Genomic DNA, 56,033 nt, shown 5'->3' on the forward strand with positions numbered 1-56,033 from the left:
GATGGAGTGCTATAATTAAGAGTGTTTTTTATTCTTTTAAGAGATGAAGTGCTTTCTTTGTTGATAGACACTCCAAGTTATATCAATCTGAACAAAGTATGTTTAGCCCTTTGCCAGTGAGACTGGTATTGCCACCTGAAACTAAGGTGCTAAGTAAACTTACCTAATGTCTCAGTTCTAGTTTTGTCATATCCTTCGAATAAAGGTACTGTAAGAAATGCTGCCTAAGTTGGTGCTATATAAATAAAATATAATAATACAAACAGGGGCGGACTGGGCCGGGGGGCAGGGGGGCAATTGCCCCCCAGGCCGCCCTAAATCCGGGCCGGTGGGCCGGACGGACGAGCATTCAATGCGGCTGCGGCCGCAAAGTTAAAAACTAAGCGGCCGCGAGCAGGATTGAATGCGGCCGTCATGCGTACCTGGCGTGGGGGGGAGGGGGGCGGTCCGCCCCGGCTGCCGCTCATCTGAGGGGTGCCACCAGGCCGGCACGCCTTCAGAAACGATGCGCGCGGCACAACATTGAAGCCACGCCCACCGTCTTCCGCGCTCAGTGCACCGGAAGGACAGGAAGAAGAAGAAGAGGAGGAGGAGGAAAAGTGAGAGTGAAAGAAGAAAAGGTAGGAAAGAGTGGATTAGTAAGTGTGTGAGAGTGATGGGTGTTATGCTGAATGTAAGTGTGTGAGAGTGATGGGTGTTATGCTGAATGTAAGTGTGTGAGAGTGATGGGTGTTATGCTGAATGTTTGTGAATGAGGGTTTCAGATAGCATGGATGTGTAAGTGTTGGGGGATAGCTTGGCATAGGGAGTCCGTAATCACATTCCTTTCATGCCCAGATTCCAGCATGTAGTGGCTGCCTAGGCATGATAGGAGTGTGATTGCTGTTATAAATTATTTTTTGGTCCAACTTCGGTGTGTTAACACTTTTATTGGACAGAATAATTCAATGACAGTATTAATATATGTATATATATATATATAATTGCAAACAGCAATCACACTCCTATCATGCTAAGTCAGCCAGCACATGCTAGAACCTGGGCATGATAGGATTGTGATTGTTGTTATATATATGTGTGTTTGTGTGTATATATATGTTAATATTGTTGTTGATTTTTTTGTCTAATTTTGGTGTTACTTTTAATAAAGTATTTTAAAGTTTTTTTTTGGTTTTTTTTTAAGTTTTGGCCAAGTGAATGCTGAATTTTTAGTTTCAGTCCAGAATTTTCATTTCGTTGCATCCCTACTATATACTATGCCAGTCACTAAAGTGGTAAGCCTACACCACATCAATGTTTGGCTTAGTATATAGTGATAGGGGTTGTCAGTGTCTGGCTCAATGTATAGGCACACATTGACGGTGGTACCGCATAATCCCTAAGCATATAATGATAACAAATATGCTGTACCCCTGTCAATGTTTGCCTAACCATAGAAACTATGCAGTTTTAAAGTGTGTGTGTGGGGGGGGGTGCCACATACAGGGTCTGCCACAGGTGCCAAATACTCTCGGTACCCCCCTGCATCATGCGGCTGTCAGACCCAATGGCCATGCCTCAGCTCCTCTTCCCACGTCTTAAAAGTGGTGGGATGAAGAGCTGAGGCATGCGGTGCGTGCACGCCGGCCACTTTAATTTCATTAGGCGCTGGTGGAGTGACTGCCGCACGACGGCCGCTTTCAATGTCGCTCGCAGCCGCTTTGATGGTGCAACGGGCCAGTTGACTAGACTTGCCCCCCAGGCCTTAGGCTGCCAGCCCTCCCCTGAATACAAATAATAAAATGCAAATTATTTATACTGTTACTATATATATATATATATATATAATATACTGTATATATTATAAAGGTGGATACAAGTTACATAAATATATTGACCATTTTCATATTATAGCAAATTGTGTTTTTATTATTCTAAATTGTGGAACCTAGCATAAAAATGAATCAAAGCTAATTTTAGTAAGTCACGGAATATTTGCCCAGGTCAGTAGTGCTTTCATCAGTTGGAACGAGGAGCAAAATTCAGTTTATTAGGAAATTTTCCTTATAAGTGTTGTCGGTGAGAAAAATCACGGTTTAAATGTGTTTAGCTGCTGTAAAACTCATTTAAAAAGGCAGTCACTTTATATTCTTGATAAATACTTTACATTAAAGGGGGTAGCTCACTGAATTTTTTATTATTTAGACTTTACTGATTGTAAGTTCCTGCGGGAACAGGGTCCTTCATTCCTCTTGTATCTGTATGTCAATTGCTGTATTGTACTCGTTTCTGTAACATTTTCATCTTTGTACAGCGCTGCGGAATCTGTCGGCGCTTTATAAATAAAGTATAATAATAATAATATCAAGAGTGTTGGGCTTGTGTCATTGAGAAAAAAGGTTCTTGAAAAAAATGGGTTTTTTTGTATTCATAGACAATATTTAAAAAAAAAAAAATGCCCCAAGGTTCAGTGCTTCAAAAAAATGCCTCAAGGCATTTCTTCAATGTGAAGAAGGAAACAGAGAAAGGGAGAATAGAATGTAATACATTTCAGTATATATATATATATATATATATATATATATATATATATATATATATATATATACAAAATCATATAAAAATATGGGGATTTTTTTATAAAATTGTATAAAATTCTTAAATTCTTTTTATTCTATTATCCTATTGACTTTTTTTTATTTTTGTGGTGCAGACGCACACTAAACATTATACTTAGCCAAACGTATGACATACCTAAAAACTATACATTATTTGAAAAAAAATAACATCTGCACATCATGTAAGTGGTATTGACATTCTGCTTGTGAATGTGGATGTTTTGGGATTTTCTTTGCTGTAGAATTGCTGTGAAATCGTTTAGTTCCTGACTATGGGGTGTCTGTCAGCTGCTCAGCTTTCTGTGAGATTGACTGCTTATTTATGGCATTGTCTTTGGGGATCTTAGAAAGCAGGGGATGGGGGAAAAAAGCACAAATCACCATGAGAAATCACCAGACGAACGACTGACACAAATAAAATTTTGTAATCTGAAAATGTATTTCCTTCCTCCAGATAAATGCAAATTTCTTACCCTATGGGACAGATTTTCCTAAGATTTATTTTTAAATAAATCTTGTGGATTTTATATTTAGCACACTGCCCCTTTAACTAACAACATCTATAAAAAGTGTATCCCCTGTAACGTAGGAGAGATATTAAAGCAGCCCTTTGCAGTATTGGTTGTGAAATGGTTAATTAATCCATAGGGTAACGGATAAGCTGGGCCGACTGGTGATGATGGAGTGGCCCTGGCTGTGTTTTCATGCAGCATCTGATCTGTTGGCGGAGAGGCCGTTCTGGTGAGTATGGGGCATGGATCGCCAGCAGCCTGCCAGGCATTAGCCTGTGGGCCAGATGGCCAGTCCAGGCCTGTGGATAAGGATATAAAAACTATAAACATAACTGGGAACTCTTCAGGTATTGCTCGGAGTCTCCGGGTGAAGCACCGCTTCTCTGGGTCTCCGGGACACTATGGGGAAACTCCAGGTTATGAACGTCCCACTCCCAACCAGTTCCCCTGCAACAATGGCATGTGTCCCACAACGTCAGCAGGACTGCACGTGACGTCAGCCGGACCTCCCACTGACGTGGACTTCCTACACGCATCCTGCAAGGGGGCTCCGGGTAGCCAGAGCCAGAAAGCTCCCAACTATAAACATAAATTAAAAGTCCTAGACAAGCTGCTATGTGTATCAGTGTATTGTTCTTAGTGTACACGTGTGTGTATGCACATGCCATCACTATGGAACTATATATTTGACAGAGGGCATGCTTTTTCAATACATTTTTATTATTATTACAAATTATTAGCATTACATTCCAGAGCTGTAGCAGACTCTGTAGCACTATTACAATAAAGGATAAAACAACATTACCAGAAATGTACAAAATACAAAATAAATACAAAATAAACAATTACAAGAACGCGCATAAGTCATGCTGGTACAGGAGGAGAGGGGGTCCTGCTCTTGTGGTCACATCCAGAAATGATCACTGAATGGGTCAATCTTCATATATTTCACGATTTCTTCTGTTGTTGGAAGCTTTTTCGTGACGGCATGTTTTTTTTTCCCTTCGTAACAATCCCTGGTTTCTCCCATCTCCTGTCGGCACATGGCTTAGTGATAGCAGGTCCACAGCTTTTTAGTGATTACTTTTAGATGAGTTTTCTCTTTATAATCCTTTCATTTCCAGTCGGACTGCAGGGATCTAACTTGATCAGCTTCTTACAATCCTTACTGTCTGAGGAAGGGTTAATAAGCGTAACGTTCGAGATTTGAGTTTTAATTCATCTGTATTTGTTTCTCTTCCTCTAAAACATACAAGGCAAGGGTTGTGAAGGTACAGACAGACCCCAGAGAACGTCCACCATGAGCAATGTTGGCAGCTATCCCTGATTTCAAGCCACTATTTTCGATACACCCCCACACATTTATAACAATCTTCATGAAATCGATTACACAGAACTAGCAAGTTGCAGTTGATGATTTTATAACGAGAAAACACCTTTAAAAAATTCACAAAAATGTATTGCAAAAAAAAACTATTATAAAAAAAACATAAAACTATCAAAAAGCCACGATATATCTAGGAAATGGTACAAATCACTCGAGAACGCTGTGAACCAAAACAAGTGAGACTGTGGGGTTTAAATCCCGTGTGCGTGATATGATTTAACAAAACCAATTCGTGCCCTTTGTGGGAAATAGTTAGAAGGTAGCTCAAGAGCTGCTTGTGTACTACAACTCTCATAAATCTCCACCAGCTTAAATCCTGCCTGAGCATGATGAGAGTTCTGCTTCGCAAATTTTGTTGAGCGGTTTGTCACCTTTGCTCTTGGGGAGTAATTTAGTCTCTGGGGAAAAAAACAAATAAGGAAAAAAAAATTTGTAGGTTATAAATGAATACTGGGAGGTGCGTATTGTATCCCAGCACAAAGGGGACAGGAGAGTGGTTTCAACTCCCTCACTTCAATGTACATTATGAAGGGCCATCGTCGGCAAGTTTCTAAAGCAAGAACGGCTGAGCTCGGCCCAAATAATACATAATTCACCGGGCGTGAAATTTCACTGATTTAACTATACATTATACAGGGCCAGCCAAGCTCTTTCGGCAGCAGAAGCTCCCTGATGATGGGCATCTTAAGTAGAAAGGGATCAGGGAGTTGGAACTATCCGGTCAACTCTCCTGTTAGTATACAGACCCCAATGAAGGAATGTTACTTTATTGGGGCTTCACTTTTGATAAGTAATGTAATATTAATATATAATATTGTACCGCTGATTTATACCTTATGGAATACGAGGCTGTAAACGTCTCTTCTTCCCTAGATATTATGCATGTCGTTGTTAGGATTTAACTGAAAAAAGACTATTATTCTGTCACAAGCCTCTTTGGACCATCTTCTCTGTGACAGTCATGAGAATATCTCTGTATAAACACTGTGACACAATATACAGTTACTGTTTCCAGAATGGTTCACCGGCTGTATTATACCCATGTACTTACCCCAAATTCACCCTTCCTGACTGTATTTTCTTATTCTTTTAAGGTTAACGGTGACATTAAACACCTTGCATGCTTTTGTATTATTAGTCTTGCTGACGGATATGTGGATTCTCGGGAAATAACAGCAATACATCATATGGTGTGTGATATTTGCCTATTGGTAATATACAGTCATATCACACATCCTAATGTTTAATCCAGCAGGCTAGCCTTCCTTGGGAGCCATGTGAATGTGTAATGTCTCCTTAATTAGTTTGTAATATTGAGACATACAGTTCGTTTCCTCTTTTTTTCCATATATAATTACCTACAGATTCAACCACCACTTAGAATACAGAATGAGCAGGCAATTCCTCCAAGGGTATTCTCACAGAGCTTGGTCCTGTCGTTCAAAATAATTACTTTCTAAACCCACGACGTAGATGGAAAACATAAAAACATGGCTGACGCTCCTTGTATTTATTCTTTCTTCAAAAAAGATGAATCAAAACTGGACTTATCAGTCTAAAAAAATATTTTGTTGTATCGCTATTTATGTCCACATCTAATGAAGGACCAAGTGACACCAAGTGAGTATGAAGTATGGACCATTAGTGGAACCAAGTATAGACTAAAGAACTGATGACGCACATCTGTCCAATTACCCAAATGTTAATTTTTTAAGATCATAAATACATAGTTTATAATATAAGGTGTATCTCATCTGGCTGTCTATGGGGCTGAAATAAGCAATTTCAAACATAGACGTTGACGGCTGATAAAGAACCCTTTGGCCCATCTAGTCTGCCCACTGAAGTTGTAGTTCAAAATGGCTGACTCGCCAGCAGCTGCCTATTCCTTGATGCATATCTCTAACGAGAAAATAACAAAAGTTAAAAAAAATAACTTCTAATACTTAATATGTGCACCTTGCAGATGTGTTTCAGTTTTATTAGGCACACAATATCCACATTTATACTTGATAGGGTTAAGCAGAACGTTTTAGATGTTAGTAAAAACAAATAATTATTTACATGACACTTTGGTAAGAGAATAGCGAATGAATGTTGGAGAAACCCTTTACCAGCTCCCATAAGTATTCGAAGGAATGGAACATCGGAGCTCTGTCGTTCTCCATAAGGCAGCCTCATGAGAGAAACGTTAGCCGTGTGCTATGCTACATCTTAAGTGGTTATGGATGATAAAACGTCTGTAGGGATCGATATATCCATGGCAACCGTCAAAACCGATCAGACATTGTGGCTAGAGGAGGTTCAGTGAGTGACATGTCTATAAACGGAATGGAGTGTTCAGATTGGTCATACATGACATTCACGTAAAAGTTTACATCGTAGGTGGGAATGCTGTGTCCTATTCCCTGAGTGGCCCGGGTGTGGAGGATAAAAGTAACTTCATAGCTCTTCCTTCTTTTTTAGGATGATTTTCCTCACAAGTTCTGTGATATGGGGTCTGATCTCCTCCACAGACACGGATGGTCCCCAGACATCCACCACTTTGCCATCAGCACCAACGAGATATTTCCAGAAATTCCAATCCGGCTCCTTCTTCGAGGTTTCTAAGCAAACGCAGAAAACAAAATACCTTCAATTTGCAAAGTTAGCGTTATTATCACAATGGAATCTCTTTAATGCCATGTGAACCATCAATCACGTGCCATATCAAACATAGAAGAGAAACACAGATACTCACGTATTATATTTCAAAGTACGGCACGGCACCATTTGCAAAGAGCAACAAACCCCAACAAAAAACAATGCACAGAAATATTGGGCTTTTAAATCATATGCCCAGAACATATTCATTGATTGCATTACGACAAATGCCAAAAGTAATCACTAATCTTGCTTCTCTAAGATAGCTGGTGCGGGAAGGCATTCTTTGGGGCGTTGAAAAGCATGGAATGGCGTTTGTTGATGAATGAAACGCAACAGACTGCTTATTCCTGTACAGTGACGTATACAGGAATGTAGGTCGGCATTTACAAAAACCTGACTTTATCTCATTGTGTTCCAACAGGCTTCCTTTATCTGCAGACCTGGAGGCTGCCATTGTTGTCACCACACTAAGCTGACTCTTTATGGCAATGCTAATGAAGTCTGTTCCTCCACAAACTTCTTTATACAGCGTCCTGCTGGGCGATTATTCTATTGTTTCCCACAGGCAGTATGATAAGGCGTCGGGTGTTTGTCTTGCAGATTGTGATGAGATAATGGCGCCAGAACTTGTGCAAATGGCTAATAAACGTTATATTATGCAAAGACTAGAGCTGATTTAAAAAAGGATACAGAACAACGTTTTTGAAAAGGTAGATGGAGATGAAACTGCATTTCTCCTGCAAACTCCCACTTTAGTGAATATACCTAATAGTTGATATTTTTCAGCACTATCTAAGGGGAAAGCCAGAACCTAATGTAAGCCCTATCACTTTATATATGAATGAATCACGGGCATTATGCAGAATGTGTGCTTATTCTGTAACACATACACATTAAGGCAGTAATGTGTTAAACAATCAGAGGACATTCATGTCAATAGTTCTACCTGTGCTAATGGAGAACTAACTTTTCTTTTGATTGACAGGTGAGCACCTATCACACGTTTTAAGACCAAATACTATGACTTGACTTTAAAAATATAGTTATAACATAATATATGTTTATAACATGCAAAGTTTTCCAAAGTTTTCCCTGTTTTACATTATTCCCCAGAAATGTGCTTTATAGATATGGCTTGTAGTTGGACAATACTGTGCTAGCTATAGCTGCATAGCACACAGGTGAGTGGTGTTCGTTCCCCTTACCAATTAGGTATTTGAAGGCAGCGTTGGCTCCTGAGCCGCTGACCGCTATCTTGCTGAACATGGGGAAGGATGCGCTGTAATTCTTCCTGGCAAAGCTCTCAATCTCCCGGTCGCTTTTGGGCTCTTGCTGGCCGAACTGGTTGCATGGGAAAGCCAGTACATTGAAGTGGTAGGGTCCCAGGTCGCGTTGCAGCTGCTGTAGTGCCTTGTAGTGATCTTCGGTGAATCCGCACTCGCTGGCAACATTGACCACCAAACATATCTGAGGACAGTCAATAAAGGCTGGTTAGTAAGAAAGTGAGAGTAGGCATGCAGTGACTGTGCGACCAGGATTTTGAACATTTTGTAAGTTAAAATATAAAAATTAACTTGGCTTGTAGGGTCTGTTTGACCTATAGCAAAATATATATTTTTAAGCAAACACATAATTACAATTAATGTAAGGAAGTTTTACTGAGAGGGTGGTAGATTAGTGGAACAGTCTCCAAGCAGAGGTGGCAGCGGCTAATGCATGCACAGGCATATCGTGAATGAAAGAGGAGACCCAGGACTGATTAAGGAAAATGGGCAGACTAAACGGGACAAATGTTTTTTTTGTTCAGTGAATGAATCTGCTTTTTCATTGACTTGTATTTGGGGAATTGGGTATAATTCAAATTGCAAATATTGATAGATCCCTTTCCCAGGTTCTCATTTGGTCATTTAGATTGTAAGCTTGCGAGCCGGGCCGTCTTTACAAGATGTATCGGTTTGTCTTAGTCTGTCAATTCTAGGTTTGCCAGAGCCTTTGAAAGTATGGACTGTGAGAAGAGCTGCGTAAATTGTTGGCCCCATATAAATAAAAGATAATAATAATAATAATAATAATAATAATAAAAGCTAGCAGCAATCACGTTTGAAATGGTCATAGACTCAGCTGCTGAGTGCTGCGCCCCCTGGCGGTGAAGAGTGGAAACTGCTGCAGAGACTGCTCTCGGTATTATGCCACGTCCACAGCCCAATGAAGAAAGAAAGCCCCGCTGGGGTAACAGGAGGGGGAATGACACTAAAAGAGACAGACACCCGAAAAGAGACAGCCGCAAACACACTAGCAGCACAATATATTCTGATTAATTGTTTTAGTAACAGCAGAAATCCCAGCAGTGAAGAAGTAATGACTCTCATCTAACCACGAGTGGGTCATGGACACGGAAGTTTGCTCTTGCGAGGGTAAATACGCAAAGTTCTAGCACAGAACGGCTGTAACGAGTATGTTACCGGATCGTTATGTAATTAATTATAAGTAATAAGGAATATGAAGCCTCACTCACCGATCCCCGGTATTTCTCCAGTGCCACCAGCTTCCCCCTTATATTGACCACTTTGAAGGTGTAGAAGTCCCTGTCCTTCTGCAGGGACGGGGACACTAAGAAGAACAGGAGCAACACCGCTAGGAACATGGCACAGTATGCACTACTCTCCCTGCCGAAAAGTTTAGGACCACTGCTGCAAGTCGGCTGGCCCCGCGTATGGGAGGGGCCATGGGGGGCGTGCAGGGGGGATTACCTTCTGGATGGGGGGCGTCAAAATCACTGCATGTTCACACTGCTGTCGTGTACAGAGACCTTTAAACATACAGCGAACTACAGGCCAATCAGGAGTGACATCCAAACTGGATTACAACTCCCATCACCAGGTATCTCGGACCAGTACCATAATTCAGGAACTGACGACTACAGCCCCTAGATCATAATCTACAGGTCTCTATAATGCATTCACAACCCCATGAAAACCCCATGTCCAACTCTACAATTAGTTATGTGATAATAGATGATCAATACATTATATATCTTCACACACACACCTACACACACACACAACCGCACACCTACAACTACACACAAACACCCACACACACCTACACACACACACACACACAAACACCTACACACACCTGTATGTTGCACCCAAATGTACATCTATAATAGAAGACAATAGTAGACTGGAGACACATATACATTCCACATGTTCCAGAGCAGTCTGTGTAAAGTGCTACCCTGCAGTATGTGGGATGCATAACTGATGCCCCTCTGTGATTTTACACATACTGGTCCGCAGCATGTGACGTGGAAAAGACGGCAGGTGAGGTTACCCCACACTACAGATTCATATTCGGAATTTACGGATTAATTATAATGTGACGTCTGAGCTGATAATGTGCCCGCTAGAGAGTGCTTTGCAAATACATGAAGAATGTCAAGCTGTGTTTGTCTCGTCTAATACATACATACATTCACATATACATTCAGACATGCCATACGTTCATACATACATTCATACATACGATACATTAATACATACATACATACTATACATTCATACATACATACTATACATTCATTCATACATACGATACATTCATACACACACACATTCATAGGGGTAGTTCATACATTCATACTCCCTTTCATCCAATAAACACTGGACTTTATTCACCAAAACAAGAGTTTGCAGATGGGTTGCGGTTTTAAGCCTCTCACTTCACTATTCATTAAGAATGGCCAACACTGGCAGGTTCATGGAGGGCTGTGCTGGCCCTGTATAACGCATAATGCTCTTCACAGCCCTGGAACAAGGTTCCCTGGACAGGGGACATCCTGCAATACAAGGTCTGCCCCAAGGAATTCAGGGCTGTTCTAGGCAAGACACAACTCCTTAAACCCCTGTCAATGATACAAAAATAACACAACAATGAACATAAACACAAGTAATATTACACAGCCCTGGAATATACTTACGGGGTATGTTATATGTTATATACCGGTATATAATTATATATACTTTATGTCAGTAAAAATAAATGAACAGCTTTCATAATTTTATGAGTAATTAAAGAAAAAAAAAGGTCATTATTATAGAGCCCCACAGTGAAGTTAGAGACATGCGGCCCCTTTGGCGTTTTACGGGCTACAGAACCCCTCAGTTATGTCCCATCACTGACATGTGAGACCCCCATGACTTCAATGTACCCCAATGCACTCTTTTATTGGCACGCATGTCAGTACATTTACGGAAAATCAGATGCTGGGGCCATTCACGCAGCCCCTTATTATGGTTCTTCCCCCACCCTGGCCCAGATTGGCCATCTGGCAGAGAGGGCAAATGCCCGCTGTCCGCTGACCAACAGAGCCAGACTCTCACGCGGGAGATCGAGTGCTGCGCTACATGAGCATAAAAACATCGGCCACACTCATGTTACCAGGCCCCCAGCACATATGTTATTGCCACACGTATCCAGCCAGTGGTCGCGCACTGCAGGGCCCGATCTGTTGTTGGAGCGGCTGTATAAGTTATGTGGCCCTATTGGCCAGCGTTTGCCCAGTGTGCCATACTTACAGTCCAGGCCTGTCCTAAGTAAAACACGTCCCCTTAACTGAGCCGCCGGCTCATACCCCCTACTATACAGCATTTGCCCCATCATACCTCAACACCTGAAAAGGGCCAGAAAGACACTTCTTTTAGAGGCGTGGCTAGAGGCGGTGCGGGGCGTGGCTAGAGGCGAGGTGGGGCGTGGCTAGAGGCGAGGCGGGGCGGGGCATTCATTTTCACGTGACCCGTTGTATCTGGAAGAAAAATTCGTTTTATTCGTTGAATTTATAAACATTCCCCGCTGTTTGTAAACACAGAATAGTAACTCTTATGGCTGTAGAACCCCACGATGCCCTCACACCCAGCAAACATTCTGACATCCCAACAACAGAGGGATTTAGGTCCCAAGGAGGGACTGCCCCCCTAAGTAAAGACATTTGGGTGGTATGCACTTCCATGGGGCAATCTCCCATACAAGACACTTACCCCCTGTCTGAGTCACCCTTCTACCCCTCTACCGAGCGGCAATTGCCCCACTACTTTCTGTCCCCTAGTGACTGTGCAGGTCCCTCCCCCTCCCCATGATGCAGTTCGCGACGGACATGGCGGCGGTGTGAGCTGTGTGTTCGGAGCCTGCACAGCGGGAGGAGCCGGACATGGCGGCCCCGCGTACAGCGCGTTACTAGCGCCCTCCGGGGGGTGCAATCTCTTCCCCTACCGACTCGCTGCGGCCTACTGAGCACCGGTCTCTGGTAGGCGCTTCCCCCCATACTTTGTTTATTAGGCCCGGGTTTGGAAGGAGCTGAGGGGACCGGGAGGGGGCGGCCTGGAGGTGTGTCTGTGTTTATATACATTTATTTGTTTACATATGGGGACCTGACGTATGGCGGCTTTTGTTTACATTGTGCATATATGTATATAGTTACATTGGGAAGGGCTATGTCATTGTGTTGTGTTTATCCTGCTGTGTTTTTTGTTGTGTGTGTTACATGTTGCTCTGTTTTTGGTCTTGTGTGTTTAATCCTGTTGTGTTCACATCTCAAGCCCCCTATATGTTTATTCTTTATATATAAATTTAAAGGGCTTTATGATTTATCTGGAATGGAACTAAAAATATTGCCTCTCATCTCCTAATGTTCATTGATCCCAAACCTTTTGCAGAAATAATTCCTTACCCTGTAAACTTTTGCCTCATTCATAGTGATTGCTGGGAGCACCCTATAGGTTGTTGCCATAGAAACAAAAAAAGCATCTTTAGAAGTTTTATGTGGTTATAGCTTTAGAGAAAACAATGAGAAGATTAAATATAGAGAACCAGAGTGTTCTTTATTACAACATGGGCACAGCAACAAGCAACCATATCATTAAAAAAGTTGATGCATGTTAGGCCATACTCGTACGGATGGAGAAGGCCCTGGTCTTGTGAGCTTGCAATCTGGTCTTGTGAGCTTGCAATCTGCCAGAAGAACAAAGTGCTTTGCCTAAGTGGAACAGCACCTTTAATTCATTGTATTATATTATTTGGAATGATGTGCTTGTTACGAACGCATTCTCAGTGTGCCGCAGGTTTTTCTTAGTTTTTCGGTAATATACACTATTATCCTACGTATATCTTGGAGAAGCGTATATTTGACATCCGATAAGAACCGTTCAGCCCATCTAGTTTGTCGGTTCCTGATGAAGAGGCTGAGATCTTAATCATTACTTGGTCACGTCTTAGATTCAGGATAGCTTTATGCCCATCCCATACATAATTAAATGTCATAAGCCTATGCCACGGGGAGACTGTTCCATTTATCTACCACCTTTTAAGTAAAGTAAAAATCTCCTTACATTATATCTAAACCTCCGTTTTAATGTAAATAAGGGAAAATGTTGTAATTAAACATTGCTGTAGCACTATGCCGGGGGTTATATTGTGAAATGCAGGATACTAGGTAAAACTTCTGTATTATATTTTTATATTTCATTTCTTTACCAGTCCTGGATACAGTGCTATATTGTATCTCTAGATTGTAAGCTTGTTTGACTAGGGCCCTCCTCACCTGTTGTTTCTGTAAGTTGAATTATTAAGTTGAGTTATATATACTACTTATTTCCTGTTTACCCATTGTACAGCGCTATGGAATAAGATGGCGCTATAAAAAACAATTAATAATATTACTCAATATTATGTTACCTACCACGTACGCTGTGCTATCGTGTGTTAAGCAAACTGCTCTGTGTTTCTGCATATAATTCCGCACAGTTTAATTTACCTTATTTTATATATTTTTGCGTTCCTATTGTTACCGTGCAAAGCGGATTTCTGCCCAGAGATTGTACCTTTTTATTTATTCATTTATTTATTGCATGAACCGCTGACCGTTGCCGCGTATCGCAGAACAGCGTTGTGTATAGACCAACCGGACATTTCCTAATGCTTTCGGTGCCAATGTAAATATTAGAATATTTGGTTCCATGTGAGAGCAAATATATCCTCGGGGCTATTTGTATTTAAATGGCTTATTTTCTTTCAAGGGGGTCCATGTTATTTCAGAAGACGCGGACATACGCTCAGTTGCTATATTTAGCTCCAGTTATTGGTTCGCTGTCCTGTCGGTAATCTGATTCTAGTAAAGAGCTGCCTGTTGTCCCCGTCCTACCGCCTACAAAATATGTGCGTGAAACACTGTTCTGCGTGACTCCTCCACCTGGATAAACATAGATCAGACTTGTGAGTACGGCGGTATATACATTTTTTTTCCAGGTGGAATGGCAGAGTTTCTACTACAGAAAGCTTTTCCATAAAGGGGGGGGGGTGTACCTATCTTAAGACGTTAGACCTTGATTTGAAGTTAAGCTTTCAGATGCTGGAACACCTAGGATCTAGAAGTCACAATCGGTGGAACGACAATCATGAAGCCGCTCATATAAATATGTATTTTTATCTTTTGGACTCATGAACTTGCTCCTCGTCTGGTTAGACACCCCAATTTTTTTTAAGAGATGAGGTCTCTTGTGTAGCGGCAGGGGTAGGTGGGTTGACAGGGCAGATACGTATGGTATCTAGTGAGTGAGATACATCCCTGTTGGTTCTATCAAAAGATCGAGGACAATATATACAATAATCTAATGTTACAGCCTGAGAAATTAAATTTGTTCTGTGGTCATTGGAAGAGGTGGACCTCCTTTAAGGGCCAGCAATCCTCGTTCTGCACGTTACTAAAGCCCTACGCAGTCCGCCCTGCCCAGCGTCACAGACGTGTTTATTTCCCCTTTTTTGTGGATTATTTTATTATAAGAGAATTTGTATATTGGCAATAAATTAAAGCTTCACTTCCTGCTTCTTTCGCAGGCGCTACTTCTTTTAATACGGCTTCCGTCGGCAGGTGAATAAACGCACCCTGCATCTCGAAGGGGATCTGTACGGCTCTTGGGCTAATTCAGTTATTTTATTGTGCTGTTTTTGTTTTTTTTAATTGTCTTTGATTGTTTTGGAGGCACACTGTTTAAAAGCGAGGGACCTGTATAATCTCATGCAGGGAAAAGGATGTGGATTCTCTTTGTGTCGCTTATGAGCAATATGATTCCGGGATCTCAGGATCTCCTTTATTATAATATAAATGATATCGGTAAGACATGCAGATATGTTTTGGGGGGGGTTATATGTATTACGCAACCTTTTCTCTAATGGTTAGATGTATCATCTCTCGGGCACATACATATTTCAATCTGGAGAGAGTAGCGGATTAGTTTTGTTTACCCCGAGACTTTGAGAGTTGAGTTTCACTTCTCTTATGTGTCACCGGCTGATAGACGCTCTTGCCACATGTGACCTGATTTTCCGCCCCTGTAATCGGTTATTAAGGATAACCTCGTGTTCTCTGCAGCTTTGGGGAAATTCATTTTTCAAGCTTTTCTTTCTCTAAATACATGCTTCTAGTAACCATTTTCTTTCCTTTCTTCTCAAATCTAGGGAGAAATGAATAAAAGTGACTTCATGCTCTCGTATAACACAGCAAACATTTCATTCTGGACAGCAACACAATAATATGTAAAAGAAGACTAAAGGTAAACAAAAGATACATTGTGACTTGGAAACATAGCCTTACAGATGTCTGTTATGATCATTTACGGGTCAGACGGTAAAAACTAGGAGCCAGGAAAGGATACTGCTACAGAAATCAGTATCAAAACCGAGGAGCAGGATGCAAAAACTTTTGGATCTTATCTTTTTTTCTCTTTTAATGTACGTTTTCTTAGGGAATAGCCATATTTATATATTTTGTTTCCAGGTGCGATCAGTAACACCTTGCCTGAGACACCATTTGCTGTTAATGGCGTGTCACAAATTAATGAAAGGCAGTGTTTTCAGTCTTATGTCTAGAAACCATTAAAAGGACGCCCGGCAATTATATGTACTTTAATTCATACGATAGCTGCATGTTTTCTCCACATTTTTAAAAGAATCCCCCAAATGCCTTTGCCCCTTTCCCCATCTAAATGCCCTGCAGGAGATTTTACCCTTAAAAAAGTTGTTTTGCTTTGGTTTTTTTAGTCGTTAATCTATAAATGAGAGCCACATAGGTTTTCACAGATATATTTTCTTGTGGGCTCGCATAGCTGCCTGTACTTAGCAGGATCATTATCACAACAGAAATAATATTTAATAAGTAGACCTTTTCATAGTAATTTTGCCTAAATCAACATTTGGACATGCTTCTTTCTTTTGACCTTCATCATCATTATCTGGAGCATCTATTTAATGTTTTGTTTGCCCTATTGAATATTGTTTATTAAAAATGTATTATTAATAATATAGTTGTGACTGTTTGCCTCCATCAGTATGTCTTGTTAGAGAGGTCATTTGTGTAATAGACTCCGGCTACCATCATAAACGAATGTGTTATCACTTGGTGTGTCTGACATCTGTCATATGGCTTCTACCTACACAATCAACTTGTATGATGCAAAGTAGACTGATATTCATTGTAAACCATCCTCTGAAAATAAGTTGTAAATGCAACCCATGTGCAGGAAAGACAACCAACTCACTTGCAGTTTCCCCAGTATTGAAAAGTAAGGTTGATAGCTATCGTCACTCTGCTGGCACATTTAGCTCTGACAGGTAGGTTTTACTTAATATAATCCTGGTTATATTAAGTAAAAATGTGAAACATCAATTTTTTGGCTAATACTTTCACATTGTTTGATGTTTTCCCCTTTAAATTGTGCGAGGGGAACCGTGAAGAACACAGGCTCCTTGGTTGTGGTGTGATTTGCTCAGCTGCCGACTTTAGGCAATATAAGGATTCCTTATAGCTTCTTCTTTTAGTAAATGAATGTGCACTGATTGAGTCGTCATGTGAGCAGACTGTTCACTGACCCACTTTAAGAAGTTATAACTGTATGCCTTCCCCTGGCTTCCAAAAAAAAAGGGAGCGCGCCCAAGCTATGTCTCTTGGAGTTCTTACCCGTTTCTATATGGCTTCCCTTCTGATTACGTTCCTGCTGCTGGAACACATCATAAACCAGTATATTCCACCCCCACACAGCCTGTTTTGGTATTTATAATATATCAGGAAATGGATTTATAGTAACTCATAAGTGTGTTAAATGTCATCATGCCAAATAATAAAGAGACTGCTTTTATTATTTTAGAGTTTCGTACATAAGTAGATAGAAAGCAAATATCCACAGTCCATTTGACTAATATATGGTATTATTGGAAGAGTTACTGATGACTGATACAGGTTCCAGACATTCCATAGACTCCATCCATCTTTAGTATTATTAAGGTGATGATGAAGATTTGGGGCCAGTTGGTCCTACATGTTAGAGCAGTTGGTTACCACCTAGGTAGCTAACACTTAATAAGATGCTTCAATATGAGAAGACGTACCCAAGCTCCTTGCACACTCTATACACATGCTATTAAATGACAAAAAATTGATTTCAAAAGTACCGTAGGCAATTCTTAGTTCCAAATTTCATCTGTTACGTTTATAGTATTCCCTGGGATCTGTTACGGATAATTTCACTATAGACCAAATTCATAAACCAAGATATTATATCTTTTGGCCTTAAACCATACCCCATCTGAACCGGCTCTGAAGAATTGTTGTCGATCACCTTGTTCAAAAACAAACAAAGCAAAGACTCAGACTGTCATTCTTAACTTAATTTACCGTCGTTTTGTAATGTTCGGGGACGAACACCCCACAAAGAACTTTAAGACCTTATTAGAAATTCGAATTATGCAAATTCTAGTGGTGAGAGGAAAACCAAAAATCCACATCCAAGAGAGAATCCACCGTATTCCAAGTTTGTTTTTAGTTTGTTTCTGGCCTCTTACATGGCGGTGGTTGGGTTTCTGCCTTCGATTTGGAGCCGTGGTTACTGGGTGCATGAATGAGCCGCCTGTTACGGTGTTTGCTTACGGCTTGCGAGTCTTGGCTCATCAGCTGGCTGTGCGTTCGGCAGAATCATGATGGGATTGCTGCGTGCTGGAAGGAGACCTTTCAGTTTCACCTGTGTGCTTGGGACATCGGGGGGGGTTTGTGGTCTGGCAACCGCAGCTTTTCCGCTACCACAGGACCAAAACACAAACACAACAATCATTTAACATTTCCTCTGGAATGAAAGAGTTAAAGCTACTGCATATGATTATGATGCCCCCGTTTTATGTGGCAGAATGAGTCGGGAGAGGTATTTGAGCACGACCCGGAGAATTGTCATGAACACGCTATTCGAATTATAAAGTTAATTTATATGTACGCGCCCTCCATTGATGTTAGATGGGGAAAACACTGAATGATTTAGTGCTGTTCCCCTATTAAAACCATGTCCTTTTTATTCTGCTTCACAGTCACAGCTGGTTCACAGAGACCTAAGAAGGAAAACAAAACACTCAGTCTTTGCACACTATTTGGAAAGACCCGAACCCTTCATGCAATAATGCTTTTCCGAGCAGGCAAGAATATTCCATCTCTGTGTATTCTTGGGCTGTAAACCTGCCAGAGTTATACATTTATTAAACGGTCCGTTCTACTTACTCATCTCAATTCAACTCTCGTAGCTAAAGGCAGCATTAGCAACGTCCTTCACAGTATGATTACAGGTCCAAACCTTTAGCAGAAGTAATTTTCACGTAGAATTTTGCATAATTTCTATTTATTTTTTTGCCAGGAACACATACTTATCATGTGACACAAAATCAGCCACTGATATGTGATCAAACCATGTAATTCCGTTTACATAGCGCTGTATCATGGTCCTAATCTGGTTTTGTAGTGAATTGAGAGCTTTAGTGTGTGAGTTTAATGAATCGTCTCTCACATACCTAATGTTTGTTTCTTGGGCAGGTGAAGTGGCTCGTTGGCTTGGCATATGGACGTGAGAGCTCTATGTTGACCTGACAACTGCTTCTTCCATGGTCTGAAAGTAGCCGCTGAAAAATGGAAGGTCTCTCAAAGCCTGCAAACCATGAACCAAGGAAGCCACAGGCTCGTAACGGCCGTGGCGAGAATAAAGGGGTGCGCGTGGTAACCAACCAGAAGCACAAACACAGAGGGGACAGTAAACCGGTCAGAGATACGGAAGGCAGCTCTCTGAACGTAACTAGGAAGGGGAAAAAGAATGAGCCCTGCGGAGGGGTATTAGGAGTCTCGACACCAGCCAAGGACAGTTCAATTAATTGCACCACTGGGGCAATAGACTCAGAACAGACTGTGCAGGATCAAAATCCAACAAGAGCTAAGAAATTACTTTCACCTCCATCTGGTAGCATCAAGCAGCCAGCAGAGGTGAAGACAGAGCAAACCCTTCCAAAATCTAAGGAACAGACTTCATGCCAACCCAAAGAGGTTTCGGATAATGTCCCGGGAACAATGAGAGGCAGCGTGCCACCGGATGTTAGCGAGGAGCCGGCCGAGCATGATCAGAAGCCTTCTGTCGTACCTGGGAGTGAGTTTGCAGCTCCTATAGTATTCCTATGTGCCAACATGTCAGTGCTGCAAAACTACATTATATAACAGAGGCAGGACTGCGCAACTCCAGTCCACGGGGGCCACAAGCAGGCCATGTGTTTTTTGGGGGGGTATCCCAGCTTGATCTCAGGCACCTTAGTAATTTGCTTACTTGTTTTCAGGCAAGGATACACAGAATTCATAGGTTGAAACAGTGCTGTTTAAAGAATATCTGGTGAAGTTATCATATTAGAGGCCAATGTTTTTTTTGTCTTATTTTGTTTCTTAAATGAGATAATATTGCCTTAAAGGAACATTTTATTGGTATATTTCTCTTTTAATGAATAATTAGTAAATATTGATTTACACCAGTTCCCTTTATTTGCACATTCTTAGCAGCCTCTTCTTGAGAAATGCTTCTAGAACCCTTACATCGCACTGGGTTAGTAGACGTGTGATCCTGTACACTCGCCATCAGGGCATCCCAACGGATTGGTCACCATTTGTCAACTGTTGGAGACTCGTTCTCAACGTAGAGCCAGATATTGTGTCCAACCAGTGAAATTCTAGGTGCCGGGAAGCAATTTCTTGTCACCATGGTGACCCCGGCATCTGGGGATTGTTGAGCCCTGACCTACATTGTAATGGTGAATGTGAGTCAGTTTAGTAAAATAAATAGTGTAGAAGGTAGTGATACTTAGGCTTGCATGCAGCAGCACACCTTGTGTTTTGTTCTTTTCTGGGGATGAAATGTAATGCAAGAATAGAAAATTAGCCTTTATCTATCCCCCAAATCCTTAGCAATCTGTTTTGCTCTTCAGATAATAGCACGGACAGCAGCTCCAGTATTGGGTCTGTTAATGCACAGCTCAAGAGCGCAACCGAGGATTCTACGCTAGCAGACCAGGAGCTAGGACTGAAACAGGCCGAAGAGAGGCTGCAGAGGGATTACATCTACCGTCTAGCGAAGGTAACATGTGTGGTAGGAAAAGCTATACATGTATGTGAAGTGTGCACAGGACACATGTGAATGGGAGGACAAGAAATCTCTATGTGTATCTGTCTTCGTCCTCTCCTCCTTCTGGTCCAAACTAGTCCTGTCCCTTGGTGGAGCATAAAACAAATGGCCGTTCGTACGCCATTTACTGGACCTTACCCTTAAGCTCTGCCCTGCGTGATTAATAATTCTTGCAGTCACAAGGCTTGTGTATCCATAATAGCCGATGGTAGGTATTCACAATTATAGAACTGCGTGTGATTGACTTGGACTTCTCGGGCATTGGGAGTGTCGTTGTGAGGAAGCACTTGGTAAGATCGGCTTCTGCAATTAATCGCTACATCGATTGTCCCTCTGTGCCTGTGAGGCTGTGATGTCGGCATTAGACACGGCAGCATCGCAACTTTATATGTATAAGATATATATTAAAGAGAGAGGGAGGAAGAACATTGATTAGCGTGTGGACCTGCACAACATACCGTATTTCATAATAACTGGGATTTCCTCTATCAGGACAGGCGAACTGTAGCCCTCTCCTTTGCTTGACTGCACCTTATTTCATTATCTGTCATGGGCTTAGCACTTGCACTTTTAGGTGAGTTCAAATATTGATATAAAATGGCATTTGATGCCTTAATACCCGGTATTAAGATTAAGAAAGGAAAGAAGTGTATTCAAACCTATCTGTACACTGATTTTGTGGTGTATGGAGGCTTGGATCAGCATACAGATGTAAATAAACATAAGTCCACAACACAAAATGCAGACGTCCTAGACCGATTAAAAGCAAGGGCGAGCTCGATGATGTTCTCAAGCCTACAGTAACTTTTCTAAAGTTTTATTTTTTTATTTTTTTTTTACACACAAGATCTAAATGTAATTGAAATGAAATGCATTATGGTTCCCAACATCTTTTTGACTGTCCCTCCTGCTTTCAAGGATGAATGTTGCTTTGGAAAAGGAGCAGGGAAGGTGGGTTAAAGGGGCGGCTCCTAGAGGAGGTTGCGCATGGAACTCTTAGGCTTTAAACTCAATATCAGTCTATTGTCATTCTGATTGTGCAGGATGTTTACCAGACCCCATCCCCTCTCGCTTCTTTCAGAGATCCCCTGACTTCCCCAGCTACCAGTACCTCTGCAGACTCTGCTCTATTCACATCGAGAACGTCCCCGGAGCTCACAAGCACATAAAGGAGAAACGTCACAAAAAGAATATTCTGGTAAAGTTAGTTCGAAGTGAAGCCCGAGCTTTTCTGTGTTATTCCATCCCACAAGGCACATTTGTAGTTAGTGCGTCTTCCCGACTGTAGAGCTGGTAGTGTGTATCACAGCTCCTTACAACTCGGTGATAGAGATGTGTGAGCATCACCCGTCCGATGCATTGCACTGCCCTTGCAGTATTTTGGTAAGTATCCCTGGAGGGGGAGGGTGTTTTCGGGGGGCACGTTAAAGAAACTGGACAATTTAGAATGTTTGTAATAGTTTGATTACTGTAAACTTTTGGTTCACAAAAACAGTGAGCAGTATATTTCCAGCATTGCTCCTGCCCTTGGCCCTTAAGGATTTGGTGAATATCTGATGGCAATGCAAAGTTCATAGGGCTGAGATAAAGAGTACGGGGGAGGGGGAGTATCATGGAGTCTATAGTTAATATACGAGCTTTTTAGTAATACTGCTAGAGCATGGCATTAAATTACATACCACAAATATTTGTTATATATAAAAAAGCTATTTATCTCCATGTTTTTGTGAACGCTTTGACTTCCCCCCCCCCCCGCAGGAAAAACAAGAGGAGAATGAGTTGCGCGGTCTCCCCCAACCGACTGCAGCGCAGATAGCCGCTATAGGGTTGACCCTGATAGACACAGCCAAGGAACATGGGATATCTCAGGAGGACTTCCTGTTCCGCCAGGAAATCGTCATCAAGATGGAGAAAATTATCCAGGTTAAATTACCTGGTAAGTGTTCCATGCTGGTAAATGAGATTGCATATTGCAGTTGTATAGCATAGGTGGTTTATGCAGTCTGTATATAACATTAAAAGTGCTGGAAATAAAAAAAAATATATATATTTTGCATTGGTTATTTCTGCCCTTTCTACACTTAGAACAGAGAGTTACCCACTGAACTTGATTTGCAACAATGCGAGAGCACTCATTTGTTAATCAGTTAGGACCTGGGATGTAATGAAGAGTCACATTGCACATCTGGAGTATTTGTTTTCTCCTCGTGTGGGCTGTTTGTAATAAATCAGACTGTTTTTCTGCCCGGGGTATATTACTTCTGCCTGCATTAGCATACCTTTGTTATGGGATCAGATTGCGGCTCGGCAATGTTAACCGAATTGTTTAGGGCTTCAGGCAAAAGTGCTCCAGGGAAACTTGATTGTATTAGCATATCTGTAGCTGTGGCGTTTACCTGCACCCGTACAGCACTGTGTACACATTGAGTTGCAACTGAATTCATGATTGTTCTCTACGCACAAGAACAGCATTTTGCTGTCATTCAGACAACTCCGATACGGGCATAATCATTATATCGGCAGAGCGCTTCTCCATAATTGTTAATTCAGCAGATACGTCAATGTGAGGAACCAGCATCCTAATTTGTTGGAGTTGCTTGACAGTTTCACTTGAGTCTTGTTGATGTCCTGTACTCTGTCTTTGCTTGGGGGGCTTTATTTTAGTGTCGTGACCCCCTTTACCTCATGCTTAAAGAAGCAAACTCTGGGAAACCTTCCCATGCTACAAATTGTGCATCGTATATGATGGCAATATAAAGTTATCGCCTTTATCTATAAATATGAATTATTCTGTTTCTCTTTTTATATCCTATTGTAATGAGAGAGACAATGTCCATTGTTGTTCAGTCTGTAAGCTTGCGAGTCGGGCTCTCTCCACCTAATGTATCGGTTTGTCTTAGTCTGTCAATTCTCGTCTTGTCATACCCCTTGAATATATGTATTGTATTAAGCGCTGCGTAAATTGTTGGAGCTATGTAAATAAAAGATAAAAATAACTGTCAATGACATAATAAACACAGATCTATGTATTGATTTACAGAATGCTGTCTGCGCATGTACGGGTCCTCCATGACCAAGTTTGCATTGAAAACAAGTGACGTTAATATCGACGTAAAGTTTCCTCCTAAGGTATATATGATCTTAACAGCTTTTGTCAATGTACCGAAGGGTCTGTCGTTGCGTTGCATGAAAGTTGGCTTTTTAATACACAGTGAGAAACAGATTTAAAAACCGTTGCTTGTCCTAACGTGGAAATGTTTATCGCAGTATGTATGATTTGTCATTGAAAGGAAAGTCGATTTGATTTCTTATAGCTTAGACGTGATTGTACGTCGCCTAGGCTTCTGTTAGTCACTCGGCTTCAGAAAGGTGTACACCTCCTATATGTCTGCCTGTATCAGATGTGCAGAGGTTAAAAACAGGAAGTGAAGGGCAGTAGACTTCCTGTTGTGATGTTGCAAACATTTTAGCCCTCGCTATTCTGTTACTATGTATTTTATTTGCTTGCAGTTTCTTTTTGTGACTACTGTAGATTATAAAAATGCATTTTGCTATTATAATCATTATTTTTTTTAATAGCTGAGCCAACAAGAGGTTTTAATACAAGTACTGGAGATTTTGAAAAACTGCAGTAAGTATTTAATCGTTTTTGTAGAAGTGAGATCAGCAGTCTCCCTGTAATCGCTTAATGAACCCCCCACGGCGTCCTGAGAAAGGTGTGATAACTTGCCATTATTCTTGGCTACTAAAGATTTTATCCTTTGTTTTCAGCTGGCTATGCCGAAGTGGAATCTGATTTCCACGCCAAGGTCCCTGTGGTGTTTTGCAAGGATGAACAAAGGTAAATAATAAGCATCTGCCGACAACTGTTCCTTAACCAGCACTTTCCTGTCTTCTATAAACCATCAGCCCATATGTGTTTTGCTTTTCTACATATGGTATAGCAGTATAAGTCTCTAAGTCCACCAGACATGGATCTTCCTTAAAACTAAATTGTTGCCAAAAAGATTTTAGTGGCATAAACTTTAAAAATCCATTCTGTATTAGTGATGGTAATATGAGATGTCTCCAGTTTTATTTTTGCGTTGCCATATTTGTGGCATGCAAATCTAAGATCGGATGCTTATGACAATTGTTATATCTGTCCCCAGTGCTATAAATTTGTGATTTTTGCACTTGTGCTTTTGTTCTCAGTGGGTTAACCTGCAAAGTGAGTGCTGGGAATGATACTGCGTGCCTTACCACGGAGTTACTGGCTGCTCTCGGTAGGCTGGAGCCTGTTCTCATCCCCCTGGTGCTGGTGTTCCGCTACTGGGCCAAGGTGAGTAACGTTTTTGGGTCTCAGAGCCCCCGGGTTAAATGTCAGCTTTTCTGCATTCCCCTCCCGCTAAGTTCCAATATAAGCATGTCTTGGGTAAGGAGAAATTTATAAATATATAAGAAAGGATATTCCCCTGTACAGTTTTGTGCTGCAAAGTTAACTACTGAAAATATTTCAACAAAATTGAATATTGCGGTGTCTTGAACAAGGTAAAGGAATATCATTTGTCATTATATACTGTTAAAAAAAAAAAAATGTTAAATGACAGTTACTTTTGTTTATCTGCGTTTTCTTCTCAGTATTATATATTTGTTTTCGACTTTTATAAATCTTATGTCCTGCGTCTGCTTTGTCTCTTCCAGCTTTGTCACATAGACTGCCAGATGGAAGGTGGGATCCCATCGTACTGTTTTGCCTTAATGGTGGTGTTTTTTCTACAGAAAAGACAGCCACCAATATTACCAGCATATCTGGGACCCTGGGTAAGGAAGTTATTTGTGTGTAAGCCAGAGACCTGGCAAATGTTTTGAAGCACCACATCATAAACTGTCCATTAATTTAATAAGGACATGTAAGAAAGCTTCACGCCTTCTTGCGTTAATTCATTTCACAAGTTGTATACGGGTATACTTTTGTATAGTCATAAATCAGTATGTATTAGTATGTATATTAAATCCGTAATAAGTCATTAGCTCACTCTGTCCTCGGACACATGACCTGATGGTAGCTCTATGTGTCTCTTTGGTTGTAGATGGAAGGTTATGACCCAAAAAAGTTAGATGAATACCACCTGAAGGGTGTTTCCGAGGAGGGGTATGTGTACTGGGAATACAAACCAACAAGCAGTATCGACAACAAGAGTTCTTCAGCTGTTGATGGCGGGGTCAGAGTGGAACAGAACCACAGGAAGACATTGGCACCTGAAGCAGAGGCTGGGAAAGACAAGGACAAATTAGGAAAGGTGAGTCTTCTATAGAGGAAATTATCATTGCCATTTCAGAGCTAGAATTTTTTCAAAACCCACCTGTCACCAGAGCAGAAAAATAAAATTCTAACAGGTGTATGTAGATGCAATTTAAAACTTTGTGGTTATTCGGTTTGGAGACTCCCAACACCATTGTTTCATTCAATATGTTCAGGCTGCGGTGTCTATGATGTTCTGAGTCTCTGCTCAAGCCCGTAAATGCCTAATGTGCACGTGGTGTACCAAGCGTGTTATGGTTCTCTCGTTAGATCCTCTATTCGTTCTAATTATTTCTTGCAGTGCACTTTGATGTTCGAGCAGCCTCTTCATGTGCCGATTGGTCAGCTTTGGTTGGAGCTGCTCAGGTTTTACACGTTGGAGTTTGCAATCGAGGAGAATGTGATTAGTGTGCGAGCACATGATTTGTTGAGTAGGGACAGCAAAAATTGGCCAAGAAGGAGGATAGCCATTGAAGGTAAGGTTCTTAACCCTAATTCTGTGTCATAATTTTGTGTCTATAATTAGATTCCTTAATCAGCGTAAACATTGCATGTGTGGGGGTTGCAATTCAGCTCTGTTCACAAAATCATTACAAAGTGGGAATAGATAATGCTATCATCCACAGCTGTGTTTTATTATTTTTAGATTGAACATTTTCTCACAAAAGTAAGTTTTATGAAGTATGGGCGCTTTTGTTTTATTTTTGATAGATCCCTATGCACTAAAGAGGAACGTTGCAAGGAGTCTAAACAGCCAGATGGTCCACGAGTACATTCTAGAACGTTTCAGAGCAGCCTACAGATACTTTGCCTGTCCGCAAAGCAAGGAACGGAATAAATCTAGAATGGACAGTAAGAGGAGGAGGAAGCTAAACAACCAGAAGCTATCAAAACCCGGGGATCATGAGGTAAATGGCAGTCACCCAGAAGGGGAAGCCAGCGATGGGAAGGAACAGGAACTATCTGGAAGAGAGGACGCTCTGGAATGCAATGGGGCAGGTTGTCCTTTTGAAAATGAGATTACTGGTGTATTGCAAAGACTGCTAGTGGGTAGTGAGAAGGAAAACCATTCTACCCCCCCTAAGGATCAAAATGAGTTGGAGACACAATCAGTTGAATACTTGACGGATGGAGAAGACATTGACTCTAATGGAAAAGACCCCTCAACTGTTACAGACTTACGTGATACTACTGAAAGAACGTGTGACGTGGCCCTTCCCCAGCCTCTGGAAAACTGCTCAGACAACTGCACTTCTGCTACCTCGTTCCATCACAAAGCCTTGAAGGATGAAGGAAACCTCAATGAGGAGGATTTACAATATGTCTTTGACAAGTTTATATTGACTTCTGGGAAGGTAAGCCAGGATACCTTAGTCCTCTTTGTTATTCAGACCGCACAAACCAGGATTCTTTGACATTGCAAAATGCAGCGAGTGTTTCATTACAGGTTATAGTCCCTCAGAAAAAAAATATTATTTTTTTCGTGGAAAGGTGGCACAGTGGGGTATAATACTTTCAAGACCCAGATGTGTGTGTGTGTGTGTGTGTGTTATCTCAGATGTTCTAGCTCTTATCTCCAGGACATTATACCTTTTCATATGCAGGATTTCTACATATATCTGGATCTTATTAATTTTATTATCAGAACGTTTACATCATGTCTTCCTCTTTTATTCAAAATATTGTTTTGATGTGACTAGTGCTTATCCTGTTTATCTAATTAACACATTTGTAATGTCCCTGTCATGCTTTAGTATCGGCTTATATTTACAGAACTAACCATATATAAACCCAAATATAAATGTTTAATCTTACACTGCAGGGGAGCTATCTGGCGAAACGTTAACAGGGTTTCACATATTTGTGGGACACACTTTCTTTTAGGTAAAATGAATAAATATCCATATAAAGGTTTTTTTTTTCTTCTAGGTGTTTCTTTACTTACGACATTATTGTGTTTCCTGATTTTGCTTTATTGTGCTGATTATTGTCATGTCTTCCCAGCCTCCCACCATAGTCTGCAGCATCTGCAAGCGTGATGGACACTCTAAAGATGAATGTCCAGAAGATTTCAAGAAGATTGACTTAAAACCTTTGCCCCCAATGACGCCCAGGTTCCGGGAAGTTCTGGACAGAGTGTGCAGGAGGTGCTATGGTATGTTGTGTGCCTCCTGTAGAACCGTGCGTGTAGACGAAAACTAGGGTACTGTTTCTGAAGTCTATGCTGACACCTCCGCTGTTTATCTAGGAAAGTTAATTTGTGATCGTCAAATGAGATGCAGCCAAGCCCTTGAGAGCTCTGCATTGAATGCTTATATTTCAATATAGAAGCCTCAGTTTATTTTCTTGTAGATTATGAAAATAAACCATGTGCCTTCAGGCCGGTTATTGTTTGTTGGAATCTTAGTGTCAAGCCTGAAGACATTTAGACTGCTCTGGATCATTGACCATATTCTCAGTGTTCAGTGAGGGAGAGCAACAGGTAACAGATGAGCTTTACATCAAGTTAATAGAAGATGATACAATAACTTCACATTAAAATCTCAGCAGTTGCTTGCGCAATTATTTATAGAGCTTGCCTTCATTTTTATTAAAATATATATATATATATATTTTTTTTTTTTTTAAAGAGTATTACTTTACATATTGGGCTATACCCTCTGTTAGTCCAGGCCTATGTGAGTCATATCTGCACTGCATCATGTTTGTCAGATGAAAGTTGTTAATAGCTGGTATCATCTCATAATGTATAATATACAACGTAATGATCGTAGTTTGATTTTTCCCTTTTTTTTTTTAGATGAGCTATCACCAAATGTTATCGAACAACAAAATCGAGAGCAGATCCTTGTATATTTGGAAAGGTTTATCCGTAAAGAGTTTATTAGTAAGTACAGTTATTCAAGTTTTCTAAACATATTTTTATAATTAGCCACTCATAAATGAAAAATGTGCATTGCTGTCTATTTCTCATAAAAATGGGATACCCTGCTTTTTTTCGCCATACCCAAGGAATGTGATATTAATTTATATTTGGTATAAAATTATTATTTCAAACTATTTATTATATTATATGGGATATGTTTTAATTGACATGGTATCCTTCCTAGGTAATGCCAGACTTTGCTTGTTTGGTTCATCGAAGAATGGATTTGGATTCAGGGACAGTGACCTTGACATTTGCATGACCCTTGAGGGCCACGAAAACGCAGAGGTAAGAAATTAGACTAATAATTCACAAATCTGACCCATGAGAACACTCGATTTACAATTTGCATTTCTATATTTAAAAAAAAAAAAAATTCAGATTTGTGTTTTTTTTCTCCCCAGAAACTAAACTGCAAGGAAATAATTGAAGGATTGGCAAAAGTTCTAAAAAGACATCCAGGTAACACATTTTTAAAAATATTTCTTACAGATATTACCGGTATTTAACATACTAGTTTTATTACTTATTGACTTGTCCATGTACACTTTTTGTTTTGTCCTGATGATTTAGGTTTAAAAAACATTTTGCCCATTACCACTGCCAAAGTTCCAATTGTGAAATTTGAACACCGAGAGAGTGGCATGGAAGGGGATATCAGTTTGTACAATACACTGGTAAGTTTGTGCTAAGAGCTTCATTAAACATTGTCAGCCAACAGAACATGCCAGCTTTCCTTTAAGATATATAGGTTGTATCGTCCTTCTCTGGATTGTCACATACTGCTGGGAACCACAGGGTAACAGGAGGGTGCACGATTACATTTCATTCAAATGCAGTGGAGTCTTGTATATTTGGGCATGAACCTGACCTGGTCCATCAGTCACATTTGACCAGCTTTGCCATGCTGTTTACTAACTAAGCTAAACTAATAATATTTCACCTAACTTGGAAAAGTAAGGCCTCACTATTATTATTAGAACTTCAGAGAACTTTAGTGAGCAACGCCAGAAATGTCTTCATTGAATAAGTATAAGTCGTACCAGTGTTAGAAAAACAACGTAGAATCTTTTGAACTTAATTTGCAGGCTCAGTACAACACAAGGATGCTCGCTACATACGCAGCTATCGATCCTCGAGTGAAATACCTCGGATATGCCGTGAAATTCTTTGCCAAGGTAATTTTCTTGTCATATGGTACGCTATTTGTGATCTTGAATTCTCTATAAAAATGAAAGTGAGTTGAAGTCATGGGTTCATAGCAGAAGAATCAAATTCAGTTGTAACCTTATGACAATGCCTTTATCTAGCCGTGGCTCCCAAGCTGTAGTTAGATAGTTAGAATGTACTGTATAGACAATGTGACAGCTTATTTATTAGCGTGCAGTCTGTTAAATAAGTTATATTTTGTATGCTCCTTTTTTTAATGTTTGAACTATGCATGACGGAAAGTGGTTAATAAGACTGATTAATGCTGAATAATTGTTTTATAATGTTGGGCTCAAAGCGCAGTGTGTAATAAATACCTGGTGTAGCTTGCCTGCTATAGGTCACATATTAATAATGAATCCTGTTGTTGTCATTTAACTGGTTGCTGCATGTTGTCTTCCTTTCAGCGTTGTGACATTGGTGATGCCTCCAGGGGTAGTTTATCATCGTACGCCTACATCCTGATGGTCCTGTACTTTCTTCAGCAGAGAAATCCTCCCGTCATCCCGGTGCTGCAGGAGGTAGGCGCACCTAGACTGGTGTAACACTTGTTGCCAGCCTTTTTGTGTTTTGTTTCCATTTCCCTTGTTACTATAAATCTTTATCACACAGAAGCTTGCTTTCAACACGTTATTCCTCTTTTTTTATCGTGTTCAGATATATGATGGACAGGAAACTCCCCTGAGGATGGTAGATGGATGGAATGCATTTTTCTTTGATAACACAGAAGAACTGGTGAGTGCAACAAACAAGTAAATATTTCCTCATTGCTCGTATTGCTGTGACTTTTTAAGTCTCATGATATTACATTCCCTATTGGGCTTCCTTCTGTATCTTCACAGAGATGCAGATTTCCTTCTCTGGGGAAAAACAAGGAATCGGTTGGTGAGCTCTGGCTGGGCTTCCTTCGCTTTTACACTGAAGAATTTGACTTCAAGGAATATGTCATCAGCATTAGGCAGAAAAAGCTACTAACCACCTTTGAAAAGCAGTGGACTTCAAAATGCATTTCCATTGAAGGTAAACTCAGTCCTTTTATGCGGTAGTTACAAGTTTGCAGAGATTTAAGTGTGTATGCCTCGCTCGGGGGGGACAGACAATCCTAATTACTTGGCTTCTTTGCGTTGTTCTAGATCCCTTTGACCTGAATCACAACCTTGGAGCTGGAGTCTCTAGAAAGAGTAAGAATATTTCCATATCGTGATTTGAAGTCAGAATCTCTTTAAATTTAGAGCAGGACTATAACAACTGTTGCAGGAGCTAAGGTGGACTTACTTGCAACATAAGGAAAGCCCAAACCAAAAGCAAAGAGCAAGTCGGAGCTAGCTCAGCTCCAGCTTAACTTCTTCCTACTATGATGGTTCAATCAAACGCATACCTTATATCAAAACATATCTTTTTCTGGAACCAGCATGATAATTTTGACATTTGCACGCATTTATGGAAATTTTTCTCCTATTGTTTTTCTTTACACTCCATGAGCTTTACGTTTCATCTTGTATGTTTCCTTCCCAGTGACCATTTTCATCATGAAGACATTTATTAATGGAAGGAAGCTCTTTGGCACCCCTTTTTACCCCCAACCCATGTATGAAGCTGTAAGTTATTCTGGAATTTTTTATATATTTAGTTTATTGCAGTTGTTACTATTACTGTAAAATAATTTTCACATATCAATCATGAATTTGCACTCTTTTCTGATTGTTGCAATGTTATCTGTGATGATTTTAGGGTAACATGTTCATTCAGTGTTTTAAATATCATACACTGTCTTGTTTTAGGAATACTTCTTTGATTCGAAAGTCCTCACAGATGGGGAGCTTGCCCCAAATGACCGTTGCTGTCGTGTTTGTGGGAGGATCGGCCACTACATGAAAGACTGCCCCAAACGCAGAAGGTGACGAAAAAAATGCCAGAAAGGATAGAAAAATTAAATTGCATAGTCAAGTAAAAATATTTTATTGTTGTTTTATGATACTGATGTTTAAATTAATTTGGCAGTGCCTATTATGTGAACAGATGGGAGAAAGCACATGCGATGTTGATTGTACTAGAGATGTAAAAGAGGAGACGCCGGAAGCACTTTGGAAACAAAGATAAAAATGTTCAACTTTCTTCCCTAGGATCAAGAAGAAGGAGAACGATAAGGATGATGATAAGGACATGAAAGAGGAGGAGAGGGACCCCAGAGAGAAGCGATGCTTTACCTGCGGGGATGTAGGTCATGTGCGAAGGGATTGCCCTGAAAACAACTCAGTTCGGCAGAAAACCAATAACATACTTGGTAAGAAAAATGTTTCTCTTTACACTTTTCTGTAGATGGGCTGTGTATATTTATATGGCTGCTTTTTGCGTTTCAGCAAGAATGCCTCTTTTGGGTGAAACGTGTTTAGTGTTTTGTATGGATCTTTCGCAGGCTATAAATTAATGTGGAGCTGTCCCTTTTTATAGTTCCTGCGTTGAGTATACAGTTCATCTCTGAACTTGTTTTCAAGATCTGCATGATTATTCCTCCCCATTAGGTTATTTATCCCCTGTTGCAGATCCAGGCAACCGTTGTGAGATAGCTTTCCCCTTTACACACATTTTAGCGCAGATCTCAGCAGTCCCGATTATACACAAAATCTCCAAAATAATTGATATGTCAAACAAAAAGCACAAGTTAGATTTAGTTTCAATTAGTGAGTTTAGTTATGCTAAAAGCTGCGACGATGACAATTCTTTTCTTCTTCTTCTTGATGTTGGAAATGTTGGAGATTTGGTTGAGTTTTCACGGATATTCCTTTTTTTGTGTATTTATGACCTGTACTGTTAGGTATTTAGGACTATAACAGTATTTTACTTGTCTTGTAATTCCAGCTTCTCAGCTTTTGCACAGCTTAATCCTCCCTCAGCCAGTGCTGACCCCACTGCAACAACTGGAGAGACCAACCCGCACGCGGCAGGCATCTGAATCTGTAAGTATTAGAAAGAATCATCCAAAGAAACATAGACATACTATTACTCAAAGCTCTGCTTGCCGTTTTATGTAGGCGAAAATGATATAGAAGCATTCCATTGTGTTTCAGCATTTTAAAGGACGTTTTAATTCTAGGTTTATTTTTGATTCAGTGCGAACGGCGTAATAACTCTTGCTCTCTGTCACACCCCCCTTTCTTCCCATAGTCGGAATCCCATCATTCATCGTATTCTCCGCAGCCTCAGCCATTCCAGCAAAATTCAATAAACCAGGCGCAGCAGAACAAAAATGGCCAGCAGCAACCTCTACCTGTCCATAAACCTCATCAGGTTCCGAGGCCCACTTTTAATTTTCCGCACTCTCCTCCTACTCACTTCTCTCCTCTGCACAATCTGGGACTGCTTCCTTTGCACCCCCAAATCCCCATTCCCAATAACTCTTGGCCAATCCACGGCCAGATCCTTCGATCTTCCTCTGGGAACTCTCCTCACTCCACTGGTGTCACTTTCCCAGCCAGGTCTGGTAGCAGCAGCCCCTCCTCAACTAATCCGAGCTCTGTAAATCTCAATGACCCCAGTATCATCTTTGCCCAGCCTGCTGCCAGACCTCTGGGGGTCCCCAACTCCAACCATGATGGACACTGGCACAACTCTCAGACCCCCAACTCACTGGTGAGCAATGGGACAGTGGGGAGCACAGGTAAATCCATGCCTTTATTACAAAACGTTGTGTGTATGCATCTGTGTTCACATGTAAAGGAAAGTATTCAGATCATAAAACAAGATTTCCCCCAAAAAAATGCACCCTGACACTAGTCTGTAGAGCAATTACTTAACAGGGAAGCCTTGAAAAGAAAGGGTTTTAAATGCGGTGTTGGATACGGTAATGTAGCACGGGCTTTCTTTCACATTGTCCTTGCAAACCTTATCTGCCGAGGTGGAGATTGCTTTTGTAGCCAGATCATTTAGTAAGATGCCACACTGAGCTGATTCTTTACAACAAGCCCCACTCTTCAAATACCTTAATTAATCAAAAGGTCTCCCTGTGTGATTAAAACAGAGACATTCCATCGTTTACCACAGGGCAGTATTATAAGAACTTGGTGCTAAGATAACAGACTTATACACCTACTTGTAGCTACCACAGCTGTTAGACACATTGATTGTGGGGGAAATAGATGTTAGTGTCGCTGATAACAGGGCACTAAATGCCAAACACATATTTCTTATTGCTCGCGTCTTAAGGAACCACTAAACGTGTAGCCAAACTTACATTTCTTCCCCATTAGTATTTTCAGAAAATGAAGTGTATCTATTAAGAGGTACCTTGTTTTCTGTAGTTGCCTATCTGGTATCTCCTGTGCTACAGACACATGCTGGTGATGTCCGTGCATGCCCCAGCCAGTCAGCTGAGATGGTGCACAACCTGAGTTCTTTTGTTGCTCGTGCATGTCAAAAATGGCTGTTTTACCTGAAAGGGTAGGGCTGTTTGTAAAGAAAGGTGGCACTCTAAAGTGTTAAAGACCCTGCTGTGAAGGTTTGCAGTCTAAAACAAAACGTTGGGTCCTGTACGCATAATGCTGTGAGATACACGGCTGCTTTAATAGATGGATCCGGTGTCTTGTACAGTAAGCTATGAAAGTGGAGATCTGAGTCTTGTGTTATCTAGGGACAATGAGATGAATTAATGACACATACACACGTATACTTGCAGTAAAAAAAAAGGCCGACTGACTAAGAAAATCCGCGCTTCCTAGAAGCGCCAGACAATCAATAGGAACAAAATCTAGGGGACTAGGGCATCAATTAACTGGGACTGCACCCAAAAGCATAACATTTGATTGCTGACACAAGTTGCGCTTTGGCCGTGTATCCTATGTAGCAAATAATGTCTAGAACTCATCATGTATTGCCCACTTTATGCATTTGCCTCTTTACAATTGCTTGTCATATATTTAATTTAAAGCATCGAGGGACCGTTGGTCTTTGTGCCTAGCGCCACCTGGAATGAAATGCAGAAGATGAAATATAATTATATTAAAAAAATATCATGGTTGCTTATATTCTTACTGTTCCAAAGAATACCGAGTGTCTGCTCTGTCGTCCTGCCTTATGCTGACGTTTCATATCGCATTGATCCCTTTGGTCTTCTGTGTATGGATCTATGCTAATATTTTTCCATGTATGTATAAGTAGGCTTTTGAAATGATTCCTTTACAGAAGGAGTTATTCAGTTTTTTTATTTTGTGCCAAACAGATCAGGGATTCCAAGGACCATTCGGAAAGCCCACCCCTCCTTGGGAGCGCGGCGGTTCCCCCCACTACCCTCTGATCCCAGGATCGTGGCCTTACAACATGCCTCAGAACTTTCTGCAGCAGGGGCCGGCTGGCTATCATTCTAAAGCTTATTACCCACCAGGTACGTCTTCACAAACGCACTTAGCCCTGCTTCTAACAGCGCTGCGGATGCCGGTCCGTGTTTATTAGTTAGTGCTTTAATAAAATTAATATTCGCCTGTAGAACAATATATATATTTGCCTTGTTTAGCTTTTAAAGTTATCTCTGTCTTACAGCTGCCTCCTTAATCCAGAACGGTCCACAGTTTGCCGTCTTATCACAAGGACACCCTCATCTAAAATCCAATTTCATCCCTCAAAAAAAGTGACACCATCGTGGCCAGTGGAACGGAAATCCGTGTGTGCTGGAAGTCGGGAATATGAATATTTAAACTCCTTGCCGCCTGGGAAGGCTTTCGAAATATGCTTCATGTAACAAGCTGGCCGGACGGAGGCCCCCTGGGAAGTAAAGACCTTTAACTTGTATCATTTGTACATACGTGAGCTTTAGTTTTACTTGAATCATTCCTTTGAGTGATGCTAATTTCTTTTATTTCATTGCCCCATTTTAAGGGGAGCTTTGCATTTCATCCAGAGAAAATGTAAAAAACAAAAAAAATACAATAATAATAATAATCAAAAATTCCTTAAAACTGGGAGCATTTTAAATAAAATTGAGTTCTTTATTTTCTAGTAGCTTTGTTCATGAGTCGGCTGCTTCAAACTCTTTATAAATGTATATATTTTAGAAAATAAAAGAGGATTTAAAAGAAAGGAATGTAATTTTTTTAAATGTCTTTTATTATTTAGGTCTGAAGCAGGTGCCAAATATCTTTTAAGCTGAATTCATTTTCTTTGGTACCAATAAAAGATTCTTTTATCAAATACTGTCTCATGATGTGGAAAAAAACCCCACTTTTTTTATTGAAATTAAAGTCCAAGCTGCAAATTGTAACCTATTTGAGATATTGGTTTCTTTATTTCTAATAAAATGAAGAATACACATGAGATCTTACAAACTTTTCTCATTGTGATGTAATGGGAATAGAAAAGCACCTGGTGAAATCAATAAAGCGGATTTATGGTAAAATTTCGATTCTAGAGAATTAGAATTAGAGAAATGTGTAATGGTTTATAGTGAAGGTATCTACAAAAATATTATTCAATTTAAACAAAGCCTAAATTGTTAAATAATATAGATTTGGTTTCCTATAAATTGCTGGTTTGTAAATATTTCTAACCCTAAAGCATGGACAGTTGGATCTTACGCCACTTTGCTACTGGAGATAAAAGGGCTTCATGAGTTGGCCAGGGAACCCCATAAACCACGATATGGCAATACTCCCAAAGTATGGGAAACAGAAGAAGAGGAGCCATAAACTGAGATTTTGATGTAGGTATTAGAGTATAATGGCAGAGCTCTGTAGGTCTTCAACTTGTTCTTTGGTCAGATGCACAGCAATAACCTCAAACAAGCGCTTCCGGTAGCTGCAGATCAGACCTTCAGGAGGAATTTTGAACCTTTCATCCTTACAGAACTGCTTACAGAAAGCCCAGCTGTATTCCTAGGATGTCTGGTGTAATTCCGTGCATCTCTAATGGTCTGTTTACTTTGATGTTTATCTGTTTGAGGTTTGATGTCCTGCTGCATTACACAACTTCTACTGAGCTTCAGCCACCCTGACATCATCCCATATGATACCTTGATAAAATTGGGAATTTATTGCCCCCTCGATGATGCAACCTGTCCAGACCCTGAGACCACAAAGCAGCCCCAAATCATGACGCTCTCTCCACCATACTTCACCATTAGGATGATGTTTTCATGTTGGCAAGCGGTGCCCTTTTTACGCCGCATGTATAGCTGAGTTTTCTTCCTGAACAACTTAAGCTTAGTTTCATCAGCCCGCAAAACATTTTCCCGGTAACATTGTGGAGCGTCAAGGTGTTCTCTGGCAAACGAGGAACGCAGCAATGGTTTTTTGGAGGGCTGCCAAGATAGAAGGTTCTATAAAAAAAAAAAAAAAAAAAAAAGATACCTTCAAAAATCTGAATGCTCTTTGGAGTCAAGAATGATTTCCCCCCCTAAGTGGTAACATTTTAAAAAAAAAAAAAAAATTGCCTTCTTTTGGATCATCTTTTTACTTTGCTACTATGAGTGTGTTTTGTCTAATGGGCTAAGATATAGGTGTTGATTAAACAGGGCCCAGGCACTTTGAAAACATCTCACCTCAAGCCCAGACAAGGGAAACAATTGCTGTGCCAACCATGGAGGAGACACCTGGTGTGGATATTGAGACCCTCATAGATGAATTTGAATATATTCCTGGGCACTTTCACTTGGAAATGAACCTTAACTTTGAATCTTGCACTCCAGTGCAGTTCAGGAGAAGAGACATTAAATTAAAAAGAGATGCCTTACAATTCCAACTGGAATCTGACTCCAGCTTTCAGCAGTTTGCAGTCAGGAACCTGCTTGGTGTATTTTCCTTTTACCTGGACGAGGTTGACCACGCAAGGGATATTTTTGTGAACATCAGCCATCAGGATCCCAACAATTTAAATGCCTGGGCGAACCTGGCCTATGTGTACGACAGGTTAAATGGGGAGGATGGGGCGTTGTACAGATAAGTGTAAAGTCTTGTGTTTTTTGTGCGTTGACCTGTTAGTAAATATGGGTCAGATAACTGCTACTTAATTCCATCGGTTGGGCCCTCCTAGTGGTACAAAAGCTTGATGACATCACTGTCGGTAAGATGGGTTATCGCATACACACTTTTTTTTCCTAATAGTACAATTTTCATGAATGAATTCTAAATATAAAAGGTTTGAAATGCAAAAATACACTTATTATAAGGGGAACCTTTTTTTGGTATTTGTGTAATATTCTTTCAGGCAGCTACACAATAGAGTGTGTACGCGTTCTAGCTCTGTTAACCCAAATCTACTAAACAGCCCAGGGAATGGACTTTAGTAGCATTGCCGCAGTGAACCAGCTCAGTGTGTGTTAGACGGTCAGTACTGAAGTCTGATGCATCATTCCTCATGGAACTGATAACCTCTAACTCTGTAGTCCCTAAAAAATACGAGTGTTGGAGGGAGTTAAGTACCAGAACCACATCCCTAATGCTTCTTGCTACTAACGCCTCTAGCACCCTGCTTGCCTTTCTATTCCGAAGTCCTTTTTTTTTCCTGTTATTGCTGAAATAACGGCAACCTCAATGCTATATATTCTGCCTTTTGGATTTTTACATCCCAAGTGCATTATTTTGCGTTTGTCAACATTAAACTGCATCTGTCACATTCACAGCTATCCTACTGATTTATTTTATATCATTTGGTTTGTTTCACCGGGAATGTGAAATTATTATCTTTGTATTGTCTGCAAAAAGACATACCTTACCTTTGAGATCTTTTGTAAAGATATTAAAAAGTATGGGTCCAAGTACTGATCCCTACTATTAACAAGTCCTTTCCTTTGAATATACGTCATTAACTACAAGCCTCTGTCTCCTGTCACTCAACCATTACCTTATCCATTTCTGTAAAAGTTCTGATTACCTTGAAAAGTCATTAAAGAAAAATTCAATGCATTCATTTAAAAGCAACTTTTAAATGTTCGTAAGCTCGCATAATATAGTATTTTGGATTTGCCAAACAAAGCAGTTCAGAAACAACCTGAATTTAATACGTTACAAACGCCACACAAAAGGTAGTAGTTTATACTTTTATTAAAAATACTTCCACAAAACAACTTTGATAAGAACCAACCTTATTGCGAGCTGACAAGGTTTAAAATAAATCGAAACTCGGAAAAGGTTTTTGAGTTTAATATATACAAAGAGGGAAAAATAAACCAAGATGAACGCCAAAAAATCAGCCTCTCACTCGTTTCCTCTTCTGCTTTTTTTATGGCTTTTCTTTGACCTAAAATGATAAAAATAAATTTGAGCCAAGTTGATTAGTTATAGTTAGCTCGGACAAGCAGTAGTGAAATGATCAACTTAACTGATAAGTTATTTTACTTAATACTACACGAGTAAAAGGGCTGGTTATCAAAAATAACATTTCTCCATTGTTTCATACGGTTTACAGGAAATTACACGTTCCTATACTGTTACAACCAAGTACTAAAGATGGAGCCATTCCTTTTCAGACTAATGAAAATCTGCAAATATAGATGTCACGCTTTGGCAATAACCGACATGCGTTGGTGCATACCCGACCACCAGCCCCTAATAAATTCGAGAACATCCCCTTATGGAATGCAGGCATTGAGCCAGCTCAGATAAAACATGCAGCATCCAGGGAAACTTCTTTAAGACTGTAAGCTGCATTCAGTATGAATACCTTTGCATTCCAAGGTATTGACTAGAAACCACAAAATAACTTGTAAATTTTTATTTCAATCTTAACTAACATTTAACAGTCAATTACAGCTGCTTCTAGATAATTCCAGAATAACACCCTGCACACAAACATACTAAATGCTACACTGTCTCTTATGAAGAAAAAAAAAAAAAAAAAAAAAAAGTAAAAGAAATACGTAGCAGAAAAAACAGAAGAACTCAAAACGCACACACTAGCTTTTATACACTTACCGTTCAGGTGACTTAGAGTGGCTTCTATGTCTGTGACTGCGATGGTGTCCTGTTTGGAAGGTGAAAGACATGCAGTTTAGTGTCCTTGCACTTAGTTGCAGTGGAAAGACATGCATATCACTGATTTGCAAACACCACGTTACTAAGCATCCATCCTTTCATGTAAAGTGGAAAATGGAACGTATGAGCAGTACCTGGAGACTTAGATTTGGATCTGTGCCTCCTCTCCCTGGATCGACTGCGGTGCCTTCTTGGACTTTTGCTTCTGTGTCTTTCACGACGAGGTGGAGAAGGACTGCATGCAGAGAGATAAATTAGAGGGAAAAAATGCCAACTGCAGAAAATTCTACATTAAAATAGTTTAAAGGAAAATGGATATAGCCATGTTCAAGAGAGGATGTCCTTAGGCGATACCTTTTCATCGTGGTAACACAGAAAAATATGCCACATAAGCTTTTAGAACCTCAGAGGTCCTTGCTCCAGACGGACTACTGCTCTGAGGAAGTGGCTTCTGAAGGCCCAGCAGGTTGTGTGACTTTACATGTTTTTTGCTTATCCAATGAAAGGTATCACCTTTGAATAGACAAGTTTAATTGTGCAATGCTTGCGTAAAGGGCTTCACCCAGAAAAAAAATATTAACTTTACCAACATTTGATTACAATGTGTAGAAGTAATATTTAAAAAAAAAAAGCATTGTAGTACTAAAAGAGTACCCTACCTCCTCCTCTTTGGAGATCGGCTGCGTCTGAAATAAAACATATTGCACCAGGATTAACACTGTTCTTTATTTAGCATATATATAGTTTTGATATTGAATCCCAGATTTTAAATAAAATAATTATCTCCAAATTAGCATTATGTCCTGCACTAGGCTGGTGTTACCTTCTGGGTGAGCGGCTGCGGCTTCTCCGGTAACGTGGAGAGGGTGACCTACGTGGCCTATCCAGGTCTCTGTAGCTTCTTCGGTGATGCTCTGGGGAAGGTTCTCTACCCTATAGAAAGAAACAAAAAATTACACAAAGTGTTCCTGCCACACATCAAAGGAGAATTAGAGCCACATTGTATTACCGTATTTGCTCGATTATAAGACGACCCTGATTATAAGACGACCCCCCAAAATCTGAATATTAACTTAGGAAAAAAAGAAAAAGCCTGAATATAAGACGACCCTAAAGGAAAAAAGTTTTACCAGTAAATGTTAATTCATGTAAACTATTTTTTTAAATAAAAGCTATGATTGAGAAAAATATTTTTTTTGTTTTTATTTCCTTGTATTTTCCAACCTGTCCCCCAGTTACGCACATCTGCCCCCAGGCTTGCCACACCAATATGGCACTGTGGCCCATGATATGCCTTTTAACCCTCTATATGCCACTGTGCCCCATGGTATGCCTTTTGACCCCCTATGTGCCACTCTGCCTCCAGAAATGCCTTATACCCCTATATCCCATTCTGGCATTTAGGGGGTTAAAATGCATATTATGGGGCAGAGTGGCATATAGGGAGGTATAAGGCATTCCAGGAGGCAGTGGCATTAAGGGAGTTAAAAGGCATTGTATAGAGCACTCTATAAGGCATTTCAGGAGGCAGAGTGCTCTATTAAATGCCCCCTTAACGCCACTCTGCTTCCTGAAATGCCTTATAACTCCCTATATGCCACTCTGCCCCATAATATGCCTTTTAACCCCCTAAGTGCCAGAGTGGCATATAGGGGTATAAGGCATTCCAGAAATGCCCTATGTCCCCCATTCAACACACACACGCACACACACTTACCGGTGCTTCCAAATTCCTGCTGTATTGCCGGGGCAGCGGGTTGACGTCTCCTTCCGCTGCAGCCGGAAGGAGGTGGAGTTGGCAGCGGGGGGTTGTCTGCGTCCGTCGCGGATACCTTTCCCGGCTGTCAGAGATCAGAGTTCCGGCACCTGTGCGGGGAACTCTGATTTCTGACAGTCGGGGAAGGTATCCGCGACGGACACAGACAACCCCCGCTGCTAGCCACACCTCCTTCCGGCTGCAGCGGACGTTGTCTACGCGGATCGCGTAGACGTCAACCCGCTGCCCCGGCAATACAGCAGGAAGCACCGATAAGTAAGTGTGGGGGGGGGAGACAGGAGGATCCAGGTCCCCTGCAGCGGTGCGGGGGATCTGGATCTTAGTCTCATAATCAGACCTCTATTTGAGGTCTGATTAGAAGACGACCCCGATTAGAAGACGAGGGGTATTTTTCAGAGCATTTGCTCTGAAAAAAACCTCGTCTTATAATCGAGCAAATACGGTATATACGAGCACCCTCTGCCATGCCGCTGGATAACAGGGAGCAAGAGAACAGAACTGTGTACCAATGCAGGCATGGCTTTCCTGCCGCTTTCCAGAGAACCTGAGGATGCCAGCATATTCACAACACACAGAGACCAAAATGACACAAGGGTGGGGGCAAACAAAGGGTCTTTATAGCAATCACATATACCTTATCATCATCTTCTTCTTCCTCCTCACTAGACTCCACATCATCCATGTCTTCCTCCAGTGCACTTACACGTGGATCAAGCTGCTCTGTCTCTTCCAGAACATATCTTTTCTAACATTGAGACAAAACCCAAGAGATCCATCGTTAGTGATACAATGTACCAGATACACGAGTGTCAGTATCGAGATCAAATCAAACTGAGATGCTCCAACTTTATAAGGCTGCTGGCTGGGTATTATTTATTTCTCCCTTCTTGAGATATATGGATAAATAATGGCAACACGATTATGAGACAAAAAGTTAAAGAAAAAGAAGGAACTAGGGAATGTCTTCTTCACAAGTAATGGAAACAGTGAAGGTTGGATCGTTAATGGCCTTCACTGAAATTCATTAAAAGCCTGCAATACACTTTATTCAGTATGCACAAGTCTTCTTGGCTTTATCATAATTTGACAATGCAAAATTTCTACGACAAGCCTACATAGCTATAAACATAGCAAGACAGAAAGCTTCAAAACAGACGAGCGATAGCTTTAACTTGAAAGACTTAATTTTTATCATCAATTAATGTCACCTAGAAAGCATTGAAATACTGTTTACGCCAAAAAAGGTTAGGATGAATAAAAAAGTATACCTGTAACCGTGGCAATATGATATCACAGACACGTTCACTGTGAAGGAGCTGATCAATAAATTCATCTACATGCATAAGTTCAAAGTCTGTTAAAATAAAAAAAATGATTGATTTTAAAATGTACAGACACAGTGACACACAGACCCACATATACTTTGTGTCACAGATGACTTTACCTCCATCCCTGTTTTGGACTTTGACTTTCCGGTAATCGTTATATAACGGCTCCAAATACTTGTAGCAATCACTGGCGGTTCCTGTTAGTCGCATGTACAGAGCTCCCAACGCACGCACGTATCTAATGAGAAGAGAGGTCCTGTTTAAAACCGTATTTCTCTATGGAGACCCTTCAACATCTTATTATATTACAAAACACAGAGAACTGAGAAAATTCTCACTTGAAATCTTCATTCTTTATGAACTCCACAATGATGTCCTTTTCTGGTTGAATCTGCAGCATCTTCAGAGACAGACAGAGGAACGGAGTGGGTTTTATGTTACCGCCAAAAACGCCACCAATGAACTTCAACTCCATGGCTTTATCCACCACAAGTTCAGCTGGCAAATAAAGAAATCAGTTTTACTTTCACGCTGACAGCGCTGAGAAACTCAAAACGAATAAAGGGTTAACAGCTAACTTAATAAAACCAGGAGCTTTCTTACTGGATGCATTACACCGTATACTAAGAAAATGAATGCGCAAAAGATGTGTTATAGCTTCAAGAACAAACAAACAAACAAACAAAAAAAAGCAGTGCTGGGAAACGTGCCACGAATTTGAAATTTTCTAATACAATCAATAAAATGGTTAAGATTAATAATCAACTGCCTAAATTCAGTATACTATAGCACAGAGTGTGTGTATATATATATATATATATACATACATACATACATACATACGTCACACAGTTATCAATAGTTCTAACTGCACTCTATGAACACTTAAGATTGCTTCACTGATTTATTGCGTGTCTATATTGAGTATGAGGCCTAGTACGTGTCCACAGAGCCCTGCATTGAGAAACTCTAGTCTAGGTAACCAGCGTTACATGTCTATGCCGCCTCACCCGTCAGCCCGAAGCATTCTTCCTTCCAGTACTTGGACTCATAGATCCTTGTGCGAATGATTTTTTCCACCAGGTACTGTGGGTTTGTTCCATGCACACTATGGGCATCTTTCACCGTCCGGTTGGCCATTTTCCCTGAATTCGGTCTCCGAGTGACTTCCGGCGCGTTGTTCTGACGTAGGGAAAAGCGCAAGTGTGGTCTTTGAAGCCACTTCCGGGTCGGGCGGCTGACGTTTGAGTTGGTGACGCTGCTGGCGGGAAACTAGGATCAGCCTTGCTGGGGCATTGAGAGGGGGGTTGGTGATAACTTCTTGGAGGGATACGGTGGCAGTGGGGCGCAAGAGGCACGGCTGGCTGAGGAGTTATTACTTTCTGTGTGGGTAATGAATGTTTTGTAGTGAACTCTGAGGGCACATATAGGATATATCACCTCCCCTGTAAATGCTTGCAGCGTGGCGAGTGTCATGTGTGTGTTTACTTTAACTCCCACATGTCTCAGCCAGGAACTTGCTATGTGTGATGTGAGTGGCACTCCACAATAGTTAGGCAGAGGTTGCCTGTCACTGCTTTCTGGTTGCATGTGTGGCTGGATGTTTGGGGTTAGAGAATTCAGTATAATGCATACATTGGTGTAAGTTCCCTCCTGGTATTATAGTAACACAGTAACCTAACAATGCTCTTGCATACACTTTGTTTAATAGCAAATACCTTCTTTAGATGCATATACTCTGGATGTACGGTCTTGGTGACTACTTTAATATCACGCTCGTGGTCGTAGGTTGGGAGACCACCAACGTAGATTGGGGTTTTCTAGCCGCATATTAGAAATTGATTGTCATTGTGAGAAATGTTGTTTCGAGTCTTCTTATAGTGTTTTGTTATTTGTAGCACAGAGGTCATGACAAGGTACTTCACGCGAGTTAAACGTCGCCGACAGTACATCTGGAATGGAAAACCCTTAAGCAAGGACAGAAGAGTGCAGAATCTTCATTATGGGTAACCTGCTTCTTTATAAGAGGTTAACTTCGATATTCTGTGTCAGATCAGAAGATTCCAGCGGTGGAACAAAACGTGGCTGCTCTTCTGCAAGCTGCGTGGAGCGCCCCCTTTCCACGTATAGTTTGGGTCTAAATCCTTTTCGGAACGCATCAAGTGCTCGTGTTATGAAGCCGATAACCGCGATATGACTTGCACATGTCTGATAATAGCTATCAGTTGGCAATCCTGTGCACTTCAAGAATCTACATTATAATTGAATGCTTGCTCCATAACCTGCATATTGTGTATATTGTTTTTTGTTTATGGTAATAAGTATCTCTGAAAGTTGAATGTGTTTTTCTTTAACTCAAAATCATCATGTCTTTTTTTTTTTTAATTTATATATATATATATATATATATATATATAAAAATACTCTAACAAATACATTGTACCAAGGAGTGTTTTTATAGTTACTTTTATCATTACATTTGTGTTTTACTGATTTATTTTGTATTTAGAGGGCTCCTTATCAAATCGGAAAGTAATGAAATCACTGTATGCCCAGGAAACTATGTTCTGATAGAAGGAGAGGATGAAGAGAGGCCTTTTGTTGCACGACTTAAAGAGCTGTATGATGATGGTAAGAAAATCTACAGAATGTATGTTTTGTTGTACAACATGGTCGATGATAAAAGCAGATAAGTGTTCTGACATGTTGGATATAAAATGTATGCAAAACAACAGGTAGTTATGAGGCAATCGTGATAAAAAGTTGTGTGAGTGTGTATAACGCATACACAGTGCATACATAAAAACCATCCTGTTGTGTGATATTTAGATCTTCTTTGGTAATTGTTATTTCCTAATTTTTGTTTTTTTAGGTACCGATAAGGGTGCCAACAAGCATGCCACTGTTCAGTGGTTTTTACGCTATGAAGAGGTTCCTTACAAGAAGAGAAAGCTGCTGGGGAGAGATCCCGACCCTCAGGAGATTTTCCTTTATGATGTTGCTGCGTGTGAGAATGATATTGATGCAGAGACCATTATTGGAGCTGTTCAGGTTACATCAATTTGCTTCCGTTTGTTACTACTTAAGGGTTTGGGCTCTGTACCATTATCGTATCCAGACACTTATCAATGACAGAATAGGAGAAAAAGTGCAAGGCCAGAATGACCATATCTGTTTTATAGATCTTTAAGGGGCTGTTTGTAGTAACAGTCCCTAAAATATACCACTTACCACTACACGCAAGTGACTAAATTAAATAAACTGGTTACAGTTAGCATTTCAATAGGAGATCAGGGTAGAAAATTACCACTTTGGAAAATTCCATTCTAGCATTATATAAGCTTTTTGAAAACCAGATTTATTCCTCGTTTACTTGGTATCTGTTCATCACAGCTGAATTACTTTTTAGGTTTTACAGTTAAATCTGGAAGACCCTTTTCCTACGCAAAAGAACCTTGGAGCTATACTCTATGTGAAGTTGTCGTGGGATGGCAAAAATTTCAAACCCTTAACATCTTCCATCTGTCAGGATGATGAAAACACAGATGAGACTAATGGTCCCGTGGTTGTCAAATCTCCCCCAAAACCTCTCTTCCCTCTGGAAGGGGGGGACACTGCTGAAATACAACAGATCCCCCGCAGTGCTTCCAGGTCAAAGAAGAATGAGACAGAAATTGAATCCAGACATTCAGCCTCTAAGAGCTCCCATTCAAAGGAGAGGAGAGCTCAGAGGGTGCCTAGTGTGTCCAGCACCCCCGGGGCGAGGAAGAAGCTGCAGCTCAATAGTATGTTTTATTTGCCTTTTAAAAAAAGCACTTCACTAATATCGCTGTCAAAATAGCTTTACATATTCTGGTTCCTATGGGTAAACCCATGATAATTACTTAAGAATATATTACTGTCTGTTACATCTTTGACTCTCATAATATAGCACACTTTATTTTAGTCCAAGCAACTGCAATCCGCAGATAAGTAGAAGGCAACAGTTTTTGGTCCTTTACTGCTAAATAAAGGGTGAGCCCTATTCTGGTAATTTTTTGGTTTTTTTCCATGACATGTTGTAGTAGTGTAAACTGTTTTCTAGAGTAGGCTAGATAAACTAAAAATTGGGAACGTGCATTTAGATAATTATATTCCATGATTTCATATAATAAAACTTCCTATACACTTACATAGCTACTGTATATTTTTAATTGTATCCTTACTTATTTCAGATTGCATGCTTTGCTCAACAAGATCATGGCTTAAGGATTGTTCCTGTTTTTTTCCTTAGGCCCATCAAAGTCTTCAAACAAAAAGGACATCCAGCACGATATTTTGGTAGATGATGATTTGGCTCTCGAGTCTGTTGCCCCCAAACGAAAGGTTGCATTTAGTGGACTGCGTGACTCCCCTCCCGAAAAAGCTATGGAAGAAGAACAGTTGGCCTGGAGCATCATGCCACTGAAATCTGCCCAGGATAGCCAAAGATTAAAACTCAACTTGAAACTTACCCCTTTAAGGCCTGTGCCGCGGTCTGCTAATTTGACAAGTGAACAAGGGTCTAAGAAGTAAGCATGGATTTTAGAATTGATCCTAAACGGACAGACACTCGAGCCCTCATATGCACTTTAATGCATATGGTAGCTCGGTGGTCACAGAGGAATGGGGCTTGTACAGAGTACTGGCAAAGTACTTTAATGTGCAATCTTCTTTAGTAGGGGCTCGCCATTTGCATGTGGACCTAGAAATATTAATGTTTAATATGCTCATTGCTTAGTTCTGTGTATAAAAACAAAAGCTTCATAGCCTTTTCTGCTCTGTGGTTACTCTGGAGCATATACAAACATGCGCCAGAATAAACATCAATACAAACATTTTTGCCTTGTGATGCATCTCACGTCTACTTAGCCTTCTTACTCTTTTATGTCTTTAGATGTGCAGATGAGAGTGAAAATAGCAGGATTACCAGGTCTAAAACACCACAAAAGGAATCCGCAAAGAAAAACTTGTCTCAGCCTTCCAAGAGGTAATGCATAAGTCGTTATGGGGACCTTGGTCAAGCTTCATTGCACATCCCACACCGGGCAGTGTACGGTAAAAATGACATGGAAATAGATTTCCGGTGTTTGGCTTCAAAGTGCTCTTTTTTTTTTTTTCCCCACAAAGAGGGAGACCCCAGAATTTCTCTAGCATATTCAGGAATTCTGGGTTTGCTGACAAGTAATGCGGTGTCCGCATCACTGTACAAATCCGAATAGAGATGCATACATACGACTAATTCAATGTTGTATTCTTATTGTGTGTGTGTGTGTGTGTGTGTGTGTGTTTACATATTTGTCTTGTATTAAAGGTTAGAAGAAGAGCAGGAAAAAACGGCGCTGCCGCAGACTCCTCGCTCTCGCAGAAAATCTGCTCGGGAAAGTGCCAGTAGAGTCCGAAAGCAGCTAAAGTAAGAGACGCGCAATGAAAAAATAATGCAGATAAAGTTCTTTGTTGTATCTTCTGCAGAGTATTAAATGAACTATAAGCACAGACCTGTCATGCAGTGGGTAGATCTGACACTTTTTTTAATTACTGTATTCAGACGTTATCGTTTCTGCATGATTGTTTGCCGACAAATGCACATTAAGAATGTTTTGGTAAACTGGACTTAAGTGACAGAACACATGGAAATCACTGACACCTTATCATACGGCCTTGTGAAAAACAATAAAACAGCTCCCAGACATCTGCCAAATGAAAGTCAATGGAGGAACCACAAAAAATCAGTGCGGTGTTTCAGCAGGGAAAGGGTTTTTGTTAGTGCCAACCCACATTATTGTATACAGCACTGTGTTTTATGTTCTGTGAGGTTCTTTTTTTGTGGTGTTTTCCCTATATTTTGTGACAGAAATGTCCGTCCATAGTTTTAATAACCCATTTTTTAGATGACGTGGCAAACCTGCCAGACTATTAATGTTTCTATCAGTGTATCATTTTGAAATTGGTTGACGTTTTACAATAATGTGTTTAGGAGTTTAGCAGAGAGTGATGAAGATGTTGATGATGACGATAAGGACTTTGTCCCTGCCAAGGAGAACCGTGTGTTTGTTAGCAGTGATGAGGAGATAGAGGAAGACGTGACTTCTCCAAAGAGAGCCAGGAAGAAAAGTACAACACCCAGAACTCCAACTTCATCCAGAAAATCTTCATCAAGAACTCCAAGCAAAACTGTGAGTTTTAAGTTGAAGCTGATGCATCTTATTGAGCCATCCTGGAAAAAGAAGTAATGTTACATTTTTCAGTTCTTTCTTCCATCTGAAGAAGGTCCTGAGCTTATGTAACTGTACTGCTTTCTCTATGTTGGCCCAATAAAAAGTATCCGCTAAAGACTCAATTTTATTCTTGGGTGAATATACTATCTCACTTCATGAGCATTTCTGCAACACACACCTGTGTGCTCTAGGCATGGTCATGATTGGCCGCTGTTGCTGCATCAGCTGCACTAGGATGTAAATGCATTATTTTAAATGAATGCTCTGTAATTACCATATTACAGTCTGGTATGGTCTTGTAAAAGATATCCCAAGATATACACCACCCTCACTATGAAGTAATACCTTCTAACACCATAACAAAAAAAGTATTTTGTGTTTGTTCTTGTATTTTATTTTAAACAAATTTTGTGCTTTCAAAATCAGCCAGTGTCAAGGACACCCCGTGCTGCAACCCCAAGAATTCCAGAGAGGAACCAGCCTGTCCGAACACCTGCCAATGTATTGGAGGAGGCCAGGATTAGGTGAGAAAATGAGGACGGTGTCTATAATGAATTATTATAGTCTTTACTGGTTCTGATAGACCCTTTTCATCAACGTACTGTGTGTCTATGGTATTTAATGTTGGGGAGTTTGAGGACATCATCATGGCTCCTTCATCAAAAAGCTAGTTTCCGTTATATGGAAAGTGCTTCTTTCCACCAGTTTTCCCATATAAGTGTAAATTGACTGGAAATGATGACAGACCTTTTGGTCCGTGTCTCTAGTGGTTTAATCATTAAATAATGGTTTATTGAGGTTGGGAGAGTAGAAACATTTCTGTCAAACCTGAGGAAGTACTCTATATAGTAAAATGAACCAAGTAGACAAAGTAGGCAAAATTAATCTTGTGAGATTTGTTTAAAACTGCAAACGGTAATGAAGAATAGAAACACAGTGAAAAAGAAAAGCGGGCTAAAAGTGCACACAAACTTGAAAAGGGCACTGTAAATGTGCGGCAGAGTACCAGTGGTAAATAATCTTTACTTCGGTATAAAGGGGCTATCGTTATGTTGACCAATGTCTGGTAATCCCTTATCTCTGTACAGGCTGCATGTCTCTGCTGTGCCTGAGTCGTTGCCCTGCAGGGAGCAGGAGTACCAGGATGTGTATAATTTTGTGGAAAGCAAGCTTCTGGATGGCACTGGAGGGTGAGTGTACGGTAAACTCTTCTTCTTCAACTCTTCTTGTTGTGTTACAAACAAAATGATCAAAAGAGTAACTTTTGGGATTTGAGATACTTTTCCTTTGACTGTAGTCCCTGGCAATCTGGTAACCACAACGTTAAATACGCCTTGTAAGAAAGTAGTAACCCGGCCTGTTTTGCACCCACTACCCAGGATTGATTGCAAGGATCACAGTAACCAAAAGAGTTTCTAAGTTATTGGGCATCTCACTGCTGCAGTGATGAATGGAGTGCATAGTGCTAAGAAAATAATGCCAATACAGCCTCCTGCTTCTGATATCATTTTGGAAGGAATTGGAACTGCCCCTTTAGCTGATTTTACCCCTGGTGTTCTATACACGCTGGGTCTCTCGCTAATCAAGATATATGTACCTCTCCATGTAGGTGCATGTATATATCTGGTGTTCCAGGTACAGGGAAGACTGCAACCGTGCACGAGGTAATCCGCTGTCTGCAGCAAGCTGTAGAGGAGGAGGACGTCCTGCCATCTTTTCAATATATTGAAATTAACGGCATGAAACTAACGGATCCTCACCAGGCATATGTGCAGATCCTGAAGGTGAAGATTATCAAAAAAAGCTGAAGCCAAGTGATACTAAATTACTCAAAACCGTACACGTGAAAGCTTCTCTTATAGTGAGGAGAAAGTGGAAAGGTGTAAAGCAGACTTTTCACGTTTAACAAGCTCAAATCGTTAGGCTGTGTCCCGCTTTCTTATGGTTTTCTTTTTAGAGCACCTACCAACCTGGGTGAGTGACTTATGTCGCACCTCATTTAATGTTATCGCGTCTGCGATTCCTTTCAGCTCCTCACAGGACAGAAGGCCACAGCGGACCACGCTGCCGCTCTGCTCGAGAAGCGGTTCAGCACTCCAGCTTCCAAAAGAGAGACAACGGTACTTCTGGTAGATGAGGTGAGAGGTGTTTTGGGAAAGTGATGCTTTATGCTGTTTGAGAATTGTGGCTGCTCACATTCCCGGCTCAATTCCTATCCATCCATACCTATCAACACCTAACCAAAGCTTTAAATGACCTTCTGCGATGCCTAGTCAGTTGTGCTTTTGGCGGGGCTGCTGGTGAAGCATCATCTATACAAATGAAACAAGTTCCCTGTGCAAGTACTTAGGGTATTTATTTCAGAAAATACTAAAAGGTAATCCTGGAGACAGAAAAGATTAAAGATCTTGTCATTTATAACTAAACAGCAATGTTCTGTGCTCTAAAATGTATTTAAAAAAAAAGTTTAAACAAAAAAGTTTTTATAAAGAATGAAAGCATTTTATTTATTTGTGTTTTTCAAGCACCAGAGTTTTTTCATGTACAGGACATCGGTATGAGAGTGAATTTGTCACAAACAGTGACTATACTTTAAAGCTTTGTCGACTGATTGAGCTTGGGAACAGTGGAAGGCCACAAACTATTACAAGTGGTTGATTTAAGTCTCAGTCATTTGAATTTCTACACATAACACACTATTAATATTATATTTGTGGTGCTCTTTGTCCTTGCAGCAGATGGCTTGCTGTACAATTTCTCTCTAACCACCCTTTTTATTAGGGACCTTAAGTGTACTTGCTGTCATGTCTGATCTACAGTTGTGTTCTCTTAGTTGGACCTGTTATGGACCAGAAAGCAGAATGTCATGTACAGTTTATTTGACTGGCCAACACGGAAACACGCCAAGTTGATTGTTCTTGCAATCGCCAACACCATGGATCTTCCAGAGAGAATAATGATGAACCGTGTGGCCAGCAGGCTGGTAAGAGCTATTGGCAAGCATATGGGGTGATGCATAAAAAGTGATCCTGGTACAACAATTGAGAATAGTGGTTTTTATCACCAAAGCTTTTGTTGTACTGGTCCAGCCAACAAGGAACATTCATTTGGTTTTGCAGGTGGTGGTCTCTATATACGTAACTCTTTTCCCGTTGTTTGCAGTACAATGTACTTTTAGACTGTTGTCTGATACTCCCAGTGGTTATATTAAGAACAAAATGTCAAGTGGAATTTCTCTATGTTTAGGGCTTGACAAGAATGTCCTTCCAGCCATACACACACAAACAGCTGCAGCAGATTATCACATCTCGGCTGAATCACGTCAAGGCGTTCGATGATGATGCTATCCAACTCGTCTCCAGAAAGGTGGGTGCCAGTTACCCCGGTGAAAACCACGCAACACCACATTTTCTTTACCTTCCTACCGTCTTCTGTTTAGGTGGCTGCCTTATCTGGTGATGCACGCCGCTGCCTGGACCTTTGCCGCAGAGCCACGGAAATCTGTGAATTTTCTTCCAAAAAGGACGAATCGTCCTTGGTGAAGATGCCCCATGTGATAGAGGCCCTGGAGGAGATGTTTTCCTCACCCTATGTTATAGCAATCAAGTAGGTAGTGACTGAGCTGTCTCTCAAATACTAAAACGTGCCTCTGACAAATGTATGTGTCCGTACAGGCATGCGGTGCGGGGAAAGGCACTCTGTGAACAGATAATCTGACTCTGGCTGTAACGGCTCTCCCATGTTTTATTTACCTGTCTTGAGAAGGAGGTAGACTTGTGTCGTGTATACAATCATTCCAGCCCTTTTGGGGCACACCACAATATTTAAACTGTAAATGTCATAAAGTTGGAGATCCCTTTCATATTTCCTTATAAAGTCTTTTTTTTCCCCTCAATATACTTGTGCAGGAATGCATCTGTGATGGAGCAGACGTTTCTAAGAGCTGTAATTGCAGAGTTCCGGAGGTCTGGACTTGAGGAGGCCACTCTTCAAAAGGTACACATTTATTGTTGGTCTTATTTTAGATAGTGTTTGTTAATAAATGAATGAGCCTTTACAGAGACAAGTTTAATATCTGCCTTCTTGTCTGGCATCATATGGTTCCCTCTTTATCGGTTTTTATAATAGGTTTCACGAGTAGGCTTTTACACTCACAACAGTCCTGTTCTTGTGGGATAGTCTCATCTTTCATAGAAACATAGAATTTGACGACTTATAAGAATCCTTCAGCCACTCTTCCACGCAGCTGCCTTGCTGCCCCACTTTATACCATGGAGGGTTGGAGCATGGCCCTGTTAGGAAGTCCTCTTAGCTCCCATTTTCTCCTGGAGTCGCAAAGTGGCTATTTAATTAAGGCAGATGAACCTGCCTCCTATCCAACCCACTTATAGGGTTGCCCGCCTCCAAAAAATGTCTAGGTTTGGACATCTGAAATGTTGGCGAGATTTCTTTATGCACAGGGATGTGTCATGTATGATGAAATCATGTGATTGAAGTATGGTCGTTGTGCGTTCAGGTGTTCCAGCAGCATGTGGCATTGTGCAGGATCGAGGGTATGCAGCCTCCTTCCATGTCTGAGACCATGGCGGTGTGTCTGAGGCTCGGAGCCTCCCGTCTTCTCCTGGTGGAGTCCAGCAGGAACGACTTGCATATGAGAGTGCGGATAAACGTTAGTCAGGACGACATCATGTATGCTTTGAAGGATGAATAATGTGCAGAAATCATGTTCAAGGATCTTTACATCAACAACTTGCTGCAGATCGTGTATATAATGGTTCTGTTCATATGGACTTTTAATTAATTTATAATAAAGTTGTTCTGTATATTTTAATGTATCAGGTTTATTTGGGGTAAAGAAACCCAAAATGTATTTTAATGTTTACATAAAGACTTTCAACAATTTCATCTTTTTGTTGTAGACTCATATTTTTACTAAAATAAAATACCTTGCAGGATTTCTGTAGTGGAGTTCACATCATCCATTTGTGGATCTTAATCAGCAAAACAAACACTTACATTGGATTGCTGAGCCTACCAGAGACGGCAAATATTTGTAATGTTCTGTTATTATTTGTAAGGTGCCTATGTGGTGAGCATCTGCATTAAAGGGAAAGTTACACTAAAAGCATAGCATCAACATTTTGGGCAAAACTGCACTTGATGACATCACATTTTTGCCATTGACCAAGAGTTCTGATCCAAGACTAAACGCTTTCATAAACGTTTGTGGACCCGGCATGTTTTGTTTGGTCCCCGTGTGTTTTTGTTTGTCTCAAGCTTTTCTTTATAAATGTCCACGTTTCAGATGTTTTCATTTTTAACTCTTTCTTTCCATGGAGTATATTTACCCTGGTGATGTAACACTCTGTGTTTAGGGTACTTTTGTACACACATAAAAGTGCTATAAACAGGCTAGTCTATTGGAAACGGATGTGTAGTTTACAGCTTTGATCAAGTTGGCGCATAATACCGTGGCGCTGAGAAAAAAAAACAATTTACTTAATGCTTTCATTTTCCAACACTTTGTGTCACTTCTGTATCCTGTCCAAAAAAAGCCTTTAATGGCACCTAAATGAAAACTATTAATAGCCGCGTTGTTATAAATGGGGAGTGCCACTGCGGTAACAGTCTAGTTTAGCACGATGCGGAAGCTTGCTTTGTTACATATTATTTATTTTTATATAGCGCCATCAAATTCTGTAGCGATGTACAATGGGTATTGTTCCAGTAAACCAATTTGCCTTTGTTACCAGTCGTGTAATTATAATGACGATTCATGCTCAAACACCACACTGAGCTCACGGGAAGGCTTATCCAACGTAGTCCTTTCCTCCACAGGCCCGTTAAACTCGCCAGCACCTTAAATGTTGTGACGTCTGAAACAAGCATAGCGCTAGTTTCTAAATGCAAATCCCAGACGGGACTCTCAGCCACCAGCCGGTGCTTGGTGGTAGCCAAGTCTGTAAGAAGCAGGTCTGGACTGGCCGTCTGTCCCACTAGACTAATGCCTGGAGTGCCGCGGTTCGATAACGCCCCGCGCTTACCCGATCTGCCGCTCCAGCATATAGCCAGCTGCCGGCCCGCGTATTACATTTAGCAGCCGCTGGCATTAAAGTGTCAGGGCTGGCTAGTCCTCCCCAGTCTGGCCCTGAAAGAAGTACCAGATGTCTTTGTTTCTTGGGGACATTTTCCCAGCTGAGACTTCTCGTGGTCCCCGGAACCACAAAATGAACAAAATATTTGGTTTTAATCACAATAGCGGATCAATGACATAAAACCCAACATAGTGTATTAAATGGCACACAAATGCTAAACGTGATCAAAATTGAAAGAAAAAAATGGTTTCTTACTAATCGGGGCATTTAGACCAAGAAGACTTTTATTTACACAGTTTACTTTCTTGCTGTTACACAATATTGCGGCTTCTATGGCAGCAGAACACTCTGAGTGCCTTGGAAAAGTGTGTCAGAGGGACTGTCCTTACTTATGAGGGGCACTTGGGAGGTATGTTCCATCCAGGGGTACAACCGAAATAAATATGACGCCAACAGAACTGCATCGCCGCGCATCATATAACGCGCCCGGGAGCACGTTACACGGGCTCTGCCACCGACAGGCTTTACCCGAGACCCCCTGTCACCCCCACCCCACTGCC

General features: G+C 40.7%; 4 protein-coding genes across 4 annotated transcripts; 2 read left to right on the plus strand and 2 right to left on the minus strand.

The window, feature by feature from the left end:
- Positions 1-6,938: 6,938 nt before the first annotated feature.
- GPX7 (glutathione peroxidase 7) lies at positions 6,939-9,786 on the minus strand. The gene is made up of 3 exons (XM_089491778.1): positions 9,658-9,786; positions 8,348-8,609; positions 6,939-7,102 (listed from the first exon to the last, which is right to left on the minus strand). Exons 1-3 carry the CDS (start codon positions 9,784-9,786, stop codon positions 6,939-6,941), a joined length of 555 nt encoding a protein of 184 aa, XP_089347904.1.
- Positions 9,787-19,134: 9,348 nt separating this feature from the next.
- Positions 19,135-35,705, plus strand: LOC149288485 (terminal uridylyltransferase 4-like). Its single transcript, XM_089491659.1, has 29 exons — positions 19,135-19,642; positions 20,466-20,614; positions 21,744-21,860; positions 22,421-22,598; positions 23,703-23,791; positions 24,242-24,293; positions 24,434-24,503; positions 24,857-24,983; positions 25,346-25,465; positions 25,735-25,944; positions 26,248-26,422; positions 26,658-27,301; positions 27,951-28,101; positions 28,747-28,833; positions 29,057-29,160; positions 29,277-29,334; positions 29,446-29,549; positions 29,961-30,050; positions 30,489-30,602; positions 30,739-30,816; positions 30,924-31,101; positions 31,215-31,262; positions 31,597-31,679; positions 31,863-31,978; positions 32,205-32,365; positions 32,941-33,038; positions 33,247-33,739; positions 35,297-35,458; positions 35,614-35,705. Exons 1-29 carry the CDS (start codon positions 19,135-19,137, stop codon positions 35,703-35,705), a joined length of 4,656 nt encoding a protein of 1,551 aa, XP_089347785.1.
- Positions 35,706-39,245: 3,540 nt separating this feature from the next.
- LOC149288486 (pre-mRNA-splicing factor 38A) lies at positions 39,246-44,282 on the minus strand. The gene is made up of 10 exons (XM_089491793.1): positions 44,153-44,282; positions 43,481-43,640; positions 43,259-43,380; positions 43,083-43,168; positions 42,443-42,559; positions 40,861-40,970; positions 40,697-40,723; positions 40,172-40,272; positions 39,978-40,026; positions 39,246-39,303 (listed from the first exon to the last, which is right to left on the minus strand). Exons 1-10 carry the CDS (start codon positions 44,280-44,282, stop codon positions 39,261-39,263), a joined length of 945 nt encoding a protein of 314 aa, XP_089347919.1. The 3' UTR covers positions 39,246-39,260.
- A 768-nt stretch (positions 44,283-45,050) lies between these two features.
- Positions 45,051-54,089, plus strand: ORC1 (origin recognition complex subunit 1). The gene is made up of 17 exons (XM_089491660.1): positions 45,051-45,148; positions 45,652-45,773; positions 46,015-46,193; positions 46,552-46,927; positions 47,416-47,692; positions 48,058-48,150; positions 48,475-48,573; positions 49,138-49,336; positions 49,805-49,902; positions 50,467-50,568; positions 50,988-51,162; positions 51,409-51,516; positions 52,212-52,361; positions 52,625-52,744; positions 52,818-52,984; positions 53,287-53,374; positions 53,895-54,089. The coding sequence occupies exons 1-17, from the start codon at positions 45,051-45,053 to the stop codon at positions 54,087-54,089; spliced, it is 2,646 nt and encodes an 881-aa protein (XP_089347786.1).
- The last annotated feature ends 1,944 nt before the right edge of the window (positions 54,090-56,033 follow it).

This window comes from Sceloporus occidentalis, unplaced genomic scaffold (genome assembly GCF_023333645.1).
Source record: "Sceloporus occidentalis isolate IW3139 unplaced genomic scaffold, rSceOcc1.0.p SCAF_51, whole genome shotgun sequence".
NCBI lineage: Eukaryota > Metazoa > Chordata > Lepidosauria > Squamata > Phrynosomatidae > Sceloporus > Sceloporus occidentalis.

Coding starts and splice junctions, on each gene's coding strand:
- LOC149288485 (XM_089491659.1), top strand. CDS start 19,135: ATGGAAGGTCTCTCAAAGCCTGCAAACCATGAACCAAGGAAGCCACAG. Junction 24,294..24,433: donor GGAGATTTTGAAAAACTGCA/GTAAGTATTTAA, acceptor CTTTGTTTTCAG/CTGGCTATGCCGAAGTGGAA. Junction 30,817..30,923: donor TTGATAACACAGAAGAACTG/GTGAGTGCAACA, acceptor GTATCTTCACAG/AGATGCAGATTTCCTTCTCT.
- ORC1 (XM_089491660.1), top strand. CDS start 45,051: ATGACAAGGTACTTCACGCGAGTTAAACGTCGCCGACAGTACATCTGG. Junction 46,928..47,415: donor GAAGAAGCTGCAGCTCAATA/GTATGTTTTATT, acceptor TTTTTTCCTTAG/GCCCATCAAAGTCTTCAAAC. Junction 49,337..49,804: donor CAAGAACTCCAAGCAAAACT/GTGAGTTTTAAG, acceptor TTTCAAAATCAG/CCAGTGTCAAGGACACCCCG.
- GPX7 (XM_089491778.1), bottom strand. CDS start 9,786: ATGTTCCTAGCGGTGTTGCTCCTGTTCTTCTTAGTGTCCCCGTCCCTG. Junction 8,610..9,657: donor TGGAGAAATACCGGGGATCG/GTGAGTGAGGCT, acceptor GACTGTCCTCAG/ATATGTTTGGTGGTCAATGT. Junction 7,103..8,347: donor TGCCTTCAAATACCTAATTG/GTAAGGGGAACG, acceptor GCGTTTGCTTAG/AAACCTCGAAGAAGGAGCCG.
- LOC149288486 (XM_089491793.1), bottom strand. CDS start 44,282: ATGGCCAACCGGACGGTGAAAGATGCCCATAGTGTGCATGGAACAAAC. Junction 43,169..43,258: donor AGTCCAAAACAGGGATGGAG/GTAAAGTCATCT, acceptor TTATTTTAACAG/ACTTTGAACTTATGCATGTA. Junction 40,027..40,171: donor ATCCAAATCTAAGTCTCCAG/GTACTGCTCATA, acceptor CCTTCCAAACAG/GACACCATCGCAGTCACAGA.